The sequence below is a fragment of the Grampus griseus genome (assembly GCF_964374135.1).
Source record: "Grampus griseus genome assembly, chromosome: 4".
NCBI classification, from domain to species: domain Eukaryota; kingdom Metazoa; phylum Chordata; class Mammalia; order Artiodactyla; family Delphinidae; genus Grampus; species Grampus griseus.
Window position 1 is genome coordinate 106,409,779 of NC_138997.1, and position 70,339 is coordinate 106,480,117.

The 70,339-nt window shown below is 52.6% G+C and overlaps 1 protein-coding gene across 1 annotated transcript; it reads left to right on the forward strand.

The window, feature by feature from the left end:
* The first annotated feature begins 4,009 nt into the window (after positions 1-4,009).
* Positions 4,010-44,073, forward strand: WDR1 (WD repeat domain 1). Its single transcript, XM_082653552.1, has 15 exons — positions 4,010-4,210; positions 4,677-4,798; positions 14,855-14,945; positions 19,453-19,600; positions 20,802-20,982; positions 28,181-28,258; positions 28,611-28,691; positions 29,024-29,257; positions 32,411-32,498; positions 33,987-34,167; positions 34,902-34,989; positions 37,995-38,105; positions 39,256-39,429; positions 41,224-41,368; positions 43,060-44,073. Exons 1-15 carry the CDS (start codon positions 4,195-4,197, stop codon positions 43,164-43,166), a joined length of 1,845 nt encoding a protein of 614 aa, XP_082509678.1. The 5' UTR covers positions 4,010-4,194; the 3' UTR covers positions 43,167-44,073.
* The last annotated feature ends 26,266 nt before the right edge of the window (positions 44,074-70,339 follow it).

Consider the following 70,339-nt stretch of genomic DNA (forward strand, 5'->3'; position numbering starts at 1 on the left):
AACTGGGCCTGCGCGAGTGTCTGATGGATGACCTTTTGCCGTCACAGGGCCAAAAACACCCTCAGATCATGTTAATGTTGCCATTTTCTGAACACGAGTCCCGTGAACCATGCAACTCAGATACACGTGCAGAGCAGCGATTACCTCTTTTCCTGCCTCCAATCACCTTCCCCTGCATATCCAACCACCCTATACTCTTCACCCATAAGTATGCCAAGCCCCTCACCTTCAGGGAGCCAGATTTGAGGTTCGTTCTCCAGTCTTCTCTCACTTGGGGGCCTCCTGAATAAGTCATTTCTCAGCTACAAACCTCAGCGTCTCAGCATTTGGCTTGCTGTACTCATCAGGTGAATGAAACTGGTTCAGCAACAGAGGGACCCTTGATCCAACCTGGGCTCAATTATCGGGGAATCTGGAAGTGAGGGTCTGCAGATTGAAGGTGATGGCAGTAAGACTGGCTTAAGGTAGGAGAGACAGAGGTGATCGCTTCCAGGGACACTTTATAGAGATGCTTCCTGAGTGTGGCTTACCTGAGCTTGTTTACACGTTACAGAGAAGGACCCAGGAAAAAGTAAGATTCCTAGAGGAGCAGGGCTAGTAATAGGGAGGTTACCCTAGTGCACAGCACATCCCGACATCCCCTTCCAAGAGGTGGGCCAGTCCAACCCTGAGCTCCTGGAGGGAGCAGTGCCCACCCTGCTCTCTGTTCCTCATTGCAGCACTTGCCATGGAGCCCTTTTGCAGGGGCCCAGCACACTCGAACAGGAAGGAGATCCCTTTCCTCAGAGCCTGACGTGAGAACACGAGTGTTGAAAGTGAGCAAGCAGAAGTTCAGAACACCTGTCCAGCTGCTCCTTTGTTTCTCCCCAAAGCTCTGTATAGACTCCCTGTATAGACTCCCAATTTATGGAGGAGGCAACACGGGCTGAGGCAGATTCCCGTAGGGCCGCACATCCTGAGCCCTCGTTTTCACTACAAAGCAGTTGGCAGAACCAAAGGGGGCAAAGGTAAAGCCTCTTCATACACACATCTAGAGCCAGACTAAGGGTTTCCTCCGAGTTACCCAATTCAGGTAACTGCAACCAGTTTCCCCAAAGGCAGCCTAGGAGTTTTCCTGGAGAAAGACTTAAGGAGTTGCCCCAAAGTGCATGTTTTTAAGAGACACTATTTTACGTGCTTTGGAATTCAGTGCAAAGTCATGTGATGCTCTTGGGGCTCATTCTCTCCAGGATGAGAATCAGCAGCTTCTTTTAGCTTGTCTGGTTGGCCCTTCACTAAGTATTGGAAAAACATGGTCCCCGTTCTCATGATGTTTACAGCGGGGGCAGGGGTAAGCAAGCTGGATTAATCCAGCAGGCACAGAAACAAATGTTAAATGCTGCTTACATACAGTTTAAGAATTCAGTTGAATGGACTCTGGCCTTAAACTGGGGTGTCAGGGAAGGCCCGGAAACAGGTGCAGTAGCCCCAAGGCAGGTGCTGTGCCAGTGGCAGAGCTGAAAGACTCGGTGAAAGAGCAGCTTGAGAGCCAGGCTAGATCAGATTTGGTGAAGGATTGAACGTGCGGGTGAGAATGGGTGGATAAGGTTTCTGACCAGTGCAGCTAGAGAGATGGGGTCACTGGTCACTGCAGGAAGGGACCCCCCCCAAAGGAGTCCGGTCTCATTCGCTTTGGTTTGGTCCTAGGCGGCTTCTCTGGGACATTCCCGACGTGCCAGAAGGCAGTTTCAGAAGTGAGGGTCTCAAAAGTGGCTGGACTGACACAGCAGTGAGTCACCAGAGTACAGTCGTTTCAGGGTCCCCACTGGAGGCCAAGGTCACATTGTTAGGTGGTTGTATTAAAGGCGTGGGTGAGTAGGAGAAACCGAGGAGAGCTGGAAACACAGCTAGCCACAGCTCAAGTATCAGAGCCCTTACAGCTGAAACAACCAGACCAGGATCACCCCAGAGAAGAGCACCCTGCATCCCTCTTCCTTCCAGCTGCCGCAACTCCCTGCCAAGTCACAAGTCACACTGTCTGCGACTTATGTTTTATAAAGGCCAGCATCCCCACCGCACCCAAACTTTTCTCAAGCCCCCAGACCAACCTAATTTACTTGTAAGCTAAAAGAGCCATAGAGCCTAGTATCCTGCCAGGGGTTTGGAACTTAATTCTAAGTAAGTTTGCTTTATAGTCTCATTTTCACCAAGTCCAATGAGGCTTTACCTACATGCATAAGGGCTTGAGGCTGAGGCCTGAGTTTTACTTTCAAGTCAGTCCTTGCATTACATAGATGCCCTAGGAATGAACTTAAGTTATCACACGTGCTTTTAACCCAGTCCCAATAAGGGTAATAATTAAATCCTGGTTTCTCAGAATAATTAATTACAGCTCCCACCTGGAGAACACTTGTTTTTCATTTCTGCTTTAGAAATCTCACCCTTATGTACAAAGACACAACATTTCTAGGCTCCTTCAATTCACAAAACTACCTTCCCATCTACCCTGTGCCAGGGACACACTCCCGACAAGAATAGGGAACAGAGAATCAGGAATGCACTTGCAAGGGCTGGAACGTTGCAGTTCAAAATAAGGTGGTCAGGGTAGGGGACTTTCACTGAAAAAAATGATGCGAGCAGAGCATTTAAGTACTTTTCAGAGTAATTCCAGGTAGCGAACAGAGGTGGGGGGGACCCCGCGGGTGCAAGAGCAAGCCTGGGGCATTCCTGGGGTACCAAGGAAGCTGGGGTGCTGCAGAAAGCAAGAAAGGGGGAGCAGAGCTGAAGGCAAAGGAGAGTACGATGGAGTCTCATGGAACGCATCACACAGGGCCCAGCAGGCCATGTTAATCCCTTAGGCTTGAATTTTGAGATTCCAAGCACCTACAAGTTTTAAGCTGAGGAACAGATTTCATCCTCAATTTTGAAACCAACAGGTTGCAGTCGGGAGAGCGGACTAAGGTGAAGGTCGGGGAGCAAAAGCCAAGAGACCAGATAGGAAATACCTGAGTTAACCCAAGTAAGACTTCAGGGCTCTGCAGGCCTATTAAGTGCAGGACGCAAAAAATGAACCTGGATGCAGTTTGAAAATAGAGCGAACAGGATTTCCCAGTGGATTAGATAAAGTCAAGGATCACCCCGAGGTTTTCTAGTTTGGGCTTCAGGCCCTTTAGCATATTCTCACATTTACCCTCCTCCCCCCAATTCCGATGGAAAGACAGCCCCCAGCCCCTGCTGAAACGTGAGGTTCAAAGTATTAATAACACCTCAGAACCCTTGCTTCTCCCCTTGCAACGAGCCGCTGCCTCGATCTTACAAGTGGAAGCTCCCTTTCCCTTCTGCTTTCTTCATTAGAAAATGAGCTCTAGTTTTTTCTTCGAACGTACATTCCCTTTGCTCTATGGCTTCCTAGCTTTCTAAAAGGAAGTATTGAGAGAGCCCGGCCCTGCAAGGTACATCCCTAAAGTTCCTCCTGCCGGCTGCTTTTTTCGAGGAAGGGCGACTCCCAGTTAGTCTCGCTTTAAAAAGAAAGCAAGAAAAAGCACTCTCCTATGTTTACAAATCCGAAGCTGGCGCCTCACAGCTTCTGCAAACAGCAGGCGCCCACCCGGCCGGAAGGCTGGCGGCTCGGGAACGCCCGCTACGCAAACACAGGCAGGAAAAACGCTTCCCCGGAGCGCTCCGCTGCTCTCAGCACCCGCAAAACTTCAGCAAGAAGCAACCTCGAGTACCCCAACCTTCCGCCCACCCTTCCCCAGTGACCCCCACCCTCACAAACCTCGCCCACCAGTTCCCAAGAGCATTCTGACGCCCAGCGCGGCTGGCCCCGCCCTTTCACAGGGCCTCGGGTGACGTCACTTCCGGGGGCGGGGTGCCTGGGCGGGGCCCGCGCGGGGGGAGGGGCGCGGCCAGGTCCGCGCAGGCTCGCCGGGGCCGCAGCCTCCGAGCTGAGCGCTTGACTATATATGGTCAAAGCTGGGGGCGAGCCGCGCGCGGGGCCGCGCTTCCGGGTTCGGCGCGTCCTCAGCGGCAGCGCGCAGGGCAGGGCGCGAGCCGGCCTCGGAGACCCGGCCTCGGACCGCCCCCTCCGCGCACCGCACGCCCGGCGCCGCCTTTCGGCCCCTGTCCCCGGCTCGGCCTCGGCCCCGTCTGATTCTCGGCGCGCGCGGCCCCGGAGGCTCTCGGCGAGCGCTGCGCGGTAACAAGTGGGCAAGGATGCCGTACGAGATCAGTAAGTGCCGCGGCCCGGTGCCCCCGGGATGGGCTCCGGCCCTGCCTGGACCCCTCGGCCATCGGCGGGGCGCGAGGAGCGGGCGGCCTGGAGGGGTCCCCGGGGCGCGGGGGAGGGGTGCGGGCGCAAGCCGGTGAGCGACCCGCCGCCCTCAGGGGCACCGCGCGGCGATCCCCGGCCAGGGGGACGCCCCAAAGTTGGCGATGCGGTCGGAGCCCCGTGGAGCCCCCGCATCCCTGAAGGGCCTGGTAGAGAGCGCGGACCAGGAAGTCGCGCCGTCCCCTGCGCTCCTTCAAAGTGGCGACCGCCCCTCCGGGTAGAGGCAACAGGTGACCGGCTGAGACCGGCCCAGGGCCCCTCTCCTTTTCCCCCTCCCCTTCCCTCCCCTGCTGTCTGTCCTCAGCCCGGCGGGGGGCCGAGGCAGGGGCTGCCCCTCATGTGCCCTGCTGCGTTTGTGTCTCTTCAGAGAAGGTGTTCGCCAGCCTCCCCCAGGTGGAGAGGGGTGTCTCCAAAATCATCGGCGGCGACCCCAGGGGCAACAATTTTCTTTACACCAATGGAAAGTGCGTCATCCTAAGGAACATCGACGTGAGTACCTATCCACTTCCCCCACCAAGCGCTAGTTCCTTCCCTGAGCGCAGCTCCTGGGTGAATTCTTCCCCTTCCACCACCTCACCGGCTGCTCAGCGGCCTGGGGAGAGGACGCCACGCCCCCTCAGCCTTGGGAAGACACCTAGGAAGCCCAGGAAGACACCTTCGCATTTATACAGGCCCAATTCTCTTTCTTCGTGGGGAAGCTGAGGCTCAGATTAGTTCAGTTCAAGAGAAGAAGGGCTCTGGGTTCGAGGGGTGGGACCTTGACCTTGGGGTGATTGGTGACTTGACCTCGCTGAGTCCCAGTTTTCTCATCTGTAAAATGGAGGTGACGAGATGAGGCTCCCCTCCACTTCCCCCGTCTGCCTGGGCCCCCTGAGTGAGATGCTACATCCCTCCAGCCCAGCATGCCTGGCAGACACCCAGCACTGGTTAAATGGCACTCGTGTGTAATCATTTCACATCCAGGGTCCCCCCAGTGTGGCAGAGCCCGGACTCACAGCCAGGCCTCTGCATTTCAGCCTGATCTTCCACCTACGAATCTGAGCCCCAGTGCAAAATCAGGAACCAGTGTTTTCCCATGAATCATCTGCATGGGCATCCTGTACCCAGGCTGAGAATTTTTCTAGAGCCCACTCCTTGGGAAATCCTGGAAATTTTCTATTACTGCTCTGTAATCATTGAAATGACCCAGTCTGCTGGTCAGTCTCCCGGCTGCTAGGACGGCACGCAGAAATCTTTCTTCTGCCTGCTTCAGCTGAGTGGTGGGGTGGGGTATGGAAGCCAGAGGTACCAACATGACCATTTGGGGGTGTATGGGGGGTTTCTCTTGAGCTTGGGGTGGGGCCTTGTGCACAGTTTGTAGGTGGGTGATTTTGATTGGCGATGCCCCCAAGGGATGTCAACTTAAATTCGCATGTGTTGTGCATGATTACCCTTGGGGGGTTGGAACTGTCGCTTTTGAGATGCCCGTGTTCTCAGGAACCTCAGGGCTGGCTGAGGGAATGAAGGGGCTCTGTGGGCCTTGGTTTCCTTGTCTGTGAGAGGAGAGGCCCCTGTGTGGAATGAGGTACTTCTGGCTCTGCCCCCATCTCTCTGGTCAAGCCAAGCAGTCTGCTGGGAGACAGAGCTCCATTTGGCAGTTCTCCCTTGCCCAGGATGGCTGAGCACCTCGCAGAAGAGGGGTGGGTGGGTGTGAATGTGCCTTGAAGGTGCTAACAGCTCCTCTTCTAGATACGGATTCCTAGAAAGTGTATCCCGCCTTGCTCAGAACTGGGGGAAACATCACCAAGGACTTAGATCATAAAGATCTGGAGGTCTCCAGAGAGGTCCTGAGATATTGAGAAAATAAAAGTTGAGATGGCCCTTAGTAGATAGATACTCACTTGTAGTTTGTCAAATAAAATGGGCGAAAGCATTCTCAGGGATACAGTGCAGTGGAATGAATGCTTGGGTTTGTCCCTAACAAGTCACACACACATCGTGGCAGGCTCCACTCACTTCCAGATGGGAGACCTCACATGAAGACCTACTGTGTGTCTGGTACCATGAAAGGTTCTTAACCTTCAGCATCTCCTTTATACCCTGCCCCGCCTGCAGTAGACCCATTGCTCAGAACTGGGGTCAGGCTCCGCGAGGTGAAGGTAGCCAGTAACGGGAGCTGCTTCCAGCGGAGAAGCTGTTTACAGCCACAGACAAGCACCCTCTTTGCAGGAGGCATTCCCTGACTTGTGGAACCCATTCTGCTTGTTCTTCTGAGCTTTCTATTCTTACCAGTACTCCAGAGTTTACCATTCTCTTTTGAGGGCGCATCTGCTTTCCTTTCCCATCTATTTGTAAGTTTCTACAGGGCCACCACTGGGATGCCGATGTGTTCCTTCCTCTCTGTTCTGGACATACATCAGGCGTTTAGGCTTTTGTTCAATGGGGGTGGGCCACTGGTACTTGAGTAAAGGTGGGTACATTTTTAATTAGGGCAGAGTACCCCTGGGAAAAAGACATGAATCTAATGAACATTCCGGAAATAGGAAGGAAGGTGATCTGGTTGGAATACAGGCTCACAGTAGAGAAGAGACATGAAAGGGAGGAGGGGACCAGATCGTGGAATGTCCAGCAGATGTCTGATTGGCAGCTCATACTTAATGTGCCCAAACCATATTTGGGTTTCCCATGTGTCTGTCCCCAGAACAGCGATGCCACTCCCCAGCTGGTCAGGCCCCAACCTTGGACTTCTCTTTAGTTCCCCCTTCAATGCCGTATTTAGTTCTTCAGTGAATCCTATTGACTCTACATTCAAAGACTTAAGAATCTGACAGAACTACTCATCCAAGCTACCATGCTCTCTCGCCTGGATTGCAAAAACAAAAGGCCAAACTGGTCTTCCACCCTGGCCCTCCTCTAGTCTGCTCTCAGCACCACGGCTGGGCCAGTTGTATTAAAATATGAGCTCAAGTTGCTCCTTTGCTCTCCCCGACCCACCGAGGCTGATAGGGCCTTGCTGTCCAGCCTTGCACCTTTGATCTCACCTCACTGCTCACCTTCTCCCGCGGGCTCCAGGCACCCCGGCTTCTGTGCTCTCCGTGGAGCACGCTCCAGATGGGTCTCAGGACACGGGCATTGCTGTGCCCTTTGTCTGGATGTTCTTTCTTCAAATAGCTGCATGGCTCGCTCCCTGTCTTGCTTTATGTTTCTGTTTAGATGTTGCCATGTGGCAGGGGCCCCTCCTAAATAGCGCTCCCATCCTGGCCTTCTCTGCCCTTTGGTGCTAATGGTGCATTGGGAGCCAGCCAGCGAGCAGCCACCCTAACCTGCTATGTCCTGGCCTAGCACAGTACCTGGCATGTAGTGGGTGCTCAGTAAGTCATTTATTGATTGAAAGGCCTTGAAAGCCAGGCTGTGTCGTGGAGATAATAGGCAGCCACTAAAGGTTTTACTGCATGGAAGTAAGAAAGGCTTAGCCTGGTTCAGGCTGCTGGACCTAAATTGTGTGGCATCTACCTTTATTAACACCAAGCAGGTATCAGACCCTTGCTGACCTTCCACTTGGAGCCACGGCTGTCATTCACTTTATTTCCTTAAAAGTTGTTTTGTGAACCCAGCATAATGGCACTTAAGCTGGTAGAAAAGAGTGTTTCTTATCTATTTTCTTTCAACACATCCGATTGCCACACCTTGGAGAGGAAATTCTCCACAGTTAAAAGCATGCAGTGATGTGGCCGTTCAGAAGGGTATTCCAGAAGGAGGGAACCTGATACATTCTTAACTCTAGGCCTGCATCACCTAGATGTAGTCTGGGAAGGTTCCTCCCAGTGGCTATGAAGGAGCCTGTTCATATTCTGAACCGCCCAGGATCACTTCCCTGTAAAACAGCTTTGGCAAGTGAGCCTCCCGGCAGAGGCCCCTCCACTGCCAGAAGCAGCCAGCAGATTTGCTGCAAGGGCAAGTTTGGGGCTTGCTTTTTAAAATACCCAGTCCCTAAATTCCAGAACTAATATATATATTTTATATACACACACACACACATATGTGTATACATACACATATGTGTGTGTGTGTGTGTATATATATATTTGGAAAAAATGATTTATATAAAGTTAAACTCCAGGGAGCGCAGTGTTTGTAGCAGTTTGACGTTGCTCTGCTTCCACTCACAGGATCAGTGGACTCATCTCCTTGAACAGAGTATAGACCAGGTTGGGAGGTGTTGAACTTGAGTGCTGAGTTTCACGCAGAATGATCTGCTGCCAGTCATGTCCAGAAGGGCCCCTTGTGCATCCCCTTCAGGTGGGGGAGAAGGACTGACCTCGTCCCTTCTGTCCCATTGCACGTGCCTCCGAGTCCCTGCCGTGTGCCCGGGATGGCCGCCGCCCGGCGGGGAGCGCAGACACAGAAGACCCGCCTGCGCGGAGCTCGCTGCCTCGGGTGGGAGTGAAACAGGCCCCCGGGTGACAGGAGGAAGTGGCGTGTTTGATTACCGCCTGGACAGAAAGCCAGCAGCAGGCAGCACACGTGTGGATCCAGGGCAGGGAGAGCACTGAGGAAACGGGCTCCGAGAAGGCCCCGGAGCCGAGTGGAGCCCGAGTGGTGGGGACGTGCCTCACTGGCTCCCAGGCCAGTGGCCCTCAGGTGCTTTGGATGTGACATCAGTGTCACCCCCTCCCCCGCCCATTGCCAGTCGTGGTGCGGCCCCCCACGTGTCAGCTGGCTCCGGGTGGGCACTTCCATTTCTCTCTCCTCCACCCTTCCCCCTCCACCTCCTTTACTTGAGCCCGAGTTAATCCTGTTACAAGTATTTATAAGCACCTGCTTTGTAGTGAAGCCCATGCCTAGTTCTGGAGACACCCCAGCAAAAGCCTGTCCTCACAGAGCTTGCAGTCTCCCAGGGAAACCGACACTCAGTCGGGACTGATGCTGAGAGGAGGAGACGTGCCGTGAGGACTTCTGAGCAGCTGGGGGCCCAGGAAGGGACCAGTCAGTGGAGAAGGGGTGGCGAGAGGGCCCCACACAGGTTGTGGAGTTTTGTGGTTGGAGTACTGGGGTTGGGGGGAGCGACAGGCAGGCAGGAGAGGGTGCGGGGCTCTGGTGCTGTGGGCCGGGCGGCTCTGAGACAGCCCGGCCCTGACCAGAGGCCACCAGAACCTTGAAAAGTTTCAGCAGATAAGCAGTGCGGTAGAGAACTGGTTCTGTATCTAAGGGAGGCGGAAGGGAGACCGGTTAGGAAGCTGCTCTAAGATTAAGGCATCATCAGCTGGTTCATCCGATCCTCAGTCTTGGTGTTGCCCACACACATTCCATCTTGCCGAGCCCTGCCCGCAGCCACAGTGCCCAAGATTAAGTCAGTGGTTCTCAGTGAAGCGGTTTCGCCCCCGCTTCCACCCTGCTAAGGGATGCTTGGCAATGTCTGAAGACATTTTTGTGCTACTGGTATCTAGTGGGTAGAGGCCAGGGTGTTGCCAAACATCCCACAATGCACAGGGCTGTCCTGCAGCCCAAAGTGTCAGCAGAGGTGATTGAAGAACCCCAGTAGGTAACATTCTAACACATCAGGTTAGCGCTTTAAAAGAAGTGTGTCCTGAGTGCTTTGGGAACAAGAGGGAAGGACCAGCTGTGCCACAGAGCCGCAGGGAAGGCTTCTGGAGAAAGGGCACTTTTGAGTTGGGTTTTGGAGGGTGAGTAAGAGTTCTCCAGGAAGGGCATTGAGACAGCAGAGATGGGGGGAGTCTAGACAGGGAGTACAAGTGCATGGAGGTTGGAAGAAGTGGTGAATCAGACCTGGGCCCTGCCCTCTGTGGGAAGCTTTGTGGATATAAGAATGACATGTAGTCCAAGGAAGAAAGTACTAAGGGCAGTGGGGAGGGAGGTTAGGGAAGGTAGTGTGAGCTTTCTGGGCTGGGAGAGATATTTCCAGCTTGGAGCATCAGAGAAGGCTTCTTGGAGGAGGTAACCTTTGCTTGAGGTTAAAAGATAATTAGGAGAAGGTTATCTGGGACCGGGAAGTAGGGAAGATATTCCAGACTGAGGCAGATAAAGGGAAGAGTCACAGCTAGCGATCTGATAGAGGAGGGACGAGGGCGGAATGGGAAACGGACTTTGGACCGTAGGTCCAGACATATGGCTGCGTTCCTCTGGGTGAGAGGGAGCCTTGAAGGTTGAGCAGGGCAGGCTGATCGCACTGTGTATGAAGTCACTGGTTCACTGCTGGACCCTGGGCCAGCCCAGAGGAGGTGCAGGTGCAGGGAGTTCTTTGGAGGAGTGAATGTACAATGCTTGGTGTGTTCTCACCACCCTCTGAGGCACTGTGATCAGGCTGAGCCTCTGGATTCGGACCTGCAGGTCGGGAAGCGCAGAGGTTTGTGGAGCTGCCTGGCAGCCGGGTCGCTCTGTAGTCATTCGAGTTGAGCCCTCGTCGCCAGTGAGCAGAGGGCCCTGCAAGTTGTGTTTGCTGCACAGGTCCCACCACCAGCGCCTGCTTTTAGGAACTGGCTGTGTTTAGAAAGCCAGTGCTCTGGAAACTTAATCCTCCTGAAGGTCGTGCTCACTTTGCCTGGTTTGGAGGAGGCCCAGGTCCTTCTCTGGAGGCCTCCGCAGTGCCGTGTCCCCAGCTTCAGTGGTTGGGCGGCCTTCCCGATCCGTGATATGTCCATTGGGTTCACAGGGGGCCAGGTGTGCCGTGGCAAGCTGCCATGCGCTGTGGCCGGAGCCACCCCTTAACCTTACCTGTAAAGTGCTGTGGTGACCTCTGACTTCAGCACCTGAGCCTCAGGACAAAGGAACGTGAGAGAGCCTTGAGGGGCTCTTTTACTGACTTCCCCCCTGTGTTGTGGAAAGGTGTGGGGGGAGATTGCTTAGCTTGCTGCTGGGCGGGGGCTCCGCGCACAGGTGGGAGGTGGGCGTGGCCTCCTCCTCCAAGGCACCTGCACTGCTGGGCCCTGAACCAGCCCTCTGCAATGATGCGATCAGAGTTGGGACTTAGAGCCTGGCGGATCAATGGAAGGCAGAGGGGTCAGTTCGAACGACATTGTCAGGATATTGTCCCGGTCCCAGGAGGGGCAGGAAGAACTGGATGGAGTCTGGCTGGGGCAGAAAGACAAGGTGGGGTTGAGAGCTGTTGCAGAAGATGGGACAGGGCTGGGGCAGGCCTGCGGGGTTGGGGGGTCACAGGTGGGGGGCAGAGCAGGGACAGTCCCAGGGTAGAGGGTGAGGGGCAAGGCTGAGGTGAGCCTGGGGTCTCGGTGAGATGACAGGAGGTTTTCACGGGCTCTGCCTGCCTCTGCCCATATCTGCTAGGGACCCACGGGCCTCAAATGCCAGGGCTTCCTCCTGGTTTCTGCCTGAGGTCCCTTGTCCCCTGATGGGGGCAGGGCAGGAAGGAAGTCCCAGGGGAGGGGCACGCCAGCCTCGCACCCTCTGGCAGGGCAGAAAACCCAGCCCTGCTCTGAAGGTCTCCCCGCGGCTCCTGGAGTTGGCTTCCTTCCCTTCCTGTCTCATTCCCCGTTCCCGAGTGCTATCCCAGATAAACTGCACACCCCAAATCCTGTTCTGCCTGGAGACCGTGGAGGGGGGAGGGGAAGAACTGCTGCCCACCCTGAGTGTCTGAGTCCTGACCCTGCTGGTCTGTGATGAGCCTGGCCTGCAGTGGACACGTTGGGCACAGGGAGGCATCATCTTTGGCTCAAGCAGCCGGCCTCCCTGTGTGCAGAGCAGCAGGGAGGGGTTGCTGCTGGTTGGATGTATTATGTTCTTTATGTTCAGCCTGGAGAACTTGCCCCCAGTTGTATTGGGAATACGGACGAGGTGCTGTCTCATCCAGCCCAGAGCCTGCTAGAAGGCCGAGCCTGCTGGGGATGACCCTGGGGTTTCACTCATCCTGACCTTTTAGAGGCAGAACTTCCTCCCAGAGCAGCTGCTTACTCATCTTCCACCAGCCACCCACTCACCCTCTAAGGGCAATGCCAGGCTGTACATCCAGCATGGGCATTGCCCTCGGGGGGATGGCTTTCCCATCCGTAGTGCCCACATGTGGGTGTGAGAGTCCTCGGTCAGCCTCGAAATGGACAACTGAACAAGAGCCCTTGTGGTGGCCTGGCCACAGACCGCTTTTGCCAGCTTCTCTGTGAGGGAAGTTGTCTCCGTTAGAATGTTCGGGTACAAAGGACTAACCTGGGCAGGGACAGGTTGGGTTAGACGGACGTTTAATGGATCCTGGGGGTCATCATTTTATTGAGGCGTAATTTAGGTACAATAAAATCCATCCGTTTTAAGTGCACAACTTGAGTTTTGACAAACTGATACTGTCCCATCACCACCGCCATGATCATGGTACAGAACGTTCCAGTTACTCCCAAAAGCGCCCTCTTGCCCCTTGCACTCTGTCGGCATCTCCACCCTCCCCCCAGACCCTGGCAGCCCCGACCTGCTTTCTGTCACTGTGGGCTTACCTTTCCTAGACTTTGATCAGAAAGGAACCACGCAGTGTGTTCTCTTTTGCGTCCGGCTTTGTCACTTAGCGTAGGCTTTCGAGGCTCCTTCCTGTGGTTGAGGGTGTTTAGCAGTTTGTTGCTCTCTGTTGGCCGAGTCGTGTTCCGCTGGATGAACATTGCGGTTTGCTTCTCCAGGCACCTGTGGGTGGATGTTTGGGTTGTTTCCACTTGGGGGCTGTCACGAACCTTCAACCACGTGTGTCTTCTTGTGGACATGCGCTTTTCTCTTGGACAAATACCTAGGAGTGCGGTCGCTGTGTTTTTGTATAAGTGAATCTTCATAGATAACACGCTGGACTATTTTCTGGCTGTATCATTTTGCATTCCCACCAGCAATATATAAGCATTCCAGTCTGTACCCCACCCATCCTTGCCAGTGTTGGTGACATCAGTCTTAATTTATTGACTCTAGTGAGTATATCATGGTTTCTCATTGTAGTTCTGATTTGCATTTCCCAGAAGGCTAACGACATTGAGTGCTTTTTCATGTGCCTGTTTGCCATTAAGAATATCTTTGGATGCCTGATATATTTCTAATTTCATTAAACAAATGTTTATTCTGCAATGGATTAATTTATGAACCACGTACGTACTGTATCATATGATGCTGAGTGTTAAGTCCTAGGGGGAAAAGGACTATGTAAACTTTTTTCCCCAAAAAAAACACTTATTGAGCATCTGTTATTTGCCAACTGCTGTGATGGCTAAAGAGATAAATGCACATGAAGCAGGTCAAAGAAAAGTTGGAGGAGAGGGGCAAGAAGGCCAGGGACTGGTATGTCATAACTGCCTTAGGGACGTGTGAACTGCTTTGCAAGCACAGGAGAGAGAAGCACAGGAGGCTTCGCGCAGATTTCCCCTCAGTTAGGCCTGATAAGTGGGTGTTAGCAGTCAGGGAGAGGCGTTGCTGGCGAGGGCACGGCATTTACGGAGACAGGGGGCTTACAGGAAAGGCAGGAGTGTGGTTGCCGGGGCTAGATCTTAGGGGGCGCTTCTCCGGGCTGACTCTGGTGGGATGGGGGGCGGGATCCAGTGGCCGGGAGGCTGAGTAGAGTCCAGGCCTCTGACCTTGCCGAGGGGCATAAGGAGGGGGTGAGGGGGGAGACAACGGGGTGGTCGTAGAGGTGGGGTCAGTTGGGGGTCAGGTTAGGTGTGCCTGCAGCAGCTTCCCTGGGACCCGATGTGTCCACAGCCTGTGGGAAGCTGCCTCTTTTCCACAGGCACTTGGCTCGCGGAAAGCTGTCAATGGGTATCAGGGATTAGATGGCTCGGTCTTTCTTCCCTCCTGGGAGAAGGCTCGGCTGTGGAGACAGATGGAGAGCATCTCACAGCACATGCTCCAGGTTTGCTGAGAACCGTTGGTTGTGTGTGCAGGGGTGGAGGGAGTGCCGTGATCTACTTAGAGTAAATTCTACGTTGAAACCTTACTGCTGAGTAGCAGAGATGCTCCTGGTCCCAGATGCTGGCCCTGTTCTTGATGCAGAGTCCAGCCAGCCTTGGATTTGTGCCACAAAAGGCAGTTTCCCAAACAAGGGATTTGGACGAGGAGAGGCTCCTGGCTGCCTGCCCCCCTCTGTTGCCGCATCTCCAGGCCAGAGGCTCTGGTTCGGGTCAGACACTGCCTGGCAGCCTGTGATAGAGTTGGTTCTGAACAGGGGAGACCTGCTTTGGGGGAACTGGACTCAGAGAAGGCAGCAGCAGCCGGCAGCTCCCCAAAGTGGGAGAAAATGAGAGTCATAGGTTTTTTTCTAATTTTTTCTAAGTTTCTAATGTAACTTGTATTTCCTGTATATATTTCACAAGTACATATTTGCTTGTACTCTGGCAAGGAAGGAAAAGCAGACAAAGGCAAGAAAGTCACCTCGAATTTTATAAAAGAGTTAAAAACTACCTAGAATTCTATCACCCAGGCAGGTAAGTATACTTCTGGGATTTTTTAATGGAGGTTTTGACTTCAGTATTTGTGTGTGTGTGTGTGTTATTTTCCCGCCCAAATCCATTAATCCAGAGAGCGGAAAGCAGTTTGCCTGCTTCTTGGTTCCCTGTGTTCATTCTGGTCTCCTCCCTGCAGAACCCGGCCATTGCTGACATCTACACGGAGCACGCCCACCAGGTGGTGGTGGCCAAGTACGCGCCCAGCGGATTCTACATCGCCTCTGGAGGTACCTGTCTGTCCTCGCACATGGCTCCTTGGTCCATGTGGTGTGCCGCCCCCCTCCCCCCAGTCCTGGGGCCAAGCTGGGTGCCTGGCTTGGGAGGGTGGGGGGGTGGAGGAGGCAGGGAGGAAGAGGGAAGACCCTCCAGGATGGGGATGGCAGGTGGGGCGAATGTGATGAGTTTCAGTTGGGGCTGACAAGGAAAGGGTAAGCCAGCAAAAAGCCCCTTTCCAGAACTCTAGCTGGCCGTGTTCCAGCTGGTTCCAACTCGGAGGTCAGTGGAGATGCTCACGTGAGGTTGGCTGGAGGCCTCTGCGGGCAGCTGTACCGTGATGTATCGGAGCCCATTTTGTGTGTGTGTGTGTGTGTTTCTGACTTGTAGCTTTGTCTCATGTCACCTTTTGCTGTTCCGTTCCCTGTACCGAGCACACCGCCAGCCTCAGGCAAGCACTTGTTCCATTGGTGGTCAGGGCCTTGGCTCCATCCAGCCGGGCTGGGCAAGAGGAGGGACATGAGCTCATCACATTGTAGGATGCTCTATTCACCCGATTCCTCGAGGCTGGTCTTTTACTATTTACAGATGAGAAAGGGAGGCACACAAGTTAGCGTGGCTTACCACGAGTCTCCCATTCGTTCATTCGTTCATTCATACACTCAGCAGATGTTGGCTGTCTTGCCTGTGTCCAGCCTGGTCTCAGGCCCCATGAAGAGCCAGGTGGATGAGCTGATGTGGGCCTCATCAGCCTCCCTGGAGAGTGACAGAAATGAGCAAATTGCTGAAAGAACTAACGGCCGGTGGGGGAGGGCCGGGATCATACACCCCGCTGGCCTGTTGTCTACAGTGCCCTCACTCCCTGCATGGCAGGCAATGCAGACCTGTCCCGGAAGGGGCCGCCCCTTCCTAGCTGTGCAGCCTTCCTTAAATAACTTACCTTCGTGGGCCTTAATTTTCTCTTCTGTAAACTGGGACTGTTAGTTCCTACCAGATCGGTTTGGGGAGGACCCGGTGCAGCAATGCATGTACAATGCCTGGGGCAGCCCTGGCACTGGTGGGCACCACAGGGGACCGTGGTGTCTGTCACTGAATGCCCGGATGCACCAGGGTGACAGGCGTGCTGGCTGACGGCTAATGCTGGCCGCCCGGGGTTGTGTGTGAAGGGTTCGGCCAGGAGCTGGCACAAAGTGGTCACTTAATGATTTTTATGTTTAGACCTACTCTGACTCCATCTGTAAAACTTGCTCTAATTTATATCCTACGATTTACTCTAGCCCTGTGATTTCCCCGCCCCCCACCCCTGCCTGCGAGCAGAACTCCCCTTCGTTTAAAGCGCCGTGATTTGGGCCTCGTGCCTTCTAAAACCGTGTCTTCTCAGGAGAGAAGTGTGCTTGGCACAGCTTCCCTGGCTGCTCTCTGAGCTGTGGCCCGGCTGCTGAGTCACTCACGAGCCCAGGCCTGCCCTCCGGTTCCCAGGCAGGTAGTTTAACCAGACAGGAATCACGCTCTTCAAATGCTGGTGCACAGACCGTTGCAAAGGACAGTCCACAGAAGTAAAGGCTCCATCTGACGTTTTCCTCTCCTACAAGCGCCCTGACTTGGTGGGGGAAGTGAGGGAGGTTGGGCTGCAGGCAGGCGTGGGCGGTGTATTTTATGTTTCTAGCGAGCTGGCCCTTTGAATGGAACAAAGACTACAAAACATTTACTGCAGAGATTAGGGCTCTGGGCTAAACATAAAAATAGTGTGGTGTGTAGGGTTTGGAGATGAGGTGCTGTGCCCTCTGGCTAAGTGGGTTGCCCGGCACCCGGTGTGCCTGGGGTGGGGCTGGGGTCCCTGAGGGCAGGGGTCCCCATACCTCGGGAACCCTGCAGTCACTCCCAGACCGGTTTCCAACCTCAGATCTGCGAGTCTTTAGATCCCTGTAAGTCTGGCTGGTCCACGTTCTGCAAAATGATCGAACCTTCTGGAAGGCCCGTGGGAGGAGCCCATGCCAGGGGCTGGACCCCCAGCTCTGAATGAGACGGCAGTCTGTGCCCTGGGGAACCCTGGGTCCTGTGTGATGTTTTCAGGGCGGAGCCATTCCGGGGCCCGATTTCCCTTTCTAGGGGATCTTCCCAGGCTGCGGGGTAGAGGCTCTCGTGGATAGGGTTCTCCGTGCCCTGAGAAGGATGTGAGGGTTGCTCAGGTGAGGCACGTGGGAGTAGAGACCAGGCTGCAGAGCCAGAGCAGGTGTGAGCAGAGTACGCCCCCACCGCTGCTGCCCCAGCAATGCTGGTGTGTGTTCCACACCAAGGCGGGGTGGGGGGCAGACTCACCACGAACGGCCATTACCGGATGCAGCTTATTGTCCGGGAGGAGACCTGTTCCCAGTGGTGCAAGGAGGCCTTGCTGGAGGGAAGAAGCCCCTTCCCCGCTGTCACCTTGCACTGCGGTGCTTTTCTCCGTAGTCCTGTAAGTGCGTGGACGTGTGTGTGTGTGTGTGTGTGTGTGTGTGTGTGTGCGCGCCAGCAGATGCCTGGTCTGTGCTGCGCCCCCAGCACCTGGCACAGGGCCTGGTACCCAGGTGCACCTTGTCAGGGCCGCCCTCATCGGATGGGGCCTGAGTGCCTGGTCTCCAAGCCCCACTGTCTGTTTCCAGCCCCAGCTGCTTCTGAAAAGAATCAAATGCATGAGTTGGGCCCATCAGAAGAGGCTGATGGTCCGGGCAGGGAGACAGTGGGAGAATGACTAGGATGCCTGGCCTGGAGGCGGGCTGAGCTGAGGGAGGTACAAGCGGGTTACCCGTTGAGTTCAAGGGGTGGAGAGCGGCTTCCTGCTGTCTAGGGGTGGGGAGGGGAACGGGCTCGGCCTTGTGCCTGCAGACACAGTGTTCTCCATGACTCCATGTAGCACCCTGGGCTGACCTGAGCACGGGGACCACACAGCCCGGCGTGTGCATGAATGTGAGCACACGCGTGAGTGTGTGTTTCCTTCCTGCACACACAGTGCTCCTTTTCTGGCTCCGGCCTCTGCCCCTTCCTTTTCTTTCCCCGTTGGCCCATTTGTTTAGCCAAGGGACTTAACTGGCTCGGGTCAGCCTTGGAGCTCGCCTCGGGCCGCGTGCCAGGCAGTCTGGCTGGACCTCATCCAGAGGCCAGGGCCCCCGGGACCCCCTCATGAGTGCTGTTCACAGGGAGGCTAGCGTCTCATCTGTGCCACGGCGGACGTGAGCCCCGCGTGTTTGCCCACGGGGAGGGGTCTCCAGTGGCTTTTGCAGAGCCTTAGTTAATTCACTGACAGTTAGAACTAACTGTAACTCGTTACAAGTGTCTGCGGTGTCCTGGGGGCTAGTCTAAGGCTTTATACGTGTTGACTCATTTTATCGTCACAGCAGCCCTCTGGTGGCATGTTATCCCCCCTCTTGTGGATGCAGTTGTAGGTGGTGTTTTAGGCCTACAGAGCCGTGTGGGGCAAGGGCCATGTCTGCAGCCGATGCCCACCCTCGACTGGACCCGAACAGAAGTTGAAAGCTGTTCCCACTGGAACAGTCTGTGGACCTTGCGTTCAGTGCTAAAGTGGCCAGGGGTCCTGGATACAACGCGAGCTTACATGCTGGGGGGAATTGGCCCAGACCTACGCGGGGCTGAGGTCTTAGCCTCGAGTTAATTTAAAATGCTCCAGTTTTCCTCCTTATTTGGGAAGTCAGTGCTCAGTTGGGAAGGGGATGTGTCGGGGTTGGTGCTGGGAACTTGGTGATGGGATGGTGGTGGGGAGAGAAGGGGGTGTTACTTTATCACCGATCTGCTGCAAATGCTGCAGTGAGAACAGGCCTGGCGTCAAGTTCTGCCTGTAGCGAGACTCCTTCCAGCAGCCACCTGCGTGTCTCACAAGAGGGTCTCACTCATGGCTCAGCCATGAGTGGTGGGATGGTGCCTTGCTCTACCGAGTAGGGGCTGCCGATTGCCCAAGTCGGGGAAGGAGCTGGGAGGGGAATGGGGCCTGCAGACCCAGGTGGGGCCCCCGTGCGGGACCCAGCATGCCCCAGCTGCCCAGCTGCACACACAGCAATGCCCTCGTTTGTACTGGTGACTGCAGCCCCTGCACGGGAGATGCAGTGTCACTAGTACTGTCGTGTTTTACAAATGAAGATCTTTAGATCCTGAGTGTCCCGGGGCCCGTATGCCAGTTAGGGAACCCTCCAAGGAAAGGAATACAGTCATATCCCAAGCTGCTTCCTGGGCGGCGGGGAGGAGTGGGGGGTTGCCACCGTGCGTCCCTGAGCTTCCTGACACCCATGCAAGGCTTGAGATCCCTGTGATGCCTGGAGAAATGCAGAGACCCCCTGTTGGTCCTCATGGAGGCAGCAGGCTCTGATTGACGGTGGCTGGGTGTTGTTTATCTGATGAACACACACGCCTTCTCCCAGCTACGCCCGGCCAGCTCCAAAACCCTGGGTGGTGCTGGGTGGCCATGCCTTGTGCCCACGTGGCCCCGGCACAGTGGTGAACGTGGCTCTCGCCGCCCTGTTGTGTCCGCAGATGTATCTGGGAAGCTGAGGGTCTGGGATACCACGCAGAAGGAGCACCTCTTGAAGTATGAGTATCAGCCTTTCGCTGGGAAGATCAAGGACATTGCTTGGACGGAAGACAGTAAGAGGATCGCAGTGGTCGGGGAAGGAAGGGAGAAGTGAGTCTGGCCTCGACCCCTCCTGCCTGTGTCCCTTGCTTTGCTTTCTTTCCCGCACGCCCCCGGTGGGAGGGGTGCGTTGACGTCGGTGCAGCTTGGACTGGTGTGTGCTGAGTCCTGTGGGTGCTGGGCTTCCTTCAGGGTGGACTTCGGCAACACACAAGGGAAAACTACACGTAACCACGGGAACCCCCAGGGTTTGTCTCCGGGCCCAGGCACCTTCTCTGATCTGATGTCCTTGGCCCTTCACCTCCCAGAACCCCAGCTGTCCTGCCCACGATCCAGGCAGCAGGAAGCAGGAAAGGGAGCAGGTGAAAGCGATGCAGCTCCTAAGAGTGTTATCGGGTCCCTCCCAGCAGCAACGCCACGACCACACCTGCCGAGAGTGAGGCCGGATGTGTTCCCTAGTTGGGCACAGCCCATGGCCACCTTACTGAGGAGGGAGAAGGGACGACAGGACGCTGGGTGGGCGGCCCCGGGGGGCTGCTGCACTCACGGAGCCAGTGACCAGCAGGGTCAGTACCACAACCCAGGTGTCTTATTCCGAGTGCAGTCAGGGTTCCCTCCCCGGCACCTCTGCCGCCCTCAATCACTTGTACTTGTCAGACACATATCTTTGTTTCCCTTTCCTAGAGGCTCCTCGTAATGTGTGTTCTGATAGGTGTTCATTCTTCCATAGCTTTTCTTCAGGTCATTCCTGTTGGTCACAAATGGTAACCCAAACAGTACATTTTCGTTGACTGTAGACTGCTGGCTGACAGCAAGGCAGCATCTCCGTTCTAGCAGGGGATGGTAACCAATGTGCTTCCTGGTCCCCAGCCCAACCCCAACCCGCCCCATCCACTCCCTCGCCCCCCACCCCTTATTAAAACTGCTGTGAAACTGATGAAGCCTCGAGCTGTTCCCTGGCAGGTGCTTTTAAGGCACCTTCATGTGGGAGGCTCCTGGGTCTGGGCCATAAGACACAGACGTGCAGTCCCTTCCCAGAGGCACTTGGGACTGCTTCTGCTTGTTCTCCTATCCTTCAGACAAATCCTGGGTGCCGTCAGTGTTGGCTCTTTTGGGGAGCGTGTATGAAGCACAGTCGTGAGCAGGGCTGCCCTGCCAGCACCACTGCCCTCTGACTGCTGGGGACACAACTGCCCATGGTGACCTTCCCAGGACTGACTGTTCTCTCCTGTGACTCCCCTCCTGGGTAAAGGTTCGGAGCCGTCTTCCTGTGGGACAGCGGCTCTTCTGTGGGCGAGATCACGGGACACAACAAAGTCATCAACAGCGTGGACATCAAGCAGAGCCGGCCATACCGCCTGGTGACCGGCAGCGACGACAACTGCGCTGCATTCTTTGAGGGGCCACCATTCAAGTTCAAGTTCACAATTGGCGTGAGTGGGCTTCTCCGGAGGGTGGTTTTCCGGTGAACTTTATGGTTTGTATGTGAAGCCAGTGGAGTCTAGACCTGTTAGAAGCTGATGGCAGAAGGTCACGGGCGCCCAGCATTAATGCCAGGATGGGGCGGGGGTCGCCCTGGGATGATGGGTGTATTTCTGGGTGGGGGTAAGCACAACTCCGATGCTGTGAGACCAGGCGAGCATCCTGGCCTGGAGGTGCCTTGTTAGAAAGGGGAGCCCAGGCCCAGCGGCAGCCTGCCCTCTAGTTGCACCAGCTTGAGATCCACTGAGCCACCAGAGTGGCAGAGGAGGTGGGCTTCCAGGGATGTCTGGTTTTGTTCCCTCCTGCACCTCCCCGGGAGAGATGATATGGGCAGGGTCACACCTGTAAAGTGACACAGGGTGAGCAGAGTTAGGTGCTTTGCCTGTGGGTATGTGCTCTAAACGCCCCAGTGGAGTGACACAGGTTTTGGGTATAAATGGCTCGGGGCCTCAGTCCCAGCTCTGTACGTGTTCCCTGACTGAGGCAAGTGCCTGAACCCTCGAAGCCTCACCGTTCCCATCTGCAAGATGGGTGTGGAGACATGGACATGAGAGCATTTTAACCATGGATTTGATCTGTGCATAGGGCCCGCAGGCCCAGAGCGGCCCACGATGCTTGTTTCCTGACCTGGGGTCTGAGGCTGGAGCACAGAGGAAGGGCGCCTGGCAGGGGATGGCCCTCAGGCCAGTGTCATGGCAGCCATGGTTCTGAACCTGCCCTCCCAGTTTGTCTTGTGAAAACACTTGAAAGGCAGCCAGCACCAGGGGTGGAGGTGGAAGTGACCGTGCTGAGCCGCAGCGCGGAGGATGCGCGGTGCTTTACGGCCAGCTCTTTCCTCTGGAGGCGGCTGGGCTGGGGTTGGCTGAGGTCTGGGGGCGTGTCTCGAATGTTACTGGCTGGCTGAGGAGTCCTGTTAACTTTGATGACAATGCAGTGAAGCCCAAAGAGCAGGCAAGGCGTGGCCGGGAAGGCGGTGATGGTCCTCGGTGGGTCCCCAGGGGTGGGCCGTGGGCAGCATGTCCAGACACAGGTAGGTCTCGGCTCAGTTGCAGAGGGGCTCTCCAGGTTACCTGTTTGTAGTAAAATGGGGTTGGATTCATCCCGGGGCCGCCGAGTGGGGCCTGGCTGGCTTCTGCGCCCTGCAGGGCGGGCAGCCTGGAGTCCCTCCCGACACCCCGCATCTCCCAGAGGCTGACTCCGGGGCTGCTGCTCATGGGGAGGTGGTGGCACTATGTTGGAGGCCATGGTTCAAGGTCGATGTGTTTTTAGTGGGATAAAGTACCCTGGGACACCGGTGAGTCAGGCTGAGTCAAGTACTTGGGCTTCCTGCTCGGCGCCCAGGGGAGGAGGGAGGGGAGGTTTCCTTGGCAGCGAGAGGCCATCCCAACTCGTACCCGTGAAGTAGCCCTGCTCCCCACGCCCGCCACACGTGTTCTGTTTGGCTTCACATGGCCATAATCTGGGCTGTGGTTGGGCAGGGCTCCTTTCCCTGTCCCCACCGCCCCCCAGAAGGATTCATTTCTTCCTTGCAGATGTGGGTTAAACCCTGCATGGAGCGGTTCGGTGGCGGGTGACTGGAGCCAGGATTCGAGTCCAGAGTTGTCCCGAATCTGTGCCCCTCACCACCCTGCCAGGCTTTCCCGTGTGCTCACTTGGGGACTTGTCCAAAGGTTCTTCCTCTTTCCGTTTTCCTTTCTTTCATAGATTTTTTTTTTTTTTTTTTTTTTTTGCGGTACGCGGGCCTCTCACTGTTGTGGCCTCTCCCATTGCGGAGCACAGGCTCCGGACGCGCAGGCTTAGCGGCCATGGCTCACGGGCCCAGCCGCTCTGAGGCATGTGGGATCTTCCCGGACCGGGGCACGAACCCACGTCCCCTGCATCGGCAGGCGGACTCTCAACCACTGCGCCACCAGGGAAGCCCTTCCTTTCTAACTTGAGAGCGCTGCCCTCACCCTGTGGCCCTGGCAGGCACCTGTCTCCAGGGTGGGCACACAGCTTGTCCCCAGGTCTTCCTGCATAAGGACCTAGTGAGAGATCAGAAGGGGCTGTGGACCAAGAATGGGGGACATGGGGTGGCAGCCCAGTGCTGCAGGTGGTGGCTCTGCGGCCCTCCAGCTGGCCGTGCCTCTGGGCCCCCGGGAAACGGGGTGAAGATGACCCTCCTCCAGTGGCCCCGCAGAGCTGTGGGGACGACAGGAGAGATGCTGGTGGACGTCTCAGTGTCCGTCAGGAATTGTTGGGTTTCTTTCTGCTGGAAAGGACTAACAGGCTCATTTGGCCTCAAGCAGGAAGGACAGGAGGACACTCGGGTCCCCACACTCACCTGAAAAGCCTTGTAAGACGCTGACAACTTGAGATCAGCCTGTGACTGTTCCGTGTAACCGCCCTGGGCCCTCGCGGCCGCAGAGTAAAGCTGTAGCATGCAGGGCTGCCCTTCGTCCCGTTCCAGCTCCTGCCACCTTCCTCTTGACCTTGTTCAGGACCGTGGGGTAAGGCGTGATTATGTTAGGAGCACAGAGGGGTCGAGTTCAAATTGCTGCCTCAAAAAGGAATAAGTGGTGTTCCGAATTTCAGTACAGGCCAGAACAACTCCAAGGAGGCTCAGCCCCGCGTGGAAGGAAAGCAGTGGGGCGGCCGTGTGGAGCAAGTCAGGCCACCCGTCCTCCCTGCTGGCCTGAGTGCGGGGGTCCAGTTGCTTTTCCTTCTTGTTCATGAGTTCGTTAGCTTAAACCAGCTTCTCATGGCGGCAGAGTGAGAGTGAAGACGAGGCTGATTCATGGCCCAACTTTAGCCGGACTGCCCTGGTTCCCGCCTGGTCCTCTGTCCTTGTTTACCTGAACCTGAAACGGGCTGAGAGGCTGTAGGAACACCAGGTGGAAGACGCTTTCCCCTGGAATTAGCCCCAGTCCACCTGGGGCAGTGACTCCAGGGTCACAGGGGACCGGCTGTGGGACAGAGGCCATGGACAGCACGGTGTCCACCTCTGGTGTCCTGTGCGCAGGGGTTGAGGTTCCCCTTTGAGGCCCTAAGGGTGGCCTGAAAAGAAGTGGGCAGGTGGACCTTGCCTCTCCCGTGGAGCCTTCTTCCTGCTGAGTGCATTCCTGTGATAGACACGTCTGGATGTGTAGTAACAGGCCCCACTAAGCGTCTCTAGCTCACCCGTGTGTCTGTGCACCTGGCCCGCTGTGGCCTTGGGTGAGTTTCTATGCCTCTCCAGCGTCTGCGTCTTCCTCTGTCAGGTGAGCAGGTTGGCTGCCCAGGTGACCGCAGACACTCCTAGAGGGGGCGCCTCTGAGGGCTGTGTCCACAGTATGTGGGATAGCGTGTGTCTGATGAAATGATTGCTCAGAGCAACAAGTGTCAGGACTCTTATTTGCCCTGGGCCTGCTTGTCAGTCTGTGACCGTGTGATCTGGACTGGAAACTACCTGCCGCATCTGCCCAAGCCTCTGAGAACAGGTCACCCAACCGCACCTGGCGGCGAAGGGGACGCCTGGCCTTCCCTCCTCCGCGCGGGTGGGCTGCACAACCTGTCACCTGTGTGTCTCACACGTTACCTGACGGGGAGTTACACTTCCTTCTAGGAATCTCTGTCTCTGCTGTTATTACAAGTATCACCTTCCTAGACAAGTAAAATTTGAGCTCTAAAATGCAAGGTTTTCTGGTTGTTTTTTTCCTGTTCCCTGTGTCCTTACAACAGGGCAGAAAATGGAAGTTTGAGTTGAAGTGTGTATCAGGTGCCCGCCTTGCACTGGCCCCAACACACCCGCGCGCGCGCGCACGCACGCACGCACACACACACACACACCACACCACACACGGCCCCTGTGCCGGCTTTTCAAAAAGCTGTGTGTGCGTCTGTGGTGGTTGTGCCGGGAGGTCAGCAGGGTCAGTCTCCTTCCCGGTGAACTCCTGAGCCGATGGCAGGGAGTGACCCGGCAAAGCTCTGTGGGTGGTCAGTGGCCCAAAGAGGATTAGAAGGAGCCTTTCATCCCTTCATCAGGTCCTCTTTCTCCAGGGGAAAGTGGTAACTGGGCAGGCAGATCTGTGCTGGGTGTCGGGAAAGGCAGGGCGAGGGATGCGGTGCTGCCCTTCTAGGCACTTTAAGGGAGGACCTCGCAGAGAGAACAGGGAGCCCGGTTTAGGAGGGTGCGGTGGCCTGAAGGAGGGCGAGGCAGCGTTCCAGGTCGGGGTGGACGCCCACTTTTGGAGTGCGGACCGTGGAGGCACATGATGCTCTCGGTAAGGCAGCGGGGTGCTGGGCACGGGCGTCTGAACTGCTTGTCGCTCCACAAGCCTGTGACGAGGGAGCGCGGCAGGTGGGCACAGGGCATTTCAGCGTGAGGGTAGGAGTCCTGCTGCAGGGCACAGCTGCGGCTGGTGGAGCCGGGAGGGCTCCCAGGGACACCTGAGCTGACGGGCTGGTCACGCCGTGGCGCCCGGTGGTGCTGCGTCCCTGCCAGTGACGTGGACTTGGGTGCATTACCTAATGATTGCTAATTGCTCCCATCTCGGGTTTCTCAGTGCTGAGGGGGAGGGGTAATGACAGGGTGAGGGAGGTAATGATGGGGGAACAGGTGATAACAGGGTTGGGGGGTGATTACGGTGGGGAGGTTCCAGCCAGAGCTCCGCTTGGTTGTGACTGAGGCCGGGCGGGACAGCCCCAACCCCGGAGGTGGCCGCCTGGAGTGGTGCTGCCCCTCCAGGACAGTTAGCAGGGACGGGGGGCCAGGAGCCCAGCCCACTCGTCTGAACCGCCCCCCCATGATATTTCCCCAAGCCCGTTCCTTCCTGGTCCTCCGGCCTCCCCTCCCTGTGGACCGGGCTATTTTTAGCCCTCATTTTTTTGGTTAATGGGCTGTTCACTGTTCCTCCCTTTAAATGGGCTATTTCAGGAGCAGACATCAGTCTCCTGCTCATTTGGCCTCTTGGCTCAAGTTGCAAGAAAACCTGACAGAACTTTCTAAAGCCACAGCGCCTGGTCCCTAGGGTGGGCGTCTTCCCTGTCCAATCTGAACCCCGGGAGCCCGTGTTGTTCTGGGCCTGGGGAAGGGCACCCTGCCCCTGGCGGGGAGACAGACGACAGACACGTCCACATGCGTGACGTCCCCTGTAGCACCAGGGGCGCAGAGGGGGGCAGGTGGTCAGGGGAGCGGGGGCAGTGGCGTAAGCAGGGTGGCTCTGGCCTGGTGTCTATGCTGGCCCCGCTGTGGCACCCTGACCCCTGAGCTGGGTGGGTGGGGGGGCCGGTCCTGTTCTCTCAGGGAACCACTGTGTCTGGAGTTTGACGAGTTGGAACTGCAGTGTAGCCGAGGGTCCCTCTGGTTCACGGCGTGTTCCTCACGCCGCCCACCGCAGCCCCCCTTCAGCCCCGTGGTCTGCTCCACCCAAGGGAGCTCTCGGCACCCCGGTCCTCGGGGGGTCTGGCCGGGGCTCCGTCCGTCCCAGGGAGCCGGCCCCAGCCTCCTCCCCCGGAGCAGCAGGGCCAGGTCAGCCAGTAGAGGTCAGGACAAGAGGACCAGATGTTTGGGCAGTTGTGTGGGAGGTTTTGTCACTTAAGAGCTTTGCCTTTGACCTACTCCAGGAGGAGCTGTGTCTGCCTGTCCATCCTCCCCTTCCCACAGAGTGTTCCTGGGGGGATTGGGAGAGGCCTGGGGGCTTTGTCTCAGCAGCCCTCCCACCACGGGCTCTGAACCACCCGAGGGACAGAGGGCCCCGGGCCCTGGCTGTGCAGCTGGCTCCCCGCCCGGCTTGCCTGCCTCCTGGCCAGGGCCCGGGGCCAGCTTGCTCGCGTAGAGAGCTCTGGACGAGAAACCGTAGACTGGGCTCTCAGAACCCAGCCTCTCCAGGCTCCTGTCTCCTGTAGAAGGAAGAGTGCCCGAGGCTCCCCAGGGCCGCCCGAGGCTCCCCGGGGCTCCTCGAGGTGGTAGGATGATGGGTGAGTGACAGTCATGGGGGAAGAACAGTCAGAGGGCCTGAGAGATCCCAGTTTGGAAAGATCATTGCTTTTGTTGCGTTGTGCGCCTCCTGGGAAATGGCCGTCCTCCAGCTCAGAACACAAACCCTAGAGCAGGAAAGCTCGGCCGTGGAAGCAGGATAGATGTACCCGAGAGACCAAGAAGGCGAAACAGGCCTTGGCTGTGGGGGGATAACCCAGGCTCTGCCTCCATCTTCACGTGGTCTCCCTGTGCCTGCACCGAGTCCGAATCTCCCTCTTCCCATAGGGACACCAGTGGTGTTGGATCAGGACTCACGCTAAGGCCCTCATCTCACCTTGAGTACACCTATAAAGACCCTGTTTCCAATAAGGTCACATTGACGGGTACTGGGATGTCAACCTACCTTTTCAGGACACAAGTCAACCCATAACGTTACACAGTCAAACACGTGCAGTTCCTACCACCCCGGCAGCTCCTGTTTTAAAATTGCTGGTGGTTTACCTTGATGGGTGCAGGTGATGCACTTTGAGGTGAATTGCTTTTCCTGCAGGTTGGGCGTCCATGGCTGCAGGGGCAGTTCACCCCACGTACCTTCAGGAGAGTTGATAGCTAACGCTTCCTGCGTGCTTGCAGGTGCGGTGGGAGAGCAGCCAGGCTTTGCATGGGAGGCTGGTGGGGTTTTCAGAGGATCATTCTCTGATGCAGACCCTTCTTGACTGAGGAAAGAATGAGCTCATTTACTTATTCAGGTAACAGAATCGCCCCTGGAGATCACATCTCCTCAGTCACTCAGACTCTTGTTCCCACAAAGGTCATCACCACTGTTTAATTTCTTGAAAACCTCAATTTGTTCAGCAAATGCCCGCTGAGCACCTGCCGTGTGCCGGGCCTGGGCCAGGCCCTGGTGACTCGGGGATGAGGCCTCACGGTCCCGGCCTCATAAGCCTAAGGGTTCCGGCCTTGAGCCCCCTTCCGGGGCTGGAGGGCGGGTGGGGGGCGTTACTGTCTACGGAGCTCAGGGAGCACGTCACAGCGGAGGGAGGCCTTCCAGGCAGAGATGCACCCGGCCACGGCGGGCGGGCTGGGACTCACGCTGAGCTCTAAAATCTTCCGTGGACCGGCATCCACACGCGTGGTGGTTGTGGACCGCGTGGTGCATAGAGAGCTTTCCTGAACTGCCTGTCACCGGATAACTGTCCCACTTCCTGCAGGACCACAGCCGCTTCGTCAACTGTGTGCGGTTCTCTCCTGATGGGAACAGATTTGCCACAGCCGGGGCCGACGGTCAGGTAAGGGCTGTGGGTCCTGGAGGGAGGGGTTCATCTCTTGGTCCTCTGCAATGGTTCAGAACAGGCAGACTTAGTAAAGCTGGTGTCGATGTACAGTTCCCTCCTTCCCCCTCCTGGGATGCAGCTCAGTTAAGGGGCTCTGTCCTCAAAGCATGGTAGACCCGTCTCTCCATCTCTCTCCTTTTAAAGGAGCTCGAAACTCATCTGTCTTTAGATTCTTTGTTGTTAGAGCCACAGTCTTGATGCCTCCCTCTTGATGGTGGAGCAGGAATGAGGAGCTCATTTAGCGTGCCAGCATGCTGGGCCTCCACACACGCACGCCTGATCTGCATCTGTTTGTGTTTCCTGAAAGATCTACATCTATGACGGGAAGACGGGGGAGAAATTGTGTGCCCTGGGAGGAAGCAAGGCTCACGACGGCGGCATTTATGCTGTAAGTATGGGTCCGTGTTCACAACGTGGTCTGTGGTCGTGGTCGGGCCATGTCTGCGTTTATTGTCATCTGTACACACGTGTTAAAGTTGGAAGCTTGAGATGGGGGGTTAGAAGTAGGGGCAGTGGCAGAGACCTTCAGGGTCACGTGGGACACGGTGGCGTGGCCTGGAGAGGCCCGTGGCCAGGATGCTCATCCTGTCCTTGCCCTGGTGTGTCCCACCGCCTTCTGGGCCATCCTCCCTGCTCAGAAATGGGGGCTGTGGACAAGCTGCTGTCTGAGTCTCTTCCGCCTCTGGAATGCTTGACCCATGACCACGTTTGTTTGAGTAGGTCAGCTGGAGTCCCGATAGCACCCACTTGCTTTCTGCTTCCGGAGACAAAACGTCTAAGATTTGGGACGTCAATGTGAACTCTGTTGTCAACACGTTTACCATGGGCTCCAACGTTCTGGACCAGCAGCTGGGCTGCTTGTGGCAGAAGGACCACCTCCTCAGCATCTCCCTGTCCGGCTACATCAATTACCTGGACAAAAACAACCCCAGCAAACCTCTGCGGGTCATCAAGGTATGGCCGGGCTGTGGAGCTGCTGTGTGTGCAGGGGCTGGCTGGAGGGGAGGTGGGCGCCCGGCCAGACGTAGGGCAGCTGCGGTGAGGTGAGGCCCAGTGGAATGGCAGGATGCTGGTTGCTTTGGGGATGTGAGTTTAGCAGAGGTGGGAGGCCAGATGCCACGTTCCCCTTTGAGCTACCGTGAAGCTGGATGCTCGGGGCCTGGGGTTCAGGGCAGCAGCCCGTGCCCCTGCTGTCAGGGGGGATCAGCCTCCCCCAGTTAGGAGGCCACTGGCTGTGTCCGCTCGTGAGGCAGGACCAGGAAGATGCTGAAGCCCAAGACAGGGCACGCCATGGGGCATCACCGCAGGCGTGGGTGGCCAGCAGGCCTTGGAGCTGGGCCTTGACAGTGTGCGGGGTTTGCACGCGGGAACGGGTGTGGGCAGGCACTTGTCCTCTGTGGTTAGAGCAGGGCAGGCATGAGGGGGTGTTGGGGAGTGGGAGGAAATGGACAAGTCGGAGCCCAAGGTCCCGAGGCGTGAGGTTTGGGCAGCAGGGAGTGATTGGAGGGCCTGCCTCCCGTCCTCGTCTCCCAGAACGGCTCACTCAAGGTTGGCTGATCACCAGGGTCTGCCCTGAGTGTCCCCTCCAGTGGGGACTGTTCCTTGCCGCTCCGTCAGCCCTGGAATTTTTGGCCTCTCGGGAAATCGCAGCCAGACTAGAAGCTCCTGTGTCCTGGGGCCCTGCTTGGGCACTGCCCTTTGCAGACCTGCTTATGCTGGAGGGTGGGCTGCGGTGGGAACTCGGGGTCGGCCTCGCCTGCTCTGTCACCCTGGACGAGCTGTGCCCTCAAGGGAGGGGTTTCCATAGCCCAGCTCCACGCTGCACCCCGTCCTGGCAGCTGAAGCTCCTGGGGCCAAGCCCCAGTGCTTCCTCACAGCCTGCTCGCTCAGCTGCCTCAGGGCTCTGCAGACAGGCTCTGGGAGACGGCTGGGCCCTGCGGGCTTGGGGTTGGCCAGCCTGGGACTGTTCCCCTCAGGCCCAGTGAGGGCCAGCTGCCCGGCCCTGCAGCGCTTTGTACATCCCATCCCACAGTCTCTGAGGTCGCGGCCCTTGTGGACTCGGTGTGCAGATGACCTTGCCCAAAGGAAGGGGCCGAGCCTGGCTGTCTGCCCCCTTAACCCTGTGTGACTAGCTCGTGAGACCCAGGTGGGCTCGGTGCCTGCTGCATCCCATTCAAGTGGGGCGTTGCTGACGGGAAGGGCTGATCCAGAGCGACAGCTGCTTCGGCCCTCAGTGCTGGCCCTGCACCCTCTGCTTCCACAAAGGTTTATCTGACTTGGCCCTGAGGATGGGGCCATTGGGGCCACTTGCTCCACAGGCTTCCAGCCCAGTGTGATGAGTGTAAAGTGAAGGTGTATACATCCTAGCACAGAGCCCAGGGGAGCTGGGAGGGGTCCCCGGCGCAGTCACTTCTCTGGGCCTCCATGCGATGGGGAGAAATTGCTGGAGAGAGTCAGGCGTTACTGTCCACCTGCTTCCTCTGCCCAGAAGAGCAGCTCCCCGTGAGCCGCCCTGATGCTGGGCTCGGGTGGCTGTCCCAGGCATCGTCCCATGTCTGCTGGCGCCCTGGGAGTGATGGAGGCCTGGGCCTGACTGCTCCCGCTGATGTCACTGTCGCCGACAGCATAGGCGCTACTAGCCAGGCTCCTGTCCCCCACCCCCAGGTCAGCTCAGGAACCTCATGGGCGTTTACAGTTGTCAGAGAAAACATCCCAGCCCTCCTGCCGCACATGTGTGAGTCCCGAGCAGTGTTTGGTGCTAACGTCGGGCTGTGAGTGAGCCCAGGAACAAGCTGGAGCTAGAAGAACATAGTTAGAATAGCGGTTCTCAGCCCCGGCGCACGTTGAGATCACCTGGGAGCTTCCACAAAGGGCTTGATGCCTCTGTACGGGCCCAGTGGGATGCGGTCAGAGGCCAAGACCGTAGGGATGGCTCTTAGGTGCCGGTACTTTTAAGATGCACCCAGGTGACCCTGCGGCTCAAGCTTGAAGGGGCATCAATCACCTGAGCCAGGCTGCTTGTTAGAACACGGTAGGTGGGCGACACCCCAGCGCTCAGAGGGTTCATCTGTGGGACACGGGAGAGCTCCATTCCTCACAAGTTCCCGGCGAGGCTGCTGCCCTAGGCGGGGGGCGTGCACAAGTCGCCAGGCATCTTGTCGAGCGCAGGTTCTCAGTCTCCAGGCTGCATGGGGCGACACTCCCGGTGAGGCCAGCACTGGTCTGAGGACCACGCTTTTAAGTAGCAGGGCCAGTGGGTTGCTGCCCTGTGGAAAGGACTCGGGGTCTGTTCACTGGTTCTCCCGTCTCTGAGAACGGTGTGTACCTTTCTCTGAAGATACACACCACACTGTGGCAACAGTCAGCAAAGCTCAGAGGGACCCGCCTGCCTCTGGTGAGGGGAAAGAACTATGATTAGACCAACCTCCGGGTTGTTTCCATCCAAGGAGCAGTTACGGGGGAGGTTAAGTGCCTTTCTTGAAGCAGACAACTGGTTCTAAATGAGTGATCTGGGCCCACCATGTTGCCGGTCGGGGAAATTGTGGGGCCCCAGCCCTGGGACAGCCTCCGGGGGAAGGGGAGAGCTGGGAAAGAAGAAACCTCACGAGCCAGGGGCTGGAGCCGGAGCCGCGAGCTGTGCTCCTGGGTAGAGGAAGAACCGTTAGCAGCACCCGGGACCTCCTGGGCCTCCGAGTGGCCTAGGGGTCCCCCTGCTTGCTTCTGCAAGGGTTGGTCCCTCCCAAGACTACTCCCCACTACTGCTGCTTCCCCTCGGGTAGGGGCTCACCCTCTGTGGCCGTTTCCTCCTTGTGTGGGGAGGGAGGGTAGCTGGGTCCATCTGCACAGACTGGGTGCGCTGTTGGGACTTCCACTAGACCCCCATCCTCCACCCAGGTCGGGTTGAGTGCCTCGGTGGGGAGGCCCGAATGTCGAGGGTTTGAAGGGTTTGTCAGGTGGTCGCTCAGCTTGGGGCTGTTTCGGGCCCACCGGGGCTGTGGCGTTGAGGGCTCTGCCTCCCCTCCCAGGGGCTTAGCTGGTGGAGAGCATTTGACAAGCACAGGCAGGATGGCATGTCCTGAGTCACCCCCCCGCCTGTCTCCTCCGCAGGGCCACAGCAAATCCATCCAGTGCCTGACGGTGCATAAAAACGGCGGCAAGTCTTACATCTACTCTGGGAGCCACGACGGACACATTAATATCCTTTGACTCACAGTGCTGGCTCTGGGGCCCCTGGCAGGAGAGTCGGGAGTTTCCTGTTCCCACGGTGCCGGAGGCGAGGCCAGCCGGCTGGCAGCCACAGGGCTCCTCTGACCGGTCTTGGCTGCCGGGAGGTGCCGTGTCCGTACTCGGGGCCTCCAGCTCCAGGCCGCGGCCTTGACCTGGTGGGTCACGTAGTGCGGCCTTGAATGGTTGCTGGACCTCCCTGAACTTGAGCTGCTTCTCCCCGTCTGTGACCTGGTGTCGGCCTCTTCCCTCTCACGAGCAGCAGCAGAATCGACATGTGTTAGAATCCCAAAGGACTTAGAGCCTTTTGGGAGAGTCCCCTTATTTTAAAAATGGGGAAAGTGTAGCTCAGATGCCTCAAGTGCCTTCCCCAACGTTGCACCGCTTGGCGACGGCTGAGCTGGGCGGGAACCAAACCCCCGCTCCCCGCTGAGGGGCTTTGCAGTCCCTCTGAGATGTTCCCGGCAGCCCTTCCAACCTCCTCCTCCCAGGATGGCAAGCGTGGGAGGGGTCGTCTGAGGGGCCCGCCTCAGTGCGTGTGTCATGGCTGCGAGAGAGGCCTGCCCTCGTGCAGCCTGGCTCCTGGTCCGCGGCTGCCCTGCCTCCTGGAGGGGCTGTTCCAGACCCCCTGCTTCTCCCACCTCCGCAGACCCACCTGGTCTGTAGGGTTTCCTCCCTGGGAAGGTCTCCCTCAGCCCCGAGGGAGGAGGGCTGAGAAGTCACCCTCCACCCCATCATACGTAAGGAGATGGTACAGCGGAGGGTCTTGCCCAGCGTCCCCCCTCCTGGAGCCGCTCCTTCCTCCCCACTCATACGTTAACCTCCTGCGGTATCGATGGCTGGCGGTCCCTTCACAAGACCATGTCAGGAGTGGAATATACATGCAGCTTCCTAAGGGAACAGTCTTCGGTGCAAATGACACTCTCATTTGTTGATGTAAAAAGAGAACCTTGTAACTTAAAACACCTCACACCTGAGCCCCTCGAGCTGAGAGTCCACACGCTGGCCCTGCCCAGGTGGGTCAGCCCTAGGCCCATTTACCCAGTGGCACCTAGGTGGCCATCGGCTGAGCCACGGGGCGCAGCCAGCCTCCTGCTGAGGACCGTGGGCTGGACAGCAGGCTAGAAAGAGCCGGGGGCGGGGGGGCTGTGTTTTGGCCCAGTTACGCAGGGTCCCAGGGAAAGGTATCTTCCTTCTGAGCCCGCTCTCAGAGGGAGGCGCTGTGCTGTTGCATTGTTACGGGGCAGCGCAGTCCCGTGAACTGCCCGGTTCCTGTTCTGAAGACGGGCGGACTGTGTCTAACTGGGTGTGTGGGGTTGTAAATGGCCTACTGGCCCTCTCCCCAGAACGTCTGCTGCCTGAAATTCAGAGTTGGACATGCACAAGGAGTCCCCCAGGCCCGGGACAAGGGCCTGGCTGCAGCCTCCCTGGGGGGCTCGCGCCGCGCCCTGGACGTCAGGCTCTTCCTTAACCTCTGCTCCACATTACTGGGATTCAGAGACGGGGGAGAACGACTCCTTCGCCGGGAAGGGCCACACGAACCAGGTGTCCAGGATGACCGTGGACGAGTGCGGGCAGCTGGTGAGCTGCAGCATGGACGACACGGTGCGGTACACCAACCTCGCGCTGCGGGACTACAGGTGAGAGCTGCCTGGGGCCAGTCCGTGCCCCTCCCTGAGCACGTCCCTGGTGAAGCCCTCTGAGGGGCCGGGCCGCTGCCCTGAGCCTCGGCTCATGAGAGGACCCAGGGCAGAGCCACGGCCTGGTCACCCGGTCGCAGGGGCCCATTCACTGAGCCTTTGGGACGCCACACTTGCCAGTTACGTGGAATTTTTCTCCATTTACCATTTTCAAGAAGTTCTTTGCGTGTGCAACTTTTTCTAGTTTGTGTTTTCGTAGTTTTAACCAAAAGTATAGGTAACACAATTTTCACCAATTAGAAGTAACAGGGTTTTTTTATTTTAATTGCCCTGCAGAGGAGACTGGTTATGACTGCGGGCGGGTGGGGTCAGAGCTCAGTTTTGTCTGTACCCGGGGAGTTCCGGGGTCTCTAACTGGTGGATGTGGGCAGAAGCCAGGACAGGGCAGCTGTGGGGGCGGCACTTGGCACAGATGCGTAGGAACAGGGAGTGATCCCTTCACTTCCTCTCGCCACCCCCTTCCTCTCATCCCAGCCCCCATCATGACTCCGCATCTCTCTCCCAGAGGCTGAGTCTTCCCTTACCCCCTCCTGTGTTTTAGCAAAGGCTCATGCAGTAGAGATCAAGGTGGAATTTCCTTGAGTCACCCGAGTGCCGTGGTCCTGCAGTGAGTGTGTATTTACACCCACCCTGTGCCCCTGGAGACTGAAATAACGACTTCCTCCTCTCCACAGCGGACAGGGAGTCGTGAAACTGGACATCCAGCCGAAGTGCGTGGCTGTCGGCCCCGGGGGCTACACTGTGGTCGTGTGCATCGGTCAGGTATGGCTCCCACCCGGGTTCAGTTCAGGCTGACACTGCGCAGTGTCTGGTCCCCGCGTCCCCTCTCAGGCGCATTCAACCCCGTTTCTACTGAGCCCCGTTTGCGTGTGCTGAGGGCTTCCCACGTGTTCACTGAATCCTCTGGAGTCCTATCAGTCAGGCATGGCGTCATCCCCACCTTACAGGTGAGGAAACCAAGGCACAGAGAGTAAGTTGCCCAAAGTCTGCGTCTAGCAAAGGGCCGAGCTGGAATTTGAACCCGGGCAGCCTGGTGAGAGCCTGCGCTCAAGGGTCACGCACCCTGCACATCCCTCGCCCATGAGGCCCACGAGAGGCACGGCCCAGGCAGCTGTGTCCATTCACATTCGAATCCCAGCCCTGTCGCATTGGGGTGGTGTGGCTTCGGGCATTTTCCTCACCCTCTCTGAGCTTTAGTTTTCTCATCCCTCGCAGCTCACGGGGAGGATTATGAGGAAGTGTGTGTCGGGCTCCTTGTACCATCTCCATGAGCGAGGAGGCTGATAGTGACCGTGACTCCCTGAGGCCACGTGATGGGCGGGTGGCGTAGAGGGCCGCTCCTCAGCACAGTGGGATCTGGCGTTCAGCCCCGCAGCCTGGGTTCTCATTCAGGGCGGTAAGGTCTCTACATGCCGTCTCCTGGAATTTCTGGAACGAAGCACCCTTGACTGAGACCCAAGCCTGACCCACTTTATCCAGGATCCTGCTCTGCAGCAGACGCCATCTGTCAGCGGGCTGGGCATCCCAGCGTGCAGATCAGAGGAGGCAGGTGTGACGGAGCCCCCGCCCACTGGCACAAGTGACAGACCCACCGCCGAAAGCTGTCATTCAGATCCGCCACCCCTCCTCCATTCTGGGAGCTTCAGTGCTTTGGGGAGAGTGGATTCCTGTGTGTCCTAGATAACACGAACCTCCTGTCAAGCAGTTATTGCAGACAGCCTGGGCAGTCAGCAGGGGCGCAAGAGGAATCAAGGGCCGTGAGCGCCTTAGCAAGTGGGGGAAAGACTGGACGAGGACCTTCTAGAAGGACGGGCGGGAAGGCTGCCGCTCCATGGAGGGGGCTCCCCCAGCCTCGTGTCTGAGCACCTGGCCTGTAGGTGAGAGGTGAGACCTTGGGCTCTGCGGCCTTGCTCGGCCTCCCGCACTGGCCTCAGATTCCTGTCTGGAGCTGCGGTCGGGACAGGCTGTGGCCTCTGAGGCTCACGCTGGGCTCACGTGGGGAAGTTCAGGGAAGAGCCGCCTGGGGCTCTGCTCGGGAGGGGCTGGCGAGAGCAGGGTCCAACCCCCAGGTTCCGAGGAGTCCAGGGCCCACGGGATCAGGTGTGACCATTGTCCTGTGATGTACTGTCTCTGCCCTGGTTCTCTAGGGCGTCCTGACCCGAACTCCCCATGGCTGGTCACAGGGTCCGCACAATGTCCTGGAGGGGCCCGCGATTTTAGGTCAGGGGACAGCCATGTTCAAGTGTTGCCTCTGAGGCAGATTTGGGCCAGTGCCCTCAGGCTTCCCCTGTCAGGTGTAGGTGGGTAAGTGCGCTTCCGGAGTCGGGCAGGTGATGCAGGTGAATGTTTCTCAAGGTGCGTTTTCTGTAGCAAATTTTAGGGAGGGTGCTGCCGCCCATCCGCCTGGTGCTTCTTTGCCTCCCCTACCTGACAGCACAGCCCGCAACGCACCCCGAGGGCGGGGAGGGGCCTGCTTGCCCTTGGGACAGCTGGTGGTTTGAGCAGGGATGTGATGGGGTGAAGCCAGAGCTGTCACAGAGAGAGGCTACCCTGTTGGGACGGTCCAGTGAATTAGAACCAGGAGGGTGTAGCGAGGGGCGAGAGGGGGTGAGGACAGTGGAAGGTCACCGTGCCAGGCGGCCTTGGGCTGTGCGCCAGAGGGCAAAGGCACACTGTGGCTGCCAGGGCGGGGCTTTGGGACCCCATGGCCCTGAGAGCTGCGGGGCTTGCATCTCATTTGCTCCTATACACTGGGAGGTGACCCTGCCATGCCAGGGACAGACACACCGCGCTTAGTTAGGCGCGTGGCTCCCACACGGTGGGCTGTAGCTGCTGTTTTTGTTTGCCTTTGCTAGGCCCTGTGTTTATTCTGAGCCCTGCATTCCGTCTCCATGACGTCTAGGCACTGCTGGGTTCTTACCCCTAGGAGGCCAAGGCTCAGTTCAGTTCATGAACCGGTGTGTGTGACCCATCCCATCCCCTCCACCCCGCCAACCCCCAGCAGCAGGGGGCTGAGCCGGGCCATCAGGGCGCCTCAGTGGGGCCTGCACACCCGGGCGCTCAGCCCCGTCCGTGGACCGTGTGCTGCCCTGTCAAGTAGGAGGGAGCCAAGGCAGGTGCTGGCTGGGACGGGGCAAGGGGGTGGTGCACTGGGTGCCTCCAGGCCACTTCACCGTGAGCCGTCTGTCCTGTCCTCCCTTCCCTTCCGGGGCTGAGGGCTAGCGGAGAGCCTCGCGGCGCTGTTGCCTACCTGCTGTAGTCAGCACCTGGGTTCCCTCCCAGCAGGTGGGGTGCCAGCCCTGTGTCCCTGGGCTGTGGGGACTCACGCACGGACATCATCAGTTTTTTCACACACCACGGGTCAAGGTCGCAAAGGGTGTTTTTTGGACCCGAGAAGCCAGAACTTGGAAGTCTAGCCTGTCCTGTTCATTTCCCATGTCAGCTTATAGCTTCACCACTTCCGAGGGCTGCGTCCTCTTGAACCCGTGAGAACTCGGCTCTGCAAAGATCATTTATTACGTTTGACGTAGAGTTGGAGGAACCAAAGTTCAGGCGTCAGGTGGCTTTTGACGAAGCCCGTGCGGGTGGCGATAACAGCACCATTCATACTGACAGATGAGGGAGAAACACCACAGGGCCGGGGCCAGTCCCACTTAGTGTGGCTGGAGCCCCAGCCTGGCCCCCAAAAGGTTGAAGATGGAGCCCAGCCCGGGCCTGGGCCGTCGGTCCTGGGGCCTCTCTCTAACGGCTGCCTGTGTGTTTCCCAGATCGTCCTGCTGAAGGATCAGAGGAAGTGCTTCAGCATCGACAGCCCCGGCTATGAGCCCGAGGTGGTGGCTGTGCACCCGGGTGGCGAGACGGTGGCCATCGGGGGTGCGGTAAGGCCCTGTCCCCACACCCTCCGCCCTGGGGTATGTGGCCGGGCTGGGGGCGCTGTGAGCTGTGTGAGTGCCGGGCTGCCTCAGGGCAGGAGGGATGGCGGCGGGAACCAGCTGGGGTGCCTCCTGCCGCCCAAGTGAGAGCCTCCCTGGGCTGCCCTGCGAGGCCACCCTCCCCCCAGGCTGCCAGCCCCAGGTGACACGGCAGCCTCCCGGGAGACCAAGGGTCCCGGGCAGTGAGGCGGGCTCTGCTGGGGTGCGGGTACAGGGCAGGGATGCCTTGGCCTGGGGAGCTCGTGGATGGAGCACGTGTAAAAGGAGTTGCGTCCCGAGCCGGGCTCGCTGGGCTCAGGGAGGCGACAGGAGATTCTTCACACCCGTGAAGTGGAGTGCCAGCCTGAGGGTTTCAGTTCCCCTTGAGTCTGACTTCCTGTTGCCCGCATCCTGGCCGCTCCTCTGTCCCCTGCTCTTTCCCCTCATTTCCTGGCCCCCGAGGAGAGGTGCCTGGACCCTACGAGGATGGGGCGTTTGCTAGGAGCCGGGCTCGACAGAGCAGGGAGAGGAGCCTGGTGCCTGAGGGCACCTGCCGGGTGTGGGGTACAGGGCACGGGCAGATGGCTCCGGCCGAGGACAGTCAGGGCAGATGAGGGGCCCTTGTTGGAGAGGTAACTCGTGTACAGGCGCTTCTCAGAGCTTGGCCTGTGGACGCCTGCGCTGGAACTTACTGGAGTTTTTGTGGAAAAAGCAGACTCGTGAGCCCCCAAACACGCAGAATCACAATTGGGGGGTTCTGCGTTTTAATGTAATTTTAATGTAATAATTAAACTTATCTTAATGTAACTCTGCCCACTGTGCCTGTGCAACCACAAGAGCTGCCGCAGGGCTGTAGGAGTTGCCCTCTGGTGCCAGGGGGACAAAGGAGCAGCTCTCCTGGCACAGGAGCCAGCACGTGGGCAGGTGGCCGAGCCAGGGCAGTGGTTAGGAAGAAAGGCGCTGCTTCTTATTGATACCCTGGTGCCTCCCTCCAAAAAGAAGGACGTCGGGGGAGCGTGTGTTTGTGTGTGTGTGTGTGTGTGCGCGCGCACATGCGTGCGTGTGTGCACGCACTCACGTGTCAGGAGTGACCCACTGCCCCTCTGTCCTCCCACAGGATGGGAACGTCCGCCTATACTCCATCCTGGGCAGCACGCTGAAGGAGGAGGGCAAGCTCCTGGAGGCCAAGGGCCCTGTGACGGACCTGGCGTATTCCCATGACGGCGCCTTCCTCGCCGTGTGCGACGCCAGCAAAGTGGTCACAGTCTTCAGCACTGCTGACGGCTACTCGGTGAGTGGGCAGGCCCCCTCCCTGTCTCCACACTGGGCAGCGCAGACGTCTGGAGGGGGCCCTGGCATCTCTCCCCTGTCGTCACCGACCGGGTGGGTGCCCAGGACACGCAGCTTCGTTGCTCCTAGAGCGTGAATGACGTGGGAAAAGGAGATTTACCCTGCAGTCCAGCAGTTTGTGGGCCCGGGACAGAACAGCTGTCAAAAGGTTAGGGGCCTGGGCGGCAGCAAGGCTGCTGTGGAATCGGGCTGGTTGGCTCACCTGGCGGCCTGGTTCAGTGACTTCTGGAGCCTTATTTTTCTCTTCTGTCAAAAGGCTTAGGCTAGATTTTTTTTTTTTTTCCCTTGAATCTCACTGCTGCTTCAAGTCCTATAAAGTGTGAGCGCTGGTCGTCCGGACGTGGCCTTGCACTCGGGGGCGGGTGGGTTCCCTAGCGGTGGATGGGTGAGAGAGAGGACCCGGTTGCCAAGGCCCTGGAAGCTCATCCCGCTCTCAGCAGGACAGCCAAGGACACTGTCGTGTGAGGTGTGAGAGTGCCCATGTGTCACCAGCCAACCCTGTTGGGCAGTGTTAGTCGCATTTCACAAACAAGACTGCACTCTGGAGGGATTCGGTCACCCGCTGGGTGTGACTGGACCACAGGGCGTGGGGCAGATGGAGCGTCCTCCAGTCCTTCCCATGGAGTCAGCCTGGCCCCCTCCCCCCAACCTCCAACACTTAGGACAGTTTTGAAATCTACAGCGGAGTCAAAAGAATTTACCACCTAGATTCTACCATTACCATTTTACTATGTCACATTATCCACCTAGTAATCTAATATTTTAGTGCATTTAAAGTAAATTACAGGCATCTGTATAATATATCAGCCTACATATTATTAACTAGAGTTTAGTAGTTTTATCTTTGGCTGTAAAATTTACATATAATGAAGGATGAGTGGGAACATAAGTATATACCAGCGCTGTGCATATGCCTGCACCTGCACGTACGCCCACACCTCCATTAACATAAAGAACATGTCACGTCCCAGGAGGTTCCTTCCACCTCAGTGTCACATTTATCAGATTCTGCGTTTATCACACTTTAAGCAATTTCATTTGCATATAGCAAGCCTTGTTTACAGCGTGCTAAGTAATCTGCAGAGTAGAATCAACAAAAGATGGAAGAGGCAACCTTGAAGAAGAAGATCATGGTTAATATAGGGAGTAAGAACAAGATGGACTGCTCTGAAGTAAAAGCGTTCCTAAAACTTTAGCAGAAAGCGTTATTTTTGGTCATGGGTAAGGCAGTGGCTCGAGGCTGACACATCCTCCTGTAGACACATCTGCTTGCCTGCAGGCCACACCCACCCCACCCAGGCTCCAGGGTGAGGGCGCGTGTCTGGGCAGCCCCCTCCTCCATCCGCATATGCACAGAGCTCCGTCCACGCCAGGCGAGACCTTCTCGCGCCTCCCATTCTTGCACTTCTGTCTGTCCCCTTCCTAGGCCGAGAGCTCTGTGCAGGCGAATGGGCACATCTGGCCCATGTGATAGATGCTACAAGGGCAGCCCTGGAGTCCCGGGTCCTGGGGGGCACAGTAGCTACTGTTTGATCTTGGGCTGCCCCTTTCTGTGCCTTCAAGCAGTGGGCACCCTGGGGTTGTTACAAGGAGTCAGTGAGTTGGTGAGAGTTTCAGCAGCCAGGCACAGAGAAAGCGTTTCATGAGCACTGGCCCTCGTGAAGGTTAGGTGACGTGCTGCCCACTCACTCTGGCCTGAACCCTGACCCGCCACCTGTTTTTAATCTGCACCCAGGAGAACAACGTTTTCTATGGACACCACGCGAAGATTGTCTGCCTGGCCTGGTCTCCAGACAACGAGCACTTCGCCTCGGGCGGCATGGACATGATGGTGTACGTGTGGACCCTGAGTGACCCCGAGACCAGGGTCAAGATCCAAGGTGATTCACGCGCCCTCCTCAGCTCCCCAGGCAGCTCCGGAGAGGTGTCCCCAGGGCTCGAGGGTCCCTTCTGTGCTTCAGGGAGGTGGCCTCACGGAAGCCTGGCGCTCCAGCAAACATCAGCTCTGCTGGTCTGGGCAGAGGACGCCCGTGTGCCCAGCGTGAAAGCAGGTGGTCTCGGTTTCTGGGACACACACTGAGTAAAAGGGTTTTCCTGGCATCTCCTTTGTCTTAGTCTGTTCGGGCCTCCGTCACAAAATACCCCAGACTAGGCAGCCCCTAAAGCACAGAAGTCTACTGCTCACGGTTGCGGAGGCTGAAGTCGAGGATTGGGTGTCAGCTTGGCCGGGAAAGGGTCCTCTTCCAGGTCACAGACTTCTCGTCAAGTGTCCTCACGTGGTGGAAGGGGCCTCTTGTATAAGAGCGCTCATCCCACTTGTGACCTAGGTAGGCTCCCAAAGGCCCCACCTCCTACACCGTCACCTTGGACATTAGATTTCTAATTTAGGAATTCTGGGGGGACACAAACATTCAGACTGTAATACCTGCTTTCTCCCACCCCCCCACCCCCCTTCAATATAAACTCATAACTGGGTTCTCACTCTAGGACAGTAGTGTCCAATAGAAGCATAACAAGAACCACACGTGGACTTGACATCTTCCCAGCAGCCACATTTAAAACAGAAACAGGTGAAATTATTAATAGTAAGTTTTATTTAACCCAACGTATTTCCACATGTGGCAGTAGCTCACTTCAGGGGCACTGTAGTCACATCTGGCTCATGGCCCTGGTGGGGACCCTACCCACCCAGGGTGGATCTCAGATCTCCTGTTCCCGTGTCACCATCTCACATGGGCTCTGGTCCCTTTCCATCCATTCTTTACCTGGCAGGCAGCCTTTTGTCTTGAATGTAAGTGGGATCCTTTCCTATTCAAAAATTGTTCTGTTTCAACCCCACAGAGCTTTTTACCATGCCCAGCAGGGGGAGGGAGGGGACCAGCAAGCTGACCCCAAGTGGGTGGGAAGGCGGTTGGTCCAGGATGGAGGAGGGGACAGAGCAGACTCAGATGGGCCATCCTGGTCTCCACAGAAAGCAGCAGTTTTGTAGTAAGACTCAGACTCGAGCAAGTTCAAGAGGCAGCAAGAGCTCACAGGGTAGAGGGTGGAAAGTCCGGTCCTTGTCTGGGCCGTGGGGTCACAGGTCACTGGACGTGCATTGGCCTGAGGTCGGGCTGTTGTGTGCACAGGTACCCCAGCCTTGTGTTTCTCAACGTTTTATTCCTCATCTCCCCATTTTAACACCACAGATATACTGTGCACTGTTTGTGTATTGTCTGTACATTGTTGCTTTATACATAGAAAGACTTGTTCACCCCCTGTGGGGAGGGGCAGTTTTGCCTCCAAGGGGCGTTTGTGGTTGTCAGGACTGTGCTGGCGCTGGGAGCTGCAGCCAGGATCGCTGCTGCTCAGGGAGCGTCAGTGGCGGGGGGCTGAGAACACCTGCTTCCCCTCCCATTACCCAGACGCTCCCCACTGAGAAGAGGAAAGGGGTCTGGTTGACCAGGATCCTGCTGGTTTTCTCGGTGGCCCTGTGGGTGATCTCGGCCCGGGTTTCCCATCTTCTGGTCTGAGGTACCTGTGGGAGCAGAGCTCCTGGGTTTGGCTCAGAACGCATGTTCTTTCTCCCCAGATGCACACCGGCTCCACCACGTGAGCAGCCTGGCCTGGCTGGATGAGCACACGCTGGTCACGACCTCCCACGACGCCTCTGTCAAAGAGTGGACAATCGCCTACTGAGGAGCCCTCCTTGGGACCAACGGAATCAGGGACTTGGGTTGAACGCAGCTCCACAGTCACTTCTGTGTCCCGCCCTTGCCCCGCCCCCACCCTGCCCCTGGGGGAGGGGCCTCACCTCGTGCCCGCCCTCGGCCCCGCCCCCTGGGAGGACCCTGCTTCCTCCCCGCCTGCCCGCCTGCCCCGCTCGCAGGGTGATGCTGTCTGTACAAGTCCTTCTGAAAGCTTTAGACGGTGACAGTTTGCACATGGAAAATAAAGTGAGCACTTCAACCACGTGTGGCGCGTGACTCAAACCCACCGCCTGCCCGCGCAGAACATTCCAGAGGCAGAGCCTCCAAAGCACACAGACCCGCCTGTGGCTCCGGGGGGGTTGCGTCCCCTCCCACTCCCCACCTGCGGGTCCTTCCTGGCCGGCAGGGCGGATGCTGTAGAGCAAGTGGTGCTCGTTCAGGGCCAATGGGCGCACATGGAACCCGTGTTTCACTGTCAGTTTCTGTGCTTGATTTGGAGAATGGAATCGTGGGGATTTTTTTTTTTAATGTATCTTAACTGATGTCTCTCAGTGTTTATGGCGCTGCCTCTAGGCTTTTAGATCCCTAGTTAGCAGGACGGGGAGGCATCCTGGTCACCGGTTCACTCTCGTGCTTTGATGTTTTCCTGTCTTTCTATCCCCCTCTGTTCCCAAGAGCAAAGATTAATTTAAAGGCAAAGATGGAGTCACTGTAAACTAACCTGTCCTCATTTACACCGTCCTTTTCTTTTCCAGTGCAGAAATTAAAATAAGTATAAAGCACGGTGATTTGGAGTTTCTTTGCGAATGTCGGAATCACTGGTAAAATGCTGGCACTTGTGAAAACATTTTGAGCGCTTTAAGAGTTTAGATGGAGAAATAATTAAATACCTTTTCTCTTCATTGTGGGTCGCTGACTTTGTGTGACAGGGACACGTGGGGGCGGGGGACTGGGAAGCTGCTTGGAACCCCATGGCTTTGGTATCTCACCAGCCTGCAGCCTCAGGGGATGGTTTGGGAAGGCACGGGACCTAGGGATCCCCTCCCATCCTGACTCCCCAATCACTGTGTGACCTGGGCCATCACACTTCTCTGCGCCTAGATTTGTGAACTGAAAGCACTGGACCAGGTGAGATTGATCCATCCTGCCTGATTCTCAAGTCCTGTGGCAGTTAGGGACTTTTCTGGTACTGCCTTCTAAAATAAGGAATAGTATGCATTCCGATGTTGAAAAAAACTAAATTCCCAAGCATTCAAATTAATAGCGGTAAGACTGGGCTTCCCTGGTGGCGCAGTGGTTGAGAGTCCGCCTGCCAATGCAGGGAAAACGGGTTCATGCCCCAGTCCGGGAAGATCCCGCATGCCACGGAGCGGCTGGGCCCATGAGCCATTGCCGCTGAGCCTGTGTGTCCAGAACCTGTGCTCCGTAACGGGAGAGGCCACAACAGTGAGAGGCCCGCATACCGCCAAAAAAAAAAAAAAAAGTAAGACTATCTTATTCTTGGCTAGAAAGATAACATCATAAAGACGTCTATAAATTTGCAGTCCCGATAAAAATTTTCCCCATTCTGTTCTCTTATTGCCTCTACAGTTCATATATAAAAAGAAGCTAAAAATGGAAAAGAAGTTGGGGCCACCACAGGACACAAAGTACAGGACTGTGCTTTGTGTCCTGTGTGTGTTTGGACTGGGGCCAGGTACCTTTCACATCAGTGGGGAAATAGCTATTCAGTAAACTGTGGAGAAAACTGGTTAACAATCTGAAAAAGTAGGATCACTTGTTTTGTCCTTACACCAGATGCAAGATCTAAAAGTAGATCCAAGTTTTGAAATTTAAATCATGGAGTTTAAGAGTGCTGGAAGAAAACATGCAACCTTGTATAGTCACACAAACCTGAGTGTTTCTAAAAATGACAAAAACGGTCAAGGAGAAAATATTGGTACATTTGACTTTTTTTTTTTATTTATTTTTGGCTGCATTGGGTCTTCATTGCTGCGTGCAGGCTTTCTCTAGTTGCAGGAAGCGGGGCTACTCTTCATTGCTGTACACAGGCTTCTCATTGCAGTGGCTTCTCTTGTTGCGGAGCACGGGCTCTAGAGCGCAGGCTCAGTAGTTGTGGCGCATGGGCTTAGTTGCTCCGCGGCGTGTGGGATCTTCCCGGACCAGGGATCGAACCCGTGTCCCCTGCGTTGGCAGGTGGATTCTTAACCACCGCACCACCAGGGAAGTCCCTGACTTTAAATCTACATTGAAGGAGGAAAAAAAAAAAAACACCATAAGATGTTAAAATATGGCAAATGACACCCAATACCTTCAACACGTGCCAGACAAGAAGATACGTAAGTATGTTTGATGCTTGGTGTAATTTTTTAAATGGGAATTATATGTTTACCATGGGAAAATTTTCCAAATATATGACCAGAAACTCAGGATAATGCATATAGACTGACCACAGTTATGAAAAAGACACTAGGATCAGAATTTAAAAGTGTTGGGGGCTTCCCTGGTGGCACAGTGGTTGGGAGTCCGCCTGCCGATGCAGGGCACACGGGTTCGTTCCCCGGTCCAGGAAGATCCCACGTGCCGCGGAGCGGCTGGGCCCGTGAGCCATGGCCGCTGAGCCTGCGCGTCCGGAGCCTGTGCTCCGCACCGGAGAGGCCACAGCAGTGAGAGGCCCGCATACTGCAAAAAACAAACAAAAAAACAAAAACAGTGTTGGGTGTGAAAGGCCCATGGGAGGGGTGAGGAGGGTGCTCACCAGCCAGCCCTAGGGCTGCCTCCCTCCCTCAGTCCCTTCACTCATAGACTAGAGTTTTTTACAGAAGAGCTTGAGTACACCCAACACGCCATTCATTTCAAGGAAGGAGGCATTTATACTCAAAAACCTTAGCAAGAAAACAATGTGGAAACAAAGAAGCCACTTCTCTCTATCTTTGGAGAGAGAACGTAGCCTTTGTGAGTTAACAGTTTGCCGGTGATCTGTGCTCACAGCCCAAGCCCCAGCTCACATTCCTTGTTTGGGGAGTGGGGGGCAGGAAAGCTGCACCCACAGGGGTGACCCAGCCGGGACCTGCCCTCCACACAAGGCAGGGGTGATAGCTTTGTGCACCAGTGTCATTTCCTCACTGGTGCAGGCCAGCTCTGGTAGTCTGGGAGAGTTACGAGGATCCTAGGACCTTGCCAGGCTGCCTGGAACCGTGCTTGATCTGAAATCGATCAGCAATGCCTGGCAAGGACCCACACCTGGAGGGGGCGGCACACATCCATCCTGCTCAGTTTGCCAGCTTAGGGCTGAGCACAGACTTGTACTTGCCCTAGAGAGGCAATGTGGGGAGAAAGCTGAACTAAGTCAGCGATCTAGGATTCTGTCCCAGCTCTGCCACTTTATGGTGTGACCTCGGGGCAAGTCACCATCCTCTCCAAGCCTTCCTCTTTGTTGGTGAGATGAAGTTCAACTAGAAGAATGTTGACTCCTATGGGCCTCTTTGGGAGCACTGCCTTTCTTAAACAACCATGTAGATAACATGCATCTGAACAGTTTGGTCAATTTTTGAACAGTGCGTCTGTGTGCATCCCTGTGCTGAAGATGAGGATGTGCTAGAATGGAGTTCCCTGCTACCAAAGATTGTTTCCATGTTTACTGCTGGCCACCGGTCACTGCATTAACGTCGTTGTATTGATCACCAAACCAACCAACAGTTGGGTATGAAAATACTTCTCCAAGTGATTCCTGTACTGGAAAAAGCATGTCTTGAGTCCTGCTGTATATGATTGTGCCCAGTGTGTGTGTGAGACCCTAAGCCTGTTACAGCTTCACGTCACCTACCTGGACCTCTGAGGCCTGGGTACCCCCCCTTGTGATATAAACCAGTGCAGTGACCTATGGTCTCTTGACAGTCTTGAAGATTATTAGAGACACCAAAGAGCTTTTGATTAAGTGGGTTATATGTCTCGATATATACTGGACTAGAAATTGAACACCAAGGAAAAAAAATAGTTATGAATGTATGTATCTAAAATTAACAATTATAAACCCATTCCATGTTAGCACACCTTTAAGAAAAATAATTATATTTTCCAAAACCTAAAGATAAAAATAGTAGAAGAATGACATTGTTTTTTATTTTGGAAAATGTCTTTAAGGTCTGGCTTCTCCAATCTACAAAATATATCTTTTAGTTGAAGTCTATGAAGAAAACGTGACCTTGCACTGATACACAGTTGGAAAAGGGACAAGTATTTGAAGAGTGTTTTCAGAAAATTGCAGATATTCCTCTTTGACACCATACCAAAACTCGGCAAGTGGAAATTTCTTAAAGGTTATCTTCAGGGTGGAATCTGAAACCATTGTCAATGAACTTTTTGTACTATGTTATGTTAACATCCACTCTGAATGCATCTTTGATTCATGCATAATTTTGTAACATTCTTTAACTATTTGAAAAATACTGGTCCATGACTTATGCAGAGCTTTCCAATGTTAACACATTTTGTACAATATCAAAAAATCACATTTGTTCAGATCATCACCAGCCTCATCAGAAACATCATTAACTATTGGGAAGGAAGCTGTCCGGCTCACGGAACTTAAGAATTCCAAATGAATAACCTAGGTCCTTGGGTATGTCTGTTTCCTGGGGTCCTCCCATAATCTCCTGTCTTGTCTTGGTTGAGGTCGAGTGGCTTCTGCGTTTTGGTCTCACTTTCCAATAGGAAGAGGCACACAGGTGGTCTTTAGGGCCTGCACACCCATAATTTCTACTCCCATTTTAGGGGGACACAGTCATCTGACTACACCTACCTGCAGGGACCGGGATGGCTGGAGTAGGGGGTAGGGGCTGGGAAATGTAGCACCCCGTGCCCAGCCACTCAGTGCCATCCCTGGATCTCCTCCCTGCTGGGCAGTTTCCTTCACTGTGTCCCACTACGTTATTTGGAGGAAGGAATGCTGGACCAGAAGTAAGGATGCCCAAATTCCACGCCTTTCTCTCACGTATCAGCTGGGCAACTTTCACCTCAAACAAATCACCTCCCTGGCTCTCAGTTTCTCCATTTGCTCATTCATTTCTTTATTCAAATAAAGTTGATGTTTTTTGAGCATTGTGTCTGGTACTGTGTTAGGGACTGGGGGAAGAAAAGGATTAAGAAGAAGAATATCAACTATTACTATTTATTGGGGATCATGAAAAGGGCAGGCAATGTGCTATTCACCAGATAAAATACAGAAGACCCAGTTACAACTGAGTCTCAGATAAGCAACAAATCATTTTTTAATACAAGTATATCCCAAATATTGTGTGGACATACTTACACTAAAAAAGTATTCATTGTCGATCTGAAATTTAAATGTAACTAGACATCCTGTACTTTTTTGCTACGTATGTTGTTATTTTGCTTAATTCTCACAATAGACCTATGTGGTGTGTGGGTGTTATCCCCACATAACAGATGCTGCAACTGAGAATTATCAGCTGGGTAATTTGGGGCAAATGATTGAACTCCTGCAGAGAGGAGAATACAGACTTGAAATTGGATCTGCCTGGAAGTTCTTTAATATGTGAGAGTGCAGAGTCAAGACCAAAGAGTAGAAGACACAGGGAGACTAACTGCAGGTCTACAGTGGGATGGGCTGCCTTCGAAACAGTGAGCTGCCTGTTCCTGTTTGTGTGCTGGAAATGGACGGCAGCTCAAAGGGTTAATTGAAGATACTTGAATGAAGGGCTATTTGGAGAGGTGTGAGTGGGGTTAAGGAGATCGTGAAGGGGTGGTGAAGCACCCAGGAACTCACTCAGCAGGACGCTGGGCCTGAGGGCACATGGGGAGGCACTAGTACCAGTTCACAAAGAGAGCGGCAGTCAAGAATGGGAGTGGGGTGCTCTTGGTGCCTCCCATTGGCTAAACCCAGCAGGAGCCAGAGGGCCTGGTTCCTCCCCTCCCCGGCTCTGTGACTGTACCCCTTAGCAACAGCTTTCAGATGCTTAGATAGGACAGAGCAATCAGGGAGTAACAGGGGGCAGTCCTGTGTATGCCTCCAGGAAACCATCACTGTCCCAGCTCCCACCCATTGGCTCTGCCATCTTTCAATTGTGTCTTTCATTCTCATGCTGTTGCCTCATATTCTTTTAGGCAGCTCTCCCTCCAATGTCATATCTGCATTCCAGGAAGGATGCTAAAGAAGAAAGATGGAGGAGGAAGAGGTTGTCCTTGTATCAGGGAAGCAAGACTTCCTAGAATGACGGCTGCCTTCCAGTTGCGTCTCATGAACCAGAATTGGGCCACTGCTCCGTGTAAGGAAAACTGGGGAACGTGTGTCTTAGTGGGACACTTGGTCACCCTGAACAAAACTGACAGAGCCATTTTGTGCTTCACCAAATATGGGTTGGTCCCTACGTTTCCAGTCTCCTTGCAGTTCATTTGGGGCCCTGTGGCCAGGAGGGGGAGTGTGGGCACTTCAGGCAGAGACCATTCAGTGTTCATCCTCCATCTCTATTTCCCCGCACTGACCTTGGCAGCCACATATTCCAGAAAGGCTTGTCTTAGATGGTGGAAGACCACCAGACTTGCAGCAGACTGTGGTGTGAACAAGAAGTAAACTTTTATTCCACCCACTAAGATGTCATTTTTTGTTACCACAACACAGTTTATCCTAAGCTGACTTCTCAGAAAGAAAAAAGAATGGGATGCATATTGGGGCTATTAGCAGTGTCTATGACACTGTGAGTCAGTTTCCACATCAGTAAAATGGGGATACTAATGGTACACATCTCATAGGGCTACTCATGAGCTACTCCAGGGAAAGCCCTAAGTCAGTGCTTAGCCCACAGTAAACGCAATAGATATGAGACATTGTTGTAGATACAGAAGGCAGTTAGCAAACTATAAATGGTACTTATTGTTGTGAGTGCAGGACACAAAATTAATATCCAATTAATGATAATATGCAACACATAGTGACCTGTGCCCCAGGAGGAGCCCACGTGAAGTCCAGGGGGAATTCGAGGAGGAAAATCAGGGTGGGCTTCCTGGAGCAGGTGGTCCCTTGAGGCTGTGAAGGTTGCTTTCAAAAAGCCCAACAGGACTCAGGATGTGACATTCCTGGAAAATATCCAAGGCGGGGCTTAATATCATCCAATGTTCTTCCTTGGATTCATTCCTTCCTTCTGTCTATGGAGGTAAGCTATTCTAAACTTCACAGTCTTTTTTTTTTTTTACTTTTTATTGAAACATAGTTGATTTACAATGTTGTGTTAGTTTCAGGTGTACAACAAAGTGATTCAGTTATACATAAATATATATATATATAATTCTTTTCAATTATAGTTTATTACAAAATATTGAATATATGGGGTGGGCCAAAAGTTTCGTTCGTTTTTTTCCATAAGATGGTTCTAGGAGTGCTTGGTTGTCTTTAACTTCATCTGAAACAATTTTGTTAGATTGTATGTGACAGCTGTCATATCAGCAGGCATTTTAAAAAAAACATCAAAATTGGTGAATTTTTGTGTAACCATTTTAATATTGAAGATGGAAGAAAAAAAGCAACATTTTCGGCATATTATGCATTATTATTTCAAGAAAGGTAAAAACGCAACTGAAACGCACAATAAGATTTGTGCAGTGTATGGAGAAGGTGCTGCGGCTGATTGAACGTGTCAGAAGTGGTTTGCAAAGTTTCGTTCCAGAGATTTCTCGCTGGACGATGCTCCAACCAGTTGAAGATGATAGTGATCAAATCGAGACATTAACTGAGAACAATCAACGTTATACCACAAGGGAGAGAGCCGACATACTCAAAATATCCAAACCAAGTGTTGAAAATCACTTGCACCAGCTTGGTTATGTGAATCGCTTTGATGTTTGGGTTCCACGTTAGTTAAGAGACAAAAACTTTCCTGACCGTATTTCCGCATGCTGAGACGTAATGAAAATGTTCTGTTTTTAAAACAAATTGTGATGGGCAATGAAAAGTGGATACTGTACAACAATGAGGAATGGAAGAGATCATGGGGCAAGCAAAATGAACCACCAGCAACCACACCAAAGGCCGGTCTTCATTCAGAGAAGGTGATGTTTTGTATATGGTGGGATTGGAAGGGAATCCTCCATTATGAGCTCCTTCCCGAAAACCAAATGATTAATTCCAACAAGTACTGCTCTCAATTAGACCAACTGATAGCAGCACTCGATGGAAAGCGTCCAGAATTAGTCAACAGAAAACGCATAAAAGCGTCCAGAATTAGTCAACAGAAAACGCATAATCTTCCATCAGGATAACATAAGACCACATGTTTCTTTGATGACCAGGCAAAAACTGTTACAGTTTGGCTGGGAAGTTCTGATTCATCCACCATCTTCCCCAGACATTGCACCTTTGGATTTCCATTTATTTCGGTCTTTACAAAATTCTCTTAATGGAAAAAATTTCAATTCCCTGCAAGACTGTAAAAGGCATCTGGAACAGTTCTTTGCTCAAAAAGATAAGAAGTTTTGGGAAGATGGAATTATGAAGTTGCCTGAAAAATGGCAGAAGGTAGTGGAACAAAAGGGTGACTACGTTGTTCAGTAAAGTTCTTCATGAAAAATGAAAAATGTGTCCTTTATCTTTACTAAAAAACAGAAGGCACTTTTTGGCCCACCCAATAATTCCCTATGCTATACAGTAGGTCTTTGTTGGTTATCTATTTTATATATAGTAGTGTGCATATTTTAATCCCAAACTCCTAATTTATCCCTCTCTCTACCCCTTTCCTCTTTGGTAACCATAAATTTCTTTTCTATGTGAGTCTACTTCTGTTTTGTAAATAAGTTCATTTGTATCATTTTTTTTAATTCCACATCTAGGTGATATCATATGATGTTTGTCTTTCTCTGTCTGACTCACTTCACTTAGTTTGACAATCTCTAGGTCCATCCATGCTGCTGTAAATGACATTTCATTCTTTTTTATGGCTGAGTAGTATTCCATTGTGTATATATACCACATAGTCTTTTTTTAAATTTAATTTAATTTAGTTTTATACAGCAGGTTCTCATTAGTTATTTATTTTATACATATTAGTGTATTTATGTCAATCCCAGTCTCCCAATTCATCCCACCACATCTTCTCTATCCATTCAACAGCCAATGGACATTTAGGTTGTTTCCATGTCTTGGCTATTGTAAATAGTGCTGTAATGAATACTGGGGTGCATGTATCTTTTTGAATTATAGTTTTTTCCAGATATATGCCCAGGAGTGAGACTGCTGGATCATATGGTAGCTCTATTTTTAGTTTTTTAAGGAACCCCCATACTGTTCTCCATAGTGGCTGTACCAATTTACATTCCCACCAACAGTGTAGGAGGGTTCCCTTTTCTCCACACCCTCTCTAGCATTTATTATTTGTAGATTTTTTGATGATGGCCATTCTGACTGGTGTGAGGTGATACCTCATTGTGGTTTTGATTTACATTTCTCTAATAATTAGCTATGTTGAGCATCTTTTCATGTGTCTGTTGACCATCTGTATGTCTTCTCTGGAGAAATGTCTACTTAGATTTTCTGGCCAACTTTTGATTGGGTTGTTTGTTTTTTTGATATCGAGTAGGATGAGCTGTTTGTATATTTTGGAAATTAATCCCTTGTCGGTCGCATCGTCTGCATAAGCTTCATATTCTTTACTATTAAAATCCCTGGGATTTTTTTTCTATTGTTGCCTTAAGTCCTAGGTCTCCGTGAGTCTGCTGTTTTCTGAGATACCCCTAGCTATCATAATCCTGTCTAAAATCAGGGGCCATTGGCATCCAATTAGCAGCCACCAGGAAGCAGAATCTGAGGGAAGAAAAGGAGTTGTTTTCATAGGTTTATTGAAAGACAAGATGCTTAGGGGTGCAGAGCTTAGAAAATCTTTTTAGGTAATGATGCAAGTTAAAGAGTTGGCAACAATATAGTACATGCCTTTCACTTGTTGAGGGTCCCTTTTTATTTTGAAAGAGCTAGGGTTTTGTTGTTACGTAGAAGTGCTTACAACTCCACGATCCTAATAGCTTAATTCCCTTAAAAAGAACATGAATCAGGTATTCGGCTTTTTCATTCATTCATTCAAAGTCCACTCAACCTTTTATTCGCTCATTTATTTGACTGACTATTCATCAATCATCTGTTAGGTACCAGGCAACACACTCAGCCTTGAGATCAGACCGACGTGGTTTGTCTTGTTTCTCTCCATTTATAGAGTGTGCGGGGGAGAGTTTAGACAAATGAATCCAGGGCAGGAGGGTTGTGGTAGGGGATGCTCAGAGTGCCATTGGTGTCTAAATAAGGGATGTGAGATCCAGCCTGGGGTGGGTGGAGATTCTAGCCCACCCCTCCAGCTTTATGAGATCCTGGATGTACAGAGCCTGGTTCCTTTCCCACCACATCCCAGCCTTCTCCCATCTCGGGAGCCCTGCTGTCTCTGGTCTCTGAGACCCTGGTTGTAGTGTTTGGCTAAGAACAGCAGAGAGCAGCTTGAGATCACATCTCGGAGGCGGGGCCAACCTGCTGGAGGCACTGAAACAGGGAAGGAAAACTGGCTCCTGGCGGAGGGACCAAGGAAGCCACGCATAGTCAACACTCCAGGACAGTCCTTCTTCGGCCTCTGCCAGCAGGAAGCCCTGGTTTTTGGTCTCCTGACCTCAGAGGAGCTGGCTGGGTCTGTGTCATCCGAAAAGGACGGTTGGCCTTTGTTGTCAGATCCAACACGCTGGGCGCAGCAGGAGGAATACCATCTCTTTCATCTCCTGCAAGCTATTCTTCGGTTAACAGCCATGAGCTGGCTATCAGAACGGAGGAAACCCCTTTGCAGTTGTTTAAAATGAGCAAAAGAGACAGTCGCTCCCCACAGGGATAACCCAAGGTCCCAAGCAGATACCTTTTCACCAGCAAATGAACGGACCTGATTCTAGCTCATGGCTGGGGTGGGAGGGGGCTCAGTTGATGAGGCAAAGTGACCTGACTTCTCACCTTCCCAACCCCATCAAACATCCCTGTTCTCAGCTTCTTTCTCTTGGGCAAAAGAGTAAATTGCAAATATTTGTCCCCAGGCAGTGCTAAGGGCTGGTATTAATTTCTCATTCTCTCCCCTTCTCCAAATCACCTAGCTCGTATCTCAGTGTAAGTACGTTTGTCCGCACTTATACCCCAAGGAAAGGTGAGATAAAGGGAATATGTTTGCTCACAAAATAGGGCTTTCAATGAAGTAGCGTTTTTCAGTGTGGTCCAAGACCAGCTGCATCAGAAATTCCTTATACAAATGTGGATTACACTGTGTGGCAGTGTCTACCAAAATTAAACGCATACCCACCCTGTAGCCCATCAATCCCACTCCTAAGTACATACAAGAGAATGGAGCGTGTATGTCTAACAAAAGAATGGATAGGAACATTTGAGTGGTGCTGTTCAAAAGAGCCCCAGACTGAGATCAACCCAGATGCCCACCAACAGGACCACAGAGAATAAATTGTGGCGTATCCATATTCAGCAATAAAATTCAACGAACTACCGATACAGACTCATGAACATGATGTTGAACAGGATAACCTAGACACAAAAGAGGGAGTCCTACGTGGTTCCCTTTATAGGAAGTTCAAACACAGGCGAATCTGAGTTGACAGAAGTTAGAATAATGGTTACCTTCTGCAGAGGTGGGTAAGGGCATCTGGGGTGTAGAAACTGTCCTGTATCTTGATCTGAATAGTGATTATACAGGTATATACCTATGTATAGGTAGATAGATTGATCGATCAATCAATCAATCGATCGGTAGATAGATACCTATATGGAATTTACCTATGGTGTACTACGGTTATGTACATACCATACATTCATAGGTATATACATATGAATCGAGCCCTATGCTTAAGATTTACAAACTTTACTATATGTTTCACACACACACACACACACACACACACACACACTTCCAGCCTCATTCCAGACTTACCAAATCAGAATCTCTCAGTATGGGTACGTGGGAATCTGCATTTTGTATCCCTGGCGGTGTGAATGCCCATTGAAGGTTGACTGCCAGTGATGTGGGCTGTATAGATGGTCCACAGATGGTGCTTTGTCCCCCAGAGCACACCACACTCCATTTCCCATCTGGCTTGGAATATTACAAGACTTCTGCTCTCACTAGGGAATAAGGTTGGCATGAGATTTCTCCCTTCTTAAGGTCGGGTACTAGGATCCTGTGAACAAGAGTGTCACGGTCTGTACCCCAGGCAGAAGCCACACTCTCAGGGAAATACAGACTAGGAACTCTTCTCTGCTTTTTTTTAAAATTAAAAATTAAAACCAGCTGTTTTGGGGCTTAACTGGTGGCGCAGTGGTTGAGAATCCGCCTGCCAACGCAGGGGACACGGGTTCGAGCCCTGGTCTGGGAAGATCCCACATGCTGCATACCAACTAGGCCCGTGAGCCACAATTACTGAGCCTGCGCATCTGGAGCCTGTGCTCCACAACAAGGGAGGCCGCGATAGTGAGAGGCCCGCGCACCGCAACGAAGAGTGGCCCCCGCTCGCCGCAACTAGAGAAAGCCCTCGCACAGAAACGAAGACCCAACACGACCATAAATAAATTAATTTAAAAAAAACCCAGCTGTTTCCATCCTTCTACTTCTGAGTGGGCACATATGTATTTTAAACGCATAATCAGTCTGTGTATGATTTTTGATTCTGTCCTCTTCTCTCCATGTGTCATAATCCCCATGTTCAGCGTTATTAACAAAAACAGGCGGGTGACATTCGCCAAGTGTCTAGAATACGTAAGGCTATTTTGCTTATGTGATGTCATTGGATCCCTAAAACAAACCTAGGAGCACACCCAAGACTTGAAAGGATCCAGCAACACCCTAGAAGTACACGGCAAATAGGTGATACAGCTGGGATTTGACCCTGATCTGTCCAACTCCACGGAAAAATTGCTGTTGCTTTGGTGGGAAGAGTCTACTAAGGATTCCTGTCTTGTTTTAGTTTGTTTTAACTTTCAGCCATAAGAATTTATCCTTGTCATTAAAAGTTATAAGCAAACATCATCTTAATATCTGCATATTATCTGACAAGTGGATGGTTAGAGCACAATATATGTAATCATTCCACTAATATTTGTTGGATAAGGTCATCAAGAAGACATGACCACCAGCTGACCCGTGAGCTGGACCCAGGCACTTGGAGGCTGTCCCCCACCACTGCCCCCTTCTCCTGTCCTTGGAATGTGTGTTTCACTTGGCTTCCCTGCTCCCAAAAGTGCTCTAAGCCTACAGCCTTGAAATAGAAATGTGGAGTTGAGGCTACCCTAACTGGGTATGTGACTGACTCCAGTTAAGGCATCTTTGTAAACTTGTAAGATTCTGGCTGGCGGGTGCAGAAATCTACTGATCTTGCAGCTGCCCGAGACAAGCCTGGTAAGTTTTCTCGGTTATCAAGCCTGACACCTACCAATCTGAGTGGTCTGCTTTGTTCTTGGGTCTTTCCCTGCCCTCCACATTTGGGGCTGGTTTCAGATTTCCATTTTTTGCCAGAGCAAATGTCTCGATCAACGTGTTTTCACATCAGTCATTGCATTGAGGATTGTTGCCTTTGGATAGATTATTAAAAACGAATAACTAGGGCTTCCCTGGTGGCGCAGTGGTTGAGAGTCTGCCTGCCGATGCAGGGGACACGGGTTCGTGCCCCGGTCCGGGAAGATCCCACATGCCGCGGAGCGGCTGGGCCTGTGAGCCATGGCCGCTGAGCCTGCGTGACCAGAGCCTGTGCTCCGCAACGGGAGAGGCCATAACAGTGAGAGGCTTGCGTACCACAAAAAAAAATTTTTTAAAAGATGTTAAAAATGAATAACTAAAACAAAGACTATGCACACTTTTAAGACACGGGAACTATTTTGCCAAACTACTCTCCGACAACATTCTACTCATTTGTGTTCCTCTCCACAGTGAGCAAGGGCCTGTGTTATTCTGTGCTGGCCAACTTTGGGTATCATAACTCAGCCTAACTCCAAAACCAACTTGGCCAATACGGCACCGCAGTTCAACTGGCCTCAATGAAGCTGATCATTTTTAATCTATTTATTATTTTTGTTTTTCCAGATATGAATTTCTTAGTCTGTTTTATATTTTGCCATATTCCATATGTTTAGAAGCAGGTCACAGGTTCTATCCACGCTCAAGGGAAGGAGTCGCATAAGCACATGAAAGCCAGATCATGGGGCTTCCTTAAGCGTGTGTCTGCCCAGGTGGTCATATGGGTGTTCATTCAATTATTTTTAAAATTGTATGAATATAGATACAATTGTGTATATATATGTGTGCGTGTGTGTATGTATATATTATACATAAGATATATATATAAATATGTATATGAGATTTTTTCACAATTAAACCTTTGTTTCACAATTAAAATTTTTTTTTTAACTCTGAAGCAGCTTTTTTTAAATAAATTAGTTTGGATCCGAGTGCGCCCAGGCACAGTCAGGCAAAAAGCATCTCACTGCTTAGGTGGCTGTGTCTGAATGAGCTCTTTATTTTCACACATGATTTCCACCGAATGTTGACAATCACCAGGAACATATCTGGGTTTTGGATATGCACCAAGTTTTTGCTAAACTCCCATATTAATTCTAAGAATTTTTATTTCTATTTTCTTAGATTTTTTAGGTACACAATGGTGACATGTAGGAACGATGCCATTTCTTGTTTCCTTCTTCCCTGAGGCCGTAACCCTGATTTACATCTCCTGAAGCGAGTTCCTTAAAACTTGAACCTTCTGAGTCAGATAACTCTCAGACGGTTTGCTCCTGCCTTGGAGACGCTGCCTAACCTCTCTGTACCTCACTTTTTCTCATTTATAAGAATCTTCTTCATAGGACTATTGTGAAGATTCATAATGCTTACTTGTAGCACAGCATCTGTCTCAAAGCTTGATACATGTTAGACAAAGTGTGATTATTATTATATTTTAACAGGAACGTTGAAATGACAGGGAGGGGACACCCCGGTTGTTAATCCCAAGCTTGGTGGTGGAGCAGACATATATTGACATATGGCAGATGTTATGCCTCCAGGGACTGAGCGAGGTGCTTTCCAAGCATCTTCTTAACCAACAGCCTCAGGTAAAACGACCATCCCAGAGGCTCGTAACTCCCTTGAAAGGAAGCAGAACTCAAACTCAATGCACTTTGCTGCAAAGTCCGTGCTCATCTCCACCTGGCGATCCAGCAGGGGGTGAGGTGGGGGATCAAATGTTCATTCAGCCCAGAGGCTCCCAGCCCTGGCTGCACACTAGGAATATCTAAGCATCTCTAACAACACATGAACGCCTGAGCCCCGTCTCAGACCAAGTGGATTGGACTTTCCAAGGGTAGCTCTGACATCGGCATTTTTCAAGGCTCGGCAGGTGACTGTAATGGCCAGGTCTGAAAACCACTGATGGCCCCAGTATGGCATCTATAACATTGACCTTTCAGGAGGTAATCATGGAAGTCTGGCCCCAAATTCCAGGTGCACTTTAGTGCATCCTCCCCCGCTTCGCTGTGAATTAATTCATCCACTGATGCCTGTTATGATTAATTTGTCAAGATTAAGATGTCAACTTGGCTGGACCACAGTGCCCAGGTATTTGGTCAAACATCATTCTGGATGTTTCTGTGAAGGTGCTTTTTTGGGTGAGACTAACATTTAAATCACTGGACTTCAAGTAAAGCATTACTATCTATAATGTGAGTGGACCTTAAGAAAAAAAAGACTGACCTCCTCTGAGCCAGAGGGAATTCTGAAGCAGACTGCCTTTGGACTTAGACTGCAAATCTGCCCGGGTCTCCAGCCTGCCCTTTGGATTTGGACTTACACCTCCATGAATTACATGGGTCAGGTCCTGCTATAGACACACACATCCTAATGGTTCTGTTTTACCGGAGAACACCAATACACTGCCATAATGAAAACTGGCCTCCTGTTCAACACAATCAAAAATAAAGTATCCCATTCCCACTCTTCTTTGTAAAACCATGACTAGAGAATGAGTGTTATGGAAGCACAGGATTTTCAGTCTAAGGGAGAATAATACAGATTGCTTGGTCCAACCGAAATAGAGGCACAGAGATGGAAATAGCCCTGGGGTGGTTTTGTTCCTCAAGAGACATTTAGGATTGTCTGAAGACATTTTTGGTGGTCACAGTGGGGTGGGAGTGAGGGACTGGAGATGGGGGTGCAAGGTTGCTATTGGCATCGAGTGAGCAGAGGGGCAGGGATACTGCTAAACAACCTACAATGTGCAGAATTATCCAGCCTGAAAGACAATAGCACCAAGGTTGAGAAACCCTGGGTTAGAATGGCAAAACACTTAGTCATTAAGGAAATTCACTTTTCACCCTGTGGAAGGAGGAGGGTTGCACTCAAATCAGGAAGGAGCCCTAATCTGATTGACAGACTGGAAAAACAGGCTGGGGGAATTATTACTGAAAAGCCTACAGCACATCAGGGAAATTCTGAAAAGGTCAGCTCTACCTGGCAGGTAGGATGGAGAGACCAGCCAGTGGGAACTTCCTGGGCATGATGTGTAGCTTGAATTATGTTCCTAAGTGGCCGTGAACTCAGGTCTCATTTTGGGGAGTTCTGGCACCGGGTCTAAGCGTGAGACTAGAGGTGGTGAGTAGCTGTCTTTGTAACTGCTGTTGCTGTTCTAAGTATCAGAAGCAACCTGACAAACTTTCTGGGGGAGCTCAGTGGGGAGAGCTAGGATGCCAGACTTCTGGTCTTCTCTCTGCCAAGAATGACCTTTTGTATTGATTCTAAGATGCGCATGACCTCATATTTTAACTTCTCAGAACTTGGAATACATCCAGGTGGCAGCAGCTGTGTGTGACGCTCAACACAATGCCAAACGCAGTCAACCCTCCGTAAGGGCTTATTAAAGAGTTCATGAATAAGTGGAAAAAGCGAATGAGGTGGTAACGAATAAATGGCATTTTGGTTCCCTCATCTATAAAACGGGGATGTTAAAACATTGAAGGTAGCTGTGGGAATCCAGTAACATGGATGACACGGTAACATCATTGCAAAAGGTTAAGTGTCCTTTAAAAACTCCAGATGTTCTACTCTCTTGTGTGTGTTACATCCCAGAGGATGTTTCCAGGATGACGTTGAAAAACAAAGAAAAACAGAAAGGTAGGGCTGCACTGAGATGAATGTATATTAACCTCAGGGAAAGAAACACACATGTGACTGAAGACATAGAAGCATGGTTAAGGGCATGTGAATATCCAGTTAAGCATTTGAATTTACGCCAGTTCCCCACAAGGCAAGTGCCACGCGGCTACCTTTAATCAAACACATGAATCCCCTGAGTATATGAATAGAGGAGGACACAGAAGAGAGGGTGAGAGCTGCTCTGTTCCATCAGACAGCGTTGGTGGATCTGGGTCAGCCCTGGGCACCCAATCCTAAAACAGACCCAGAGAAATTACAGGGACCCGTCAGTAGAGGGACTTCTGATCCTGTTCACTTATTCATTTCTTCATTAACTCATTCAGCAAATAGCTATGAGTTCTCTATTTCCTCTGGCTGCTGTAACAAATTACCATGAACTCAGTGGCTTAAACACCAACTGATTCTTTTTTAACTTATTTATTTTTATTTATTTATTTTTGGCCGTGTTGGTCTTTGTTGCTGCATGCGGGTTTTTCTCTAGTTGCGGTGAGCAGGGGCTTCTCTTTGTTGCGATGCGCGGGCTTCTCATTGCGGTGGCTTCTCTTGCTGTGGAGCACGGGCTCTAGAGCGCAGGCTCAGTAGTTGCGGTGCACAGGCTTAGTTTCTCTGCAGCATGTGGGATCTTCCTGGACCAGGGCTCGAATCAGTGTCCTCTGCATCGGCAGGCAGACTCTCAACAACTGCGCCACCAGGGAAGCCCTCTTCTTATTTTAAGGTCAGTTTATTAGCAACCTTAATTCCATCTGCAACCTTAAATCCCCTGAGCCACGTGACCTAACATAGTCCCAGATTCCCGGGATTCACAAGTGGATATCACTGGTGGGGAGAGAATTATGGTGCGTCCCACAAGTTGCTAGGCTGGGCTTGGTACTCTGCTAAGCAAAACTGGGATAAATCAGAGATGTTCTCTTTCTTCATAGGCAGTGTACATCCTAGAGAGGAAGACAGATATAAAAAAAGTAGTAATACATACCAGTAGCAGTAAGTGGTAAAGAAAACATAGTGTGGCCCAGGGATGGAGAATTAATGAGCATAGTGCCACAGTTTCCACTGGCATGTCACGGAGAGCTTCTCTGAAAAGGAAACATCTGAAGACCTGAGTGTTGAGGAGGAAGCTCCAATCTGGGGCCAAGTTTCAGGCAGAGGGAAAAGCAGATGCCAAAGCCCTGAGGCACGTTCAAGGAATTGGGAGAAGCCAGCGGTGCTGCTGGAGCAAGACAGAAATGGGAAGAGCAGAGGAAGATTAGGGTGATGACAGTGGCAGGGGTCGCATCATTGGAACATTGTAGATGTCTGGGTTTAATTCTAAGGAAAATGGGAAACCACCGGAGGCTTTTAGGAAGAGTAACAGCATGCTCTGATTGACATTTACAATGATCAATCTTATTGTTAAGTGCAACTGGATTGCAGAGGAGGAAGGGTGAGGCACAGAGAGCTGCTGGGGAGATATTGCAGAGATGCGGGCCAGAGGTGGCGATGGCCGGCCGGGGGTGGAGTGATGGAAACGGGCAGCTGTGGGGTCTGTTTTCATAGTAGAGCGCGTAGGATAGATCAGGTGTCAGGTGAGAGCGTTAACAAGGGATCAAGGAGGGTTAGACTTTTGGCCTGAGCCACTGTGGGTCTGTATGCACCACTGACTGTGATTGATGGTGAGGCTGGAAGGAGAATGAGTCTGGGGTGAGAAAAACTAATAACTTCTTTTTTGGCCACAAGGCCTCCTTAAAGGAAGGGTCTAGTTAGCTGGGTGAAGAGGTCCTTTGGGTCAGGGGTTCATAGCGCTCTCTTCAAACGCTTGAATGCCTATCGTGGGGATTAGAGGTTGCCTTGATTCTCTATGCCCTTAGATGCCAAAGACCAAGCCCAGTGAAGGACAGCTAGAGAAGCAGATTTCAGCTCACCTGGACATCTCATCACGGACGTGGTACAAGCTGTAGGATCCAAGGGATGAGCACACAGCCCTGACTCTGCTGTCACTAGCAGTGCAATTGGGACAAGTTATTTAAACTGCTTGAGACTCCATTTTAATATCTCTTAAAAGGTAGAGGTAGTGCTGCTTTAACACTAACAATCACAGCAAACGCTTACACCAAGTTTTACCACGGAAGGCCCTATTCTAACAGCTTCCCAGGTATCAACTCATTTGCCCCTCACAGCAGCCTGATGACCGAGATGCTGCTGTTGTTGCAGAGGAGCCTCCAGAAGCTGAATTACTAGCTCAGGGTCACAGAGCAAGTAAGGGATACGTCATGGTACACTGTACGATTTCTACAAGATACAGAATGGAATATGCCTATCATTACTAAGACCTATCAAAACTGTTCACCAAAACACAGCATGTATGATTTTTAATTGTTTTGGGGGTGGCGCAATGCCATGCAGTTTTAGGATCCAATTTCAACACGATCCCAACGGTCTGAAATTGTGGATGGAAACTAACAAGTCAGTGTATAACGAGAATCAGTGGCAAAGCGGTTCTGCATTTAGATTTTATATTTATTTATTTATCTATTATTTTTGGTTGTGTCAGGTCTTAGCTGCGGCACGCGGGATCTTTCATTGAGGCACATAGGCTTCTCTCTAGTTGTGGCACACGGGCTTAGTTGCTCCCAGGCATGAGGGATCTTAGTTCCCCGACCAGGGAACCTGCGTCCTCTGCATTGGAAGGTGGATTCTTTCTTTCTTTCTTTCTTTCTTTCCTTCCTTCCTTCCTTCCTTCCTTCCTCCCTCCCTCCCTCCCTCCCTCCCTCCCTCCCTCCCTTCCTTCCTTCCTTCCTTCCTTTCTTTCTTTCTTTCTTCTGCATTGGGTCTTCGTTGCTCCGTGCGGGCTTTATCTAGTTGCAGCGCACAGGGGCTAATCTTCTTTGGTGTGCAAGCTTCTCATTTCAGTGGCTTCTCTTGTTGTGGAGCACAGGCTCTAGGCGCAAGGCCGTTAGTAGTTGTGGCATGTGGGCTCAGTAGTTGTGGTTCGAGGGCTCTAGAGCACAGGCTCAGTAGTTGTGGTGCATGGGCTTAGTTGCTCCGCAGCATGTGGGATCTTCCCGGACCAGGGATCAAACCCGTGTCCCCTGCATTGGCAGGCAGATTCTTAATCATTGGGCCACCAGGGAGGTCTGGAAGGTGGATTCTTAACTGCTGAATCACCAGGGAAGTCCATGCATTTAGATTTTAGAATCAGTCCACAAATTCTCTCAGACCACATGTGGAATGTTTTGTTCCATTCCGAGGGCTTCTCTGATGAGAGGCAACCTGAAAAGCTGAAACTCACTCAGAGGAGCTGAAATCCATTCAGTGATCTGATAAATTTGATCACGTCAAAATGGAGGATGTCTTTTGAATGAAAGGAAATGCAGGGCAAATTCATGGATGACAGATCGGAAGAAAGTGCTTGTAATGTCTAAAACTGACATGGGGGTTTCCCTGGTGGCGCAGTGGTTGAGAGTCCGCCTGCCGATGCAGGGGACACGGGTTCGTGCCCCGGTCCGGGAAGATCCCATATGCCGCTGAGCGGCTGGGCCCGTGAGTCATGGCTGCTGAGCCTGCACGTCGGGAGCCTGTGCTCTGCAACGGGAGAGGCCACAACAGTGAGAGGCCCGCGTACCACACACACACACAAAAAAAACCTGACATGGGATTAAATCTAGGATGCAAAGAGACTTCTGAAAATCACCAAGAAGTCAATGGACCTATGGCAAAGGATATTAACCAGCAAATCGCAAATGCGGAAATGGGAAGCCTGAGCAAGTCTTTGGAGAGATTCCAGTGACGCTGATTCCCAGAGGCTCGCCCGTGAAACCAACATGCCTGTTAGACGGGCTGCATCCAGAGAGCTGGTGATTCACTCACCAAGTGGAGGCTCTCGTGCGTGAAGCACAGCTCTAGGTGTTTGGGGTAGAGTTGTCCCAGCTCTTGTGGCAATGACAATTCAGCAGGTGATGCCCCATGTTGGTGCGGATGCAGGCCTGGGGACCAACCCCACTGGAGGTGGGGATGTGGCTGGGGGAAACTTCTGGTGCAAACGTTCTCAAATTAAGTACACTCATTATCTAGGACAAACTCACGCAGGTCCATGAGAGGACACGTATGAGAACCCTGGCTGCTGTGCTGGAAGAGCTGAAGACCATCTGGGTCTCCATCCCTTGGGTAATGCTTTATATATGTCATTAATTTCCCATCAGTCCAGGGAAACTGGTACTATTTTCCCTGTTTTACAGATGAATGGACTGAAGGTTGTGAGATTAAGTAACCTGGTCAAGGTCATACTGAGGTTCCAATTCCAATTCTGTCAGACCCCTAAATCAGTATATTTGTCCACTAGACCACCCCCTTCCTGACAAGAAATAAGAGGTGGAACTGAAAATCCTTCTTTCCCGTCACCATTGCTGTTCCTTCCATCTTGTATCCTTTCCTTCTTCCTTTCTAGATAAAAGCAAGAGAAAACATAGGTATTGTAGAAAAACAGGTCTGCTGGAAGTTAGGGTGAAGGAGTCACTTTGACCTCCTAGAATTCTGACTTCAGTTAAGATTCTTACCCAACCTCCTATGATGCTTCAAGTAACAAAAATTCTTAAAAGAAAAATAACGACTAACATATATTAAGCCCACGTGCCAGGCTCTGTTCTAAGGACTTTACATGTCTGTGTCAGTGCATCCTCATGGTGACCCCGTGAAGCAGGTAGGATGTTTATCGTCTCCACTTTACAAAACCAGAGAGGTTCAGTAACTTGCCCAAGGTCACACAGCTGGGCTATAAACCCAGGCTGCCTGAATCTGGGCGCCACACTTCTAGCCACCTGAACTTTGTCTGGGAGGCTGTGCAGTGACCTGGGGCTGCTAGCCTGGTTTGGCTCCCTGATAACTGCATTTTGGATGGATCATTCAACCATTCTTGGCCTCGGTTTTCTCATTATAAAATGTGAGTAAAAATAGCATTCCCCTCCTAAGGTTGTTGTGAGGCATAATATCTGCAAAATAATCAATAAGCTAGTCACTAAAGTTTCATAATCATTGAAATGTACATCTATTCCCTCTAGGGATCAGTGCTAAATGCCCCAGAACACGAGGGACCTCTCATGTGAGGGACCTCTTGCCCTCAAGCAGGAGTGGGTGAACCTGGGATGTTATGATTGGTGCATGGGCCCTTTGGGGTGGCCAGAGGAGCCCGAGGGAATGGATGCTGGCGGGTGACTGCATTTTAAGAGAAAAGAACAGGAGGGTGGACTGAGATCCAGGCCCTCGGCAAGAGGACAAGGTGAGCTCAAGCGACTGATGTGTGCCTGGGAATCCATCCAGGAGCCTCGCACGCAAAGCAAACATGAGGATCTGGATGCTTGGATTGTAGGAAGGAAAGGCACAGGGGAGACTCCTAGGCTGTGTTACTGGACAGATCTGAGTTCCAGCCTCACCTCATCTCTGTCCTCGCCATGTGACCCTGGTGGATTGCTCAAGCTCCCCTTGCTCAGATGGGGATCTCAGTGGTGCCCTGCAGGCTGGCTGGGGACTCGGTGAGATGAGCTCAGGTGAGTAGCTGGATCTCCCCTCCCTCTGTGGACCCAGGAACACAGGGGTCTGAGTCCAGTTGGGCTTGGACCAGATCTTCCCCTATGACCACACACAATGAAACCAACTTCCTTGCCTCAGTTTCCTTTTTTCTTCTTTCCAAAAACAGGAAGGAAAACTGATGATGTCACTTGGCAAAGTCTCCCACATGGGTTTCAGTCTATGCTGTTATTTTTTATAATAAAGCCACACTCTTTTTAAACTTGATTCCTAGAAGATCAAAATGAATTTTTAAATGAAATGTCAAAATTTGAAATCGAAAGAAAATAACGCCAGATAAAAGAGGGGAAGGCTCTAAAATTTTATTTCTTTGTTTCTCTGTGTTCCTGCCTTGCCCCACCACCGAAAGAAAAAAAAAAAAACAAGAAAAGGAGTGATTGTGAAACATTGTGGGAGGACACTTGGACTGGTGGACTGGGACGGGGAGACATCTTTAATGAATGATTGTCAGACATGAACCAGATGGGCTGATGAGGCGATCTCCCCTGCCCATCCTCCCTGGGGCTCCCGTTTCCCATCAATAGCTGCACTCAGCATACCCAAGGCTGCATTAACCTGATGTGATGCCACGTCGGGCAAAACTGCAATTGGAGCTACTGTTTTTTTACGTGTCTAAGGTTCCAAGTTCTGCTGTGACCCATACAGTTTGTGTAGGGGACATGACAGGGACCACCTCTCCTGGATGTTTCAAGACACAGAGGGAGGCACTCCCCTCTGTCATTCTCCCTGGAGGCAATATTGTTTCTCATTTGCTGTCTTGTCAGGGGGTGAAAGTTCTAGGCCTGCCAGTTGGCCTTTCTTATGCAATAACTGTCACTTTACAGGTCAAGAAACCAACGTGAGGTTTTGTCCAGTGGTTCAGTGTATCTCTCCTAAAAATATTCAGGGCCAAGGAAATTACCACGGGTGGGTCTGTTGATTCACTGCACCCACCGTGCAGCATACCTGGGCCAGAACTATATTGACTATACGATTCTATTTTTGTTGTTGTTGTTGTTGTTGTTTGGTTTTTTTTGCAGTACGCGGGCCTCTCACTGTTGTGGCCTCTCCCGTTGCGGAGCACAGGCTCCGCACGTGCAGGCCCAGTGGCCATGGCTCACAGGCCCAGCTGCTCCGTGGCATGCAGGATCCTCCTGGACTGGGGCACGAACCCGCGTCCCCTGCATCGACAGGCAGACCCCCAACCACTGCTCCACCAGGGAAGCCCGATTCTTTTTTTTGAATTTTGTTTTGAATTTTTGAATTTTATTTTATGTATTTTTTTTCTACAGGACGTTCTTAGTAGTTATCCATTTTATACGTATTAGTGTATACATGTCAATCCCACTCTCCCAATTCATCCCACCACCACCCCCCCGGCCACTTTCCCCCCTTGGTGTCCATACGTTTGTTCTCTACATCTGTGTCTCAATTTCTGCCCTGAAAACCAGTTCACCTATACCATTTTTCTAGGTTCCACATATATGTGTTAATATACGATATTTGTTTTTCTCTTTCTGACTCACTTCACTCTGTATGACAGTCTCTAGATCCATCCACGTCTCTACAAATGACTCAATTTCGTTCCTTTTTATGGCTGAGTAATATTCCATTGTATCTATGTGCCATATCTTCTTTATCCATTGGTCTGTCGATGGGCATTTAGGTTGCTTCCATGTCCTGGCTATTGTAAATAGTGACTACATGATTCTTGTATGGCCTTTGCCAATGGTGGGGAGGGGGGTGGCATGGTGATGCTTTGGGTCCTTGGATATCGGTGTCAATCTTGACCCTGTATCAAACAGCCCTTGAAATGTCTATTGTTATTTCCGCTCAGGGTATGGTTACTTGACTAAATGGCCACAAAATCTTTGGGGGATTAAATGAGTATATCTACCTGCTGTTCTGCCTTAAGGCAAGGGGACCTGCTGTTTGTACCCCTGTATCAGATAGTCATGGGTGGGTCTGCGGTTGGTGGCCAAAAAACAGGGTGCTCCTGCTGGCTGAGGAAAGTTCTTCAGAGAAGGGAGCAGTGGTGGGATTTTATCAGCAACATTGACAGCAGCTGGAGGATGGGCGCACAGGCTAATGAAGGGGCTACATGTGGGACATCAATGCATCCAGCGCAGCCAGCTCCTGGGAGTGAGGGGTAGATGGGGTGGTGAGAGGACTCAGGAAGACAAAGGATGCTTGAAAAACACTGTGTGGACTGTGAGATGCCGGCAGCATGGACCCCGTTTGCATATGACGCCGTGTGTTGGTGGTGGGATCCACTGGCCATGCTGGCCCAAAACTGTGAAGAAGGAAGGAAGAGTTTAGAATATCATTGTGCTATTAAGTTAAAATCTGGAATCCGACTTAGATGAGGAGACTGTGAAGAAGAGAAGGTCTGGTGGACTAGAGAAGAGATGAAGTGACCAGTGGACCGTGATTGTCATAAATAGAACAAGCTGAAAGGGGATTGGATGTTATCCCAGGGCTGCTGCAACAAAGCGCCACAAACAACAGAAATTTATTCTCTCACAGCTCTGGAGGCTAGAGTCTGAGATCAAGTTGTTGGCAGGGACACATTCCCTATGGATAGAGACTCTGGGTAGAATCCTTCCTTGCCTCTTCAGCTGGTGGTGGCTATAGATCCTTGACACCCATTGACTTGCAGCTGCATCACTTTCATCTCCATCTCTTTTGTCACATGCCTTCTCCCTGTGTGTGTCTGTCTCTTCTCATAAGGACACCTGCCATCTTGGTTTAGGGCCACTTAATGACCTTATCTTAACCTGATTACGTACGCAAAGAATTTATTTTCAATTAAGGTCACATTCATAGGTAACCAGGGCTTAGGACTTCAATATATCTTTCTGGGCGGACACAATTCAACTCATAAAAGCATAAATCCTGAACTTAACAGCTCACCATGTTGCTCCGAAAATTAAATAATAGGATGCACGAAAACGTATGGTTAAAAGAAAAAAATCATGGAAGTTACTGCTCCCTACCCTGGATGGGTCCCTTGCTTGTGCTGGGCTGACAGGAAAATCAGATGGGGGTCACGAGGCAGGTTCGGGGTGGAACCACTTTGAACTGGAAGATTCTGAGATATCAACCTTTCCCTATTTGAAGTAGGTCAAAAGGCAAATGAAATGGAAGCCATGAGCTCAAGTCTTCTGAGCCATAGAGTAAATACCATTCTGGGAGCCAGCGACACGGGGTGTGTTAATAATTACTGAAACGTGAAAGCATGTCACAGTGCTGACACTGAACTTTCTCCATTCAAACCTCCCTACCAGGACTCTGTGATACTCCTGCCCAAAGGCTGAGCTGAGTTTGTCTTTTTGGATAACTATCTTATAAAAGGGTGTATCTATTTTTAAAATAAGTTGATTTGATTACTTAGTATGGAAAAGTATTTAAAGTATTTAATTACATATTAGCAGAGCGGATCGGAACGCGTGACATCAAATGAGACTACGGTATGGTTTCCAGAGGATTGCCTGGCAAATTGTATAGGCTGCTTCGCATCACATTGGGAGGCAACTCAAAAGCTGCAAGTCATTGTAAGCACTTATTTTAAAATAAAGTTTAATTTTCACTTTAACATATTTTCATGATTACAAAAATTAAAAAAAAAAAATAGAACAGGAGAAGGAAACAGAACTAGCACATTCCTGGAAACTACTGTGAATGTTTTCCTGTGTTTCCTTCCTGACTTTTGAAGGGATGGTTTATAATCGTCGGTTTATTTATCGAGCGCCTTGGCACCCACTGAGTAAAATGGATCCACCTTTACAAAGCCCAGCATCTATCCATCACAGTCGCTCCCCTGAGGAGATTTATAAAGGGAGGACTCTGTTCTTGGCACAGAAGAAATGGCATGTTGCTAACGATTTTTATTCAAATTATTCATACATCTGAAAACTCTACAGTCTTCTGGGATGCCCCCCTTTCCCATCAGCCTGCATCGGCTGGGTCTCTCTTTCTCCTTTATGGCTTCCTTGGGAGCCAAGAAAAGAGAAGCCCTGTATTTGGAACAGTTAGTCTGATTTTCAATTCTAATGAAAGCCCTGGTGGGCATTTCACCTAATACCAGGGCTGGAAGAAGTGGATTTGTTGATTTTTGCCTTGGTGCTTTTTTTTTTTTTTACATGTGCATACCACCTAAACTTTATTTTATTCTCTTGACAAATCCAACATAATATAGATAACAAAGGTGCTAATTTCAGGGACAAGTTTGAAACAAGGAGAATGCAAATATATTACTTCATGTCAGGCAATAGTAACTGAATTATAACTAAAAGTGCATTAACTTACTTCCTTAGGGGTTTCCTAAGGACCAAAGCTAGATAGAAATGGCCTGTTTTACATGAGTTCACGGACACCTCCAGGCAGTCACTATTTCAAGCGACAG

Excerpts from the sequence above, each read along its gene's own strand:
- WDR1 (XM_082653552.1), top strand. Across the intron at positions 29,258-32,410 it reads AACCTCTGCGGGTCATCAAG|GGCCACAGCAAATCCATCCA; the intron begins GTATGGCCGGGC and ends TCTCCTCCGCAG. Across the intron at positions 34,990-37,994 it reads TGGTCGTGTGCATCGGTCAG|ATCGTCCTGCTGAAGGATCA; the intron begins GTATGGCTCCCA and ends TGTGTTTCCCAG.